Source organism: Nicotiana sylvestris, chromosome 6, assembly GCF_000393655.2.
Source record: "Nicotiana sylvestris chromosome 6, ASM39365v2, whole genome shotgun sequence".
Classification (NCBI taxonomy): Eukaryota; Viridiplantae; Streptophyta; class Magnoliopsida; order Solanales; family Solanaceae; genus Nicotiana; species Nicotiana sylvestris.
The window spans coordinates 24,028,545-24,100,633 of NC_091062.1; the positions used below are offsets into that span (position 1 = coordinate 24,028,545).

Consider the following 72,089-nt stretch of genomic DNA (forward strand, 5'->3'; position numbering starts at 1 on the left):
AAAGAACACAGAGATTTTTACGTGGAAAACACCCGACTCAAAAGGTGAAAAAACCACGACCTACTACTCAGTAGGATTTTCCCCAACACTTCACTAAATCACTGAGAGAAAACAACATTTACAAAACTCTTTGTAAACCTAAGGATTAACTATAATCCCGTTGTGGCACACAGCCTCACCGGTTACGACAACTTCAAGTTAGCCTATAACTTGAACTCTCAAAGTACCTAATACAATTGGTTCTATGAAAGCTGGAAAGGTACAACTTTAAACAACCTACTACAATTGAACTAGAATAAGCAAAAACACAATAGAGTTGGTTCTTCTATCTCGTTCAAGTAACTTCAGGAGTGCACACTCAAATCTCACATAAATTGCTTATTAATGAGTTAGTAATTAGAGTTTGATTGAGAATCAATTGTTGATCTTCCATCGAAGTTGAGTCCTTGAACAACATAAACTCCAACACTATCTTTTATCCGGATTGTGTTCTCTTCACATAAGGAGACTTTCTCCCCTTATCCAATATGCAACCTTTTCAATCAGATCAGGAGATATTACTGCTTGATCGGTGGGACTTATCTCCTTCACGTACATCTCACATGTATAGGTTGATCATGACTGTGCTTCACATGATGGACCTGGTCCATGACTGAGTTAATTTGTCATTCTTCAAAACTTCACCAGTTCTTGGGCCAACAAATTCCCTCTTTTTGGTGATGACAAACTTTATGCTTTTTACAGATTAAATGACCTGTAAGAACTCAGCTTAACTATCAAGACTAAACTTAGAAAATTTACTTCTCATCAAGGACCAGGTTAATTAGGTTATAAATATCACTTATTCAGAATAATGGGTAAAGCACAATATCTTACCCCTTTTGGCATCATCGGAAAGTTGCATACTTAATGTGAATCCCAGATTTTAAATAGTACTCATGGCCACTGGGGCAACTGCAAGTGAAAACATGTTGCAATTATCAATAATCAACAAACATGTTTAAACTATTAAGACCAGAATCATCATAGAATAAAAGAAAATAGTTGTTGTCATTGATCATGATATGTTGCCATTAACAGTCCACAAAAAGAACTAGGAGAATTATTTAAAATCTAGGAGACCTAAGGCTTGGAGGAACAGAAAAATCCCTAATCCGGGTCACTAGGGTTCACTGGGGTTACTAGACAGGTTCAGAAGACAAGTACTAGGAGACCTAAGGCTTGGAGGAACTAGAGGGTTGAGTCTGGAGAAGGTTTATCATATTCTGAAGGATTCCATCACTCTTCTCCTTTTCTTTTGCTAGCTCAGTTCTAAGGCCATCCCTCTCAGTTTCCAATTCAGCCACACGAGCCTTGAGCCTAGCAATTTCAGCATCTTTAGTTCCGCATTCCTGAACCAAAGTCCTAACCTTGCTATTCATGGGTGTCTTCAGAGATGAACCAGATTCAACTGGGATGGCATTGACTGGATAGTCACAAGCCAGAAGAGTCTTAATGCCAAAATGTTCCTTGCTTGATACCATTTCCCATTTCTTCAAAGGCACGTTCCGCCTGTCCAGAATAGTGGTCAGTATGAAGCCATATGGAGTAGCATGAGCCTTGGAGCCATTGATGACCCTATCTAGCAAGTTTACAATGAGAGCAGGCCAGTTGATCTGCTTTACTCTCTCAAGGCACTCCATAAGAACTAGGTCCATGTAATTTGCAGTATGTCTTCTCTTTTGTCTGGGCAGTAGGCACTTGTTGACAAACTCAAACACAACCTTGTGCTCAGCCCTCATCTCACTTTTATGCAAAGCCCTAGCTTCATTCACATCCTCTGAATCACAGAACGTCTTGGTGATATCAAGAGCAATAGGTAGGGAGTCCAGGCATGGCCACCTTTGCCTAGTGCAGTCATCAAACCCTTTAGAGGGTATATCCAGAATTTCTCCCAGTTTCGCAGCATCAAATTGCACTGGGACTCCCTTCACCAAGCTACTGACAACCCCATCCTTAACATCAGCATTAGCCATGAACTCAATTAGTTCATTTCTGGCTAGTCTCACATCCATCTAAAGGACCACGTCCTTCCAATCTTGAGCAGTTAAAGAGTCAATCAACCTCATTATCCTTGGTTCCACCAGGACCTTCAACAATCTACCTTTCAAAAATTTTCTCCTGCCAAAGATGGCAAACTTGTCCTGCTCCTTCTCAGATTCCTCTTCTTTTTCTTCTCCATTCTACTCTTCATCATCTGAAACTTTTGTTTGTTTAGCTTTCACTGAAAATCTTGTCCTCTTGGCTAGTGAGGGTGCAGCAAACACAGGTACAAAAGAAGACTTCTTGGAAGAAGTCTTGGACTTTTTATGTTTGGGTGTTGGAACCTCCACTGTTGTGCCCCTTTCTTGATGGACCAGTTCCATCTCCTCTTCCTCTACAACCTCAGAGGATTCTGCAACCTTTCCCTTTCCCTTCTCCATTTTCCTTTTCTTGCTTTCTTCTAAAGCCTTTTGTAAGTCAGCTTCACTTTGTTTTACCCTGCTTCTTGTGGCTCTTCCCTTAGGCATTGAAGAGGTAGTAGGTTTTGGGGATGAAGTTTTTCTTTTCTTGGATGGCTTGGGAACATTTAGGGCTTTGGGTGTGGTAGCTTTGCATTTCTTTGGGTCATAACTTGTCCCAATCTTTCTCAGTAGATCATCTAGGGTCTCTTCAGTAGATGAAATGGGTCCATCTCTCCTTTTGCTCAGATGAACCTACCCCTCAGCAGCCTCCCCAGACTCACTTCCCCCTGACTTTATGCCACTCTCTTCTAACCTCTGTTGTGCAACCCCACATATAGCAAGAACTACTCCCTTCCCATTTCCCCTCTCTTCACCACATGCACCCTCTCTCTCTTTTTCTTTTTCAGACTTCTTTTTACCTCCACTCATACTTGTCTCATCCAACTTAACATCCCTAATGTGTCCAACTAGAACAAACCTAGTTTCAAAGTTTTCAACAACAGATAAAGTTACCTCAGTAGGGAATTCTTGAGTCTTCTCAAAGTCAGAAGACCCATGTTCTTCCCCCTCAGTCGCAGATTGAAAGGATTCAGACTTAGAACTGGAATCAGAATTGGAGCTGGGCTTCCTTTCACTTGGCAAACTTTCAACCTTTAATTTAGAACCTTTCTCAGAGCCCCAGATGCTACAGGTATTTGAACCAACATTTTCTACCTTCGAAACATAGGTTTTGAGGATTCACTAGGAGGAGTAGATGAGGATGAATTTGAGGGTGATGGTGGTGGAGGAGAACCAGGATGATCTTGTGGGTTAGACATTTTTGTTCATTTCTTGAGTTAATTTGGGAATTTTGGAGAAGAGAGCAATTAGAGTTGAAGAGGAGAATTTTTTACGGTTTTAGAATAATGAAGAAGATTAGAGATGTGGTGTGTATTTAAAGAGAATTAGACATTAATTCAGTAACGACAGCTTTTCAGGGGTCAAATAGAAGTCTAATCAAACTGTAATTCCAGGCTTTTAATGATTATTTGGCTTCCCTAGATATTAGGCAAAAATCACGGTTTTAGAGTTCTAAATGGACGAAACTGGTTCAATGCTTCAACGGATAGAATTTTCTAGGAATTTGGAAAGTATAGGACTTCTGCTCATGATTGAATTGTTAATCTTTCTAATTGTTCAAAGTTTTGAAACCATACCTGAGCTTTCATATGAACTCATATTGATGAACCAGGTTCTTCATTTAGAATTCTCTTGAACATGCCTCAAATGCCCTAATAGAAAAAACTTTGTAAGATATCAGTGAGTCATATATACACATGTCACAAGAGTATACTAATTAAAGTATGAGACTGAGTAAGAATCTAGTTATTTACACAAAGTTAGAATTCCTAGCCAAAACAAAATTCAATTTTTTTTGTATTCTGAGCTGGACATATTATGTGATCTTAATCATCCTTAATTCCAACCTGTTCCTCTCAAAGTTTTCTCTAGTAAGTACTTTAGTGAAGATGTCAGCAATTTGCTTATTAGTAGCACAAAATTCTATGGAGATCAGACCTTTCTCATAGTTGTCTCTTAAGAAATGGTGTCTAACATCTATGTGCTTAGTCCTTTTATGATGAACAGAGTTCTTTGTCATACTTATAGCACTAGTGTTATCACAGAATATAGGAATGCAACCTACTTCTATACCAAAATCTACCAGCTGATGTTTGATACATAGCAATTGAGCACAACAAGAAGCAACAACAACATATTTAGCTTCAGTAGTTGAAAAGGCCACAGAATGCTTTTTAGTAGCCCATGACACAAGACATGAACCAAGGAAGTGTGCCACACCTGAGGTGCTCTTCCTATCCACTAGAAAACCTGCATAATCAGCATCAACATATCCTACTAGATTGAAATTGCTATCTTTGGGATACCAAAGAAACAGATCAGTGGTGCCTTTCAAGTATCTTAGTATCCTTTTGACAGCAGTCAGGTGAGACTCTTTAGGATTTGCCTGAAAGCGAGCACAAAGCCCTACACTAAAAACAATGTCAGGTCTGCTAGCAGTAAGATACAAGAGTAAACCAATCATACCCCTACAACTTTTGATCAACTGATGAACCAGGTTCATCAACATCTAATTTAGTGGCAGTTGCAATGGTTGTGTCTATTTCTTTAGATTCTTCTATTTTAAACTTTTTGATTAGCTCCTTTTCATACTTCTACTGATGGATGATGGTTTCATTTGGACTTTGTTTGATCTGTAAGCCTAAGATGAAGTTAAGCTCACCCATCATGCTCATTTCAAACTCACTCCCCATTAATTTTGTAAAGTCCTTACTTAGCTTATCAGTAGTGGCCCCAAAGATTATGTCATTAACATATATTTGTACAACAAGGAGATCCTTACCTTTTTCTCTTACGAATAAGGTACTATTAATTTTACCTCTTTTGTAACCATGCTCCAACAAGAATTTGGACAATCGTTCATACCATGCTCTTGGGGCCTGCTTGAGTCCATAGAGCGCCTTGTCTAACTTGTACACATGCTTAGGAAATTCCTTGCTCTCAAACCTTGGAGGTTGTTTCACAAATACTTCTTCTTTCAGGTAACCATTCAGGAAGACACTTTTGACATCCATTTGATGAAGAGTGAATTCCATGTGTGCTGCAAAGATTATGAGGAGTTTGATTGCCTCTAGTCTTACAACTGAAGCAAAGGTCTCATCATAGTCTATGCCCTCCTCTTGGCTGTAACCTTGGACCACCAGTCTTGCCTTGTTTCTTGCAACTGTTCCATCTTAATCGAGTTTGTTTCTGAAGATCCACTTTGTACCAATGACTGATCTGTCCTTGGGTCTTGGAACTAGATGCCAAACTTGACTTCTCTCAAACTGATTGAGTTCATCTTGCATTGCAATCACCCAATCTGCATCCTACAAAGCCTCAACAACATTTTTAGGCTCAATAAGAGATAAAAAGGCATCAAAAGCACACATATTCTTTAATTGTGATCTAGTTTTGACTCCAGATGTTGGATCAGTGATAATGTTCTCAATATGATGAGAACTTTGATACTTGTGAGGTTTCACAACCAACTGGTTTCTGCTAGATGTTTCTCCCATGTTCTGTTGCTGAGGAACAGGGTCATGAACAAGTTCTTTTAAGGGATTTATTTCAATTCCTCCTTGATTAGTTCCCCCTATCAGGTTGCCCTAGATGGAAGAACCTGTTCCATCATATGTTCCTTCTTTTGGTGCCACTTTGACTTGTGCTAAGGCTTTAGTCAGATCCTTTACCAATCCAATGGCTTCATCTTCGTGTTCTTGTCTCTCAGAAAGAATGTTAGTTTCATCAAATACTACATGTACACTTTCTTCTACACACAAAGTTCTTTTATTGAACACTTTATATGCTTTGCTATGTGAAGAATATCCCAAGAATACTCCCTCATCATTTCTGGGATCAAACTTACCTAGGGAGTCTTTTCCATTATTGTGCACAAAGAACTTGCAACCAAATGCCCTAAGATGGGATATATTTGGTTTTCTCCCTTTAAGTAACTCATAAAGAGTCTTCTCTATAAGAGGTCTAGTTATGTATCTATTGATAATGTAACATGCAGTGTTTACAACCTCTGCCCAGAAGCTATGGGGCAATTTACTAGAAAGAAGCATAGTCCTAGCCATGTCTTCAAGAGTCCTATTCTTCTTTCAACTACTCCATTTTGTTGAGGTGTCCTAGGGGCAGAGAAGTTATGATCTATACCATTTTTATCACAAAATTCAGCAAACTTAGCATTCTCAAATTTAGTTCTGTGATTAAACCTAATTGATACAAGTTAATTTCCTAATTGTTTCTGAGTTTATCGAACAAAGGCAGTAAACATGTCAAATGCTTCATATTTAGATGTTAGAAACAATACCCAGGTAAATCTAAAATAGTCATCAACAAGTACCATTACATACTTCTTTCCACCTATGCTCATGGTTCTCATTGGACCACATAGATCCATATGGACCAATTCCAACGACTTGGTTGTGCTTACCATTTTCTTGTTTTTGAAGGATGATCTTACCTGCTTCCCCCTTACACAAGTCTCACAAATTTTGTCTTCCTTGAACTTGATATTAGGTAACCCTATTACCAAGTCCTTAGAGACCAATTTGTTTAGCTGATTCAGACTGGCATGACCAAGTCTTTTATGCCACAAGAGGGGATCATTATCCAGCACACTTAGGCAGGTTAGTTTATTTTCTGAGAGAGTGGACAAATCTACAATGTAAATATTGTTAACTCTTTTTCCCTGCAAAACAATCTTGTCAGTGGTAAGATTAATCACAAAGTATTTAGTAGAGGTGAATGCTACAAGGTATCTCTGTCACACAGTTGTGACACACTGATAAGGCTTTATTTCAAGCCATCTATCAAGTAGACATTCTCAATGGAGTGAGAGTCTATCTTACCTACCTTTCCAACCCCAATGATCTCACCTTTCTTCCCATTTCCAAAGGAGACATTTCTTCCCTTTAAGTCCTTAAATAAAAGGAACTGGTTCTTGCTTCCAGTCATACGTTAGCACTATCCATGTACCATATTTGGATGCTTCCCTTCACTTGGGCCTGCAAAAAGAAATCAGGGGTTAGTCTTAGGAACCCAAACTAGTTTGGGTCCCTTTCTATAGGCAAAGGGATAAATCAGATTCCTTCTATCCCACCCAGGCAGCATATTTTTTTCTTGAACAAAGGTTTTGTTCTTTTGACTGGCCTTTTCTTTTGCATTACATTCATTTTTGTAATGGCCAGTCTTGCCACAATGTGTGCAAATTTTGTTTTTAGGAAGAGTGAGGCACTTGCTTTTAGGATCCCACTTAGGTGCTTGAGTTCCATAACCAAGTCCTCTTTTGTTACTACTGTGATGTTCGTTTAGCCAGGAGAGTGCATCAGAAGCCTTGTTCCATTTGCAAGTTCTATCTAGTTCATGTTTTACCTTCCCTAGATCTTCTTTTTGTACTCTTATCTGCTCATCTTTCGTGTATAACTCATCCTCCATTTTTCCTAAGTTTTCTTCTAGGGTGAGATGAGTGTGATCAGCTTTCTTCTTTCCTGTTCCTAGTTTCAGTTTTAAGTTCTCCGACCTAAGTTCTAGGACACTAGTGTCAAGTTCAAGAACCTGGTTCTTCAACTTAGTATTTTCACTTTCACTCTCATTAGCCCTAGAATCTAGATTTTTGCACTTGGCTTTTAGGATCATACATTCCCTAGACAGTTCTTCCTTTTCATTGTTAATTATCTCAAACTCATCAATGAAATCCTGCAATAGCTCAGACAACCTTTCTTTAGACAGGAATTTAATCTTGTCTTTAGGATGAAGAATACTTACCTCTTGTTCATCATCTGATTCTCCTATGGCCATAAGAGTTTGTGTATCTCCAGCTTTATCTTCTGATTCCTCATCTGATGTTTCTCCCCAGGCAAAAACCATAGCCTTTGTTGATCATTTGTTCCTTTTTGGTTGAACCTGTTCCTTCTTCCTGCTACTTCGTTCAGCCATTTCCTTCTTCCACTCAATTTCCCATTGAGGGCAGTTCTTGATCATATGATCAGTCTTACCACACTTGTAGCAGCCCTCATTGGTCTGTTTCTCAGGAGCCCTTAGCTTGTTGAAGGTTGTACCTCTTGAAGAACCCTTCCCTCTCATCAAGTAATTTTTGAAATTTCTAGTGATCATAGCCATTTCATCATCCTCCAGATCTGAACCTTCAGCAATTCCGAGAGCCAGACTTCTTTCCTTCTTGGGTGCATCCATTTTCATGGTTTGCCTTCTCAGTTCATATGCAGTAAGGTTTTTTATTAGTTCATCCATCTTGAGGGTAGCAATGATTTTTGATTCCTGAGTAGCAGTGATTTTGCTTTCCCAAAAGACTGGCAGAACCCTGGTCAAAATCTTCTCAACTTTGTCTTCTTCGAGAATAATCCTTCCAAGAGATTTAAGTTCATTTGTCAGTGTGGTGAACCTTGTATACATCTCTTGGATGGTTTCTCCTTCCTTCATGGTGAAGTTCTCATACTGGGAGTACGACAGTGTGGACCTCTTCACTTGAGGTGTTCCTTCATGAGCCACTTGCAGAGTGTCCTAGATTTCCTTAGCAGTAGTACAACTTTGAATTCTACTGTACTCATCTGGAACTAGTCCACACACAAGCCATTTCTTGGCCTTGGCATTTTTCTCCCACTTCTTCAGGTCTTCAACAGTGCAGTCAGCCTTGTCTTAGGCACATCCACTCCTTCAGCATTCTTCTTTGTAGTTGCTAGAGGACCATCAGTGATTATGTCCTAGAGCTCATAGTCTTCTTCTATGATGTGATCCATCATCATGTTCTTCCGCCAAGAATAGTACTGACCATTGAAAAGTGGAGGCCTAGCAGTGGATTGCCTTTCCCAGTTCCCAGGTGGTGCACTCATGTTGATATTTTTCTAAGGTGTTAGCCTCTTCAAGGATAACCTGCTCTAATACTAATTGATGTTTTAAGCATCAATACCACACAAGAGGGGGGGGGGGTGATTTGTGTGGTACCCAATTTTTGATATAGAAGAATCAGGTTCTTCTAGGTGTTCTAACTACTACTGTTTACAGAATTTAAAGTACATAAAATAAAGAACACAGAGATTTTTACGTGGAAAACACCCGGCTCAAAAGGTAAAAAAATCACGACCTACTACTCAGTACGATTTTCCCCAACACTTCACTAAATCACTGAGCCAAAACAACAGTTACAAAACTCTTTGTAAACCTAAGGATTAACTCTAATCCCGTTGTGGCACATAGCCTCAACTGTTGCGACAACTTCAAGTTAGCATATAACTTGAACTCTCAAAGTACCTAATATAAATGCTTCTATGAAAACTGGAAAGGTACAACTTTAAATCATCTACTACAATTGAACTAAAATAAGAAAAAACACAATAGAACTGGTTCTTCTATCTCGTTAAAGTAGCTTCAGGAGTGCACACTCAAATCTCACATAAATTGCTTGCAAAATCGCCTTGCTCTTTTGCTTTCAATTTAGTTTAACTTCTGTGTATGTGCAATGCCTGTAAAAGAGAACAATCATTGTTATTTAATGAGTTAGTAATTAGAGTTTGATTGAGACTCAATTGCTGATCTTCCATCGAAGTTGAGTCCTTGAACAACACAAACTCCAACACTATCTTTTATCCGGATTGTGTTCTCTTCACATAAGGAAACTTTCTCCCCTTATCCAATATGCAACCTTTTCGATCAGATCAGGAGATATTGTTGCTTGATCAGTGGGACTTATCTCCTTCACGTGCATCTCACATGTATAGGTTGATCATGACTGTGCTTCACATGATGGATTTGGTCCATGACTGAGTTCATTTGTCATTCTTCAAAACTTCACCTGTTCTTGGCCAACATACCTAAAGTAGGGCACCCCTACTATATAAAGGGGGTCTGATTATTTGTAAAACACATTGTTACACGCATCTCAAATCAACATAATATTATTTTCTTTCTGTAAGTTATTGTTCTTCTAATATTGTTTGAATTGCATCCAGTTCAAGTGAGACTCATTTTTCAAGGCTATAACTATTCAAGTCGCACTATTTGAATTTATTTTATCATTGTTCACTTTAACTACAATTCAATTTAGCGCTTTGTGTCAAATTAATCCACGTATTCTTAAAATCACTAACAAATTCAATTGTTATCCGATTTTGAGGGTAAACAAGCCCACTCTACTGAATCAACTACTTTTTTTTGTACCAACAATTAAGAATTATTTTCGCCTATTTGCTATGTCAAAAACTATATCACAAGCTTATGATAAAAAAAAAAAAAAACATCTGCCCCTACTTGACTTCTTAACTCTCGAGACTCTAATCATAAGCAATTAATTAGCTATGCCGGCCTTATTGCTGCAACAATAATTTTGATCTCTAGTTCACGTTTTGGTCTTTCCAATATGTTTTTCTAACCTCTATATATATATTCATTAACCTTTTATAACATGCACTACTCTCTATTAAAAGACTAGAAAGAAAAGTTATAGCTTTTGTAGAAATTAAGCACATATTCAAGCTGATCAAATTTCAATTATGGCTGGTCTCAGTAACGACGCAGCAAAGAAGTTTTACTTGGCCCTATTTCTTTCTTTTCTTCTTATTGCATTTGATGTTGAAAGTAGAAAAATTGACAGTAAGTTTGCATGCTTTAAATTGCAATTTCTTAATCGAGGCGACCCAAAGTTTGAATTTAATTTCATTCTTTAAAGTTCTTAACACTAAACTTATTATACTTTTAAATTATAGGTTAATTTAGAATATATTAGCTGTTAAAACTTTGAGTAATTCTTTACATATATATCCATATTTGACGTCGAGAATATTGGATACACTGAACTTGTGGCTAATAAGTTACATCTGCTTGTGTTTTTGAAAGGAAAACCACTATTTTGACTTCCAATCACCTATTTCAGAGATTAAATAATATACATCGTTAGTGTAAACACTTTTTTATATTATGCCCATATCTACAAGTAATTAAACCTCCTTAGTGGAATTTATAATCTTGAAGATAATACAGATTATCTGCTACAATATATAGATAAAGGTGACTCGATAATTTTTAATTTATTTACACTGATAATGTATATAGCTTAAACCTGTTATATTATTTAAATGTGATTTATTTCGAGTAGTAGTTTTTCTTTTGGTTGTTGCCCTAAATTACTTTTTCTTTTTTTCGTAATATTGCAGTTACTGGAAAGAGTAATGCTACTCTAGTCTGCAACTCGACCTATGGAGCAGAAATAGGAGATACTTGTTTTGACGTAGCTGAGAAATTCAAGCTCACTGCAGTAGAATTTGGTGCTTTGAACCCAAATATTAACTGTGATGCCATATTCGTGGGTCAATGGCTTTGTGTTGATGGAATCACTTTCGGTTAGGCTGAGATTTTATCGTCATGAACAAATGACACTTTCTATCATGGACAAATTTAGCATATATATAAATAAAGAAGATGCATGAATTCTTTCATGGAGTCGAATGCATCCATTATTAGCTACCTATATGGATGTTGTATAGCTTTTACCTTTTCAATTTTCTTTGTAGTAGTTTCTAAATTTTGGCTTTGATAATGGTAACATTTTAGTTTGGACAACGTATCTCTTATAGTGAAATGTTGTTAATAAGGGTAAGGTAACATACACCACTATTAACATCAATTTCGAGCAAGTACACAAATTTGTATCCGTTCATGAATTTGAGGTTCACATTATATTTTTCAGGAATTAATCTTTATTGTTAAATCAGGTTTAGTTTAATTGGGAAATTGTACAAAGTATGTTACTTTATAAGTTGTAGTAAACTTTTTAGAGGAAGTAGCTCATCACGTATAGACATAATTTACTGCACAAACTAAAAGGAGCGGTTAAAGGGGTATTTTCTATTAAAAATATAGTTTTTACGAAAAAAGTCCGATGCCGGGATTTGAACCCGGATTCCTACAAATCAATTGGAATTGCCAGTGCTACAGCGGATTCTGTTAGTCAAAATCCTAAACAATAATATACCAATTTAGTAGAGGTCTGCGTGAACCACAGTAACTTTAACCATTGAGTTGCGGCACATCTTTTTGTTATTAACTAGCCAGATGTAATATAGTTGAGGGGCATTCAAGATTTGAAATTTATAAATTTTTACACTAATAACTAGTTTCACAGTTAAATATTTATAGATATTTATTAAATTTCTTAATACAAATACATGCATGTACCAGGTAACTTTGAGCACTAAAACTTTAAAAAATAAGAAGAAATCACCAAACGTTTTATCACCGCCGAAATTTGGCCACTAGTCTCCGAGGTTTTTGTATGGTTCAAAATTTGACCACAAGTGAATTAGCGCTAAAAGGAATAATAAGGGTCGACTAAGCCTAGGTCGTACCCATAAGGCGTCATAACAACAAGTATCTCGGTTACTGCCGAAATCGAGCCATCAAGAAGCTTGTACGACAAAGTAAATATCGTAATACTTAAGGGAAGCGACGTGAAGTATAATCAAGAGATGAAAGTATTATGGTTAAGAATCGTTGGACAGCAGGGAATAATGATAATTGGCAGCAAGTTTGCATGTATTAAATTGCAATTTCTGAAAGATAAAAACCACTCTGGTCCCTTGTAATAGCGTATTCCGTTTTACTATTTCTAATAAACTTCTTAAAGGAGATATTGATAAAATATTAATAATCAAAGAGCATAATCTTAGGGAGGGCAATCAGTCCAGATATGTTTTTCTTTTTTTCCCAATAATAACAAATAAAATAAAATAGTTGTTAGACATAAGTTAAAATAAGGAAGGTCACTGTACTATTGCAAACGCGAGGGGAGGTCAGTCTTACAAACGAGGGGAGATCTCTCAAATTTTCCCAATTAATAAAACGGACGCACTTATTACAAGAGGCATGAGCTTTGCTTCACCTTTAAAACTATTCCTTTTCTTTATTATAATAATGGTGTCTAGGTTAGCCCTCAACTAATTTTATAAGGTATCTGTTATTTTTTAGATGGAAAAAAATCATCTAATATTTTTGTTTCCATTAGAATATGAACATGAGACTTTATGATTCTAAACTCACTTCATTGACCACTTGCCACAATCTCGGGGGCAAAACTATTTCTTGTTTATGTACCATATTTTAGTTGTTTCGGTAACTATCACATACAAACACTTAATTTGCTTAATGCAGCCGTTACTGGAAATAGGGGCGGAGCTAAGCCTTCGATTATGGGTTCGACCGAATCCAACAACTTTGGTCTAAACCTTATAGGTCCAAAAACTCTTTCACGGTGTCTCTGCTATCTTCCATTATTAGATACTTCAAGTTTATTTGGAGTATTTTCTTTGTTAATCATTAATAATTAAAATCAACTAAATGTAATATTTAAGTATAACAGTACAGTTGAAAGTATGACCATCTCATTTAAAAGTTTGAATTATCAGAAAGAACACACTTTTTATTTACTTAATTAATTATATAGGTCTTTAACACGCCCCTTCATAACAACAACAACAACCCAGTATAATCCAACTACTGGGGTCTGGGGAGGGTAGTGTGTACGCAGATTTTACCCCTACCCTGGGGTAGAGAGGCTGTTTCGAAATAGACCCTCGACATCCTTCCCTCCAAGAACTCCCTACCTTGCTCTTGGGGTGACTCGAACTCACAACCTCTTGGTTGGAAGTGGAGGTTGCTTACCATCAGAGCAACTCCTCCCTACACGCCCCTTCACATGGGGGCTTAATGCCTTTTTTAATGGGTCAAAATCGTGCAAATTCTTTTTTGATAATGGCTGCATGGCCGGATACACATAGCCCCAAGCGGTATCACGTGAAATCGTTTTGCCGAATTTTTTACTGATATATATATATCTGCAACTAAAACAAGTTGAATATAGATATAAAAAAGGCACCCTTGTCATTATGGTGAATTATTCATTTGCTCACTTATTAAAATGTAGACTCGCTTACGAAAAATCCTGCTTACACCGGTGATAGTGAGATTCAAACCTATGACTTCTACTTGTTCTGCTACCATATTAAAATATGTGACATCTCGTTCAACAACTTAAATTTTTAGATAAGAAAATCACACGCAACATCAAAGACAAGGGCTTGTAATTTGCATTAAGAAAATGAGAACAAAATATATGTCACAAAATCGGTTCAATAACTAGTCTACACTTCTGAAGTACATATCATGATCCCTCTCATTTAATCGCAAGAACACAGTCGGAACTATGCCAATTAAAGAATAGCACTTGCAAAATATCATTCATAAATACAAGGATTACAAGCAACGCGAGCTACAAAAATATAGAAGATTGATCCCTCTGTTATAAGATCAAATCAAGAAATATTTCTCCCATAATGCAACGTACTCCACTTTAAAAAGACCTTTTCAACATTATGCTCCTTTTTGTCATGTTTTAAGAAAAAAACGGGTGTGATCACTTTTTCCTCTTTTCCTTTTTGTAGCTTTCCTTGTTTTCTTGTTGTTTTTTCAAACAAAGAGAAATCCTGAATCTACTTGCCTATGCAATACAATATTAGAATAAGGAAAACTGCATAATTTTTATATGGTCATTATTAAAATTATCTTTTTCTCATACAGAAAAACAGATCGACGAACCCTTATTGTATGTCTAATCTTTGCAGTGGCGGATCCAGGATTTTAAAGTCGTGGATGCTCACTGATAAAAAATTTTAAAAAAGAGGAAAAAAGAGTTTAGTTATGGGTGCTCAATTAATATTTATCTAAATATTTTTATAATTACCTATACAAATTTACTAAATCTTGTCAAAGATAATGGGCGCTTGAGCACCCAAAATCAGCATGTAGATCCGCCCCTGAATCTTTGATAACACCACAAAACACTTTAACCATCTAAAACGTAACTATAGGTGTCACGACCCTAAAGCTGACACGGTCGTGATGGCGCCTATCGTAAAACTAGGTCAACCGACACAATTCCTAAATCAAACCATTATTCTATAAAAGTCATTTTTTTAGCCATTAGTTAATTAACAAGAAATCTCATAATGTAAGTCTAAATGACCAATGCAGAATAGATACACAAGCCCGACATTGGGGTCTCATAAGTCACGAGCAACTACATTAATTAGGTCTTGGCCTTGGCATTTTTCTCCCACTTTTTCAGGTCTTCAGCGGTGCAGTCAGCCTTGTCTTAGGCACATCCACTCCTTCAACATTCTTCTTTGTAGTTGTTAGAGGACCATCAGTGACTATGTCCCAGAGCTCATAGTCTTCTCCTATGATGTGATCTATCATCATGTTCTTCCACCAAAAATAGCACTGACCATTGAAAAGTGGAGGCCTAGCAGTGGATTGCCCTTCCTAGTTCCCAGGTGGTGCACTCATGTTGATCTTTTTCTAAGGTGTTAGCCTCTTCAAGGATAACCTGCTCTGATACTAATTGATATTTTAAGCATCAATACCACACAAGAGGGGGGAGGGGGGGGGGTGATTTGTGTGATACCCAATTTTCGATCTAGAAGAATCATGTTCTTCTAGGTGTTCTAACTACTACTGTTTGCGGAATTAAAAGTACATAAAATAAAGAACATAGAGATTTTTACGTGGATAACACCCGGCTCAAAAGGTGAAAAAACCACGACCTACTACTCAGTACTATTTTCCCCAACACTTCACTAAATTACTGAGCCAAAATAACATTTACAAAACTCTTTGTAAACCTAAGGATTAACTTTAATCCCGTTGTGGCACACAGCCTCAACTGTTGTGACAACTTCAAGTTAGCCTAAAACTTGAACTCTCAAAGTACCTAATACAATTGCTTCTATGAAAGCTGAAAAGGTACAACTTTAAACCATCTACTACAATTGAACTAGAATAAGAAAAAACACAATAGAACTGGTTCTTCTATCTCGTTCAAGTAGCTTCAGGAGTTCACACTCAAATCTCACATAAATTGCTTGCAAAATTACCTTGCTCATTTGCTTTCAATTTAGTTTAACTTTTGTGTATGTGCAATGCCTGTAAAAGAGAACAATCACTGTTATTTAATGAGTTAGTAATTAGAGTTTGATTGAGACTCAATTGCTGATCTTCCATCGAAGTTGAGTCCTTGAACAACACAAACTCCAACATTATCTTTTATCCGTATTGTGTTCTCTTCACATAAGGAGACTTTCCCCCCTTATCCAATATGCAACCTTTTCGATCAGATCAGGAGATATTGCTGCTTGATCAGTGAGACTCATCTCCTTCACGTGCATCTCGCAGGTATAGATTGATCATGACTGTGCTTCACATGATGGATTTGGTCCATGACTGAGTTCATTTGTCATTCTTCAAAACTTCACCTGTTCTTGGCCAACATACCTAAAGTAGGGCACCCCTACTATATAAAGGGGGTATGATTATTTGTAAAATACATTGTTACACGCATCTCAAATCAATATAATATTATTTTCTTTCTATAAGCTATTGTTCTTCTAATATCTTTTGAATTGCATCCAGTTCAAGTGAGACTCATTTTTCAAGGCTATAACTGTTCAAGTCGCACTGTTTGAATTTATTTTATCATTGTTCACTTTAATTACAATTCAATTTAGCGCTTTGTGTCAAATTAATCCACGTATTCTTAAAATCACTAACAAATTCAATTGTTATCCGATTTTGAGGGTAAACAAGCCCACTCTACTGAATCAGCTACTTTTTTTTTGTACCAACAATTAAGAATTATTTTCGCCTATTTGCTATGTCAAAAACTATATCACAAGCTTATGATAAAAAAAAACATCTGCCCCTACTTGACTTCTTAACTCTCGAGACTCTAATCATAAGCAATTAATTAGCTATGCCGGCCTTATTGCTGCAACAATAATTTTGATCTCTAGTTCACATTTTGGTCTTTCCAATATGTTTTTCTAACCTCTATATATATATTCATTAACCTTTTATAACATGCACTACTCTCCATTAAAAGACTAGAAAGAAAAGTTATAGCTTTTGTAGAAATTAAGCACATATTCAAGCTGATCAAATTTCAATTATGGCTGGTCTCAGTAACGACGCAGCAAAGAAGTTTTACTTGGCCCTATTTCTTTCTTTTCTTCTTATTGCATTTGATGTTGAAAGTAGAAAAATTGACAGTAAGTTTGCATGCTTTAAATTGCAATTTCTTAACCGAGGCGGACCCAAAGTTTGAATTTAATTTCATTCTTTAAAGTTCTTAACACTAAACTTATTATACTTTTAAATTATAGGTTAATTTAGAATATATTAGCTGTTAAACTTGAGTAATTCTTTACATATATATCCATGTTTGACGTCGAGAATATTGGATACACTGAACTTGTGGCTAATAAGCTACATCTGCTTGTGTTTTTTGAAAGGAAAACCACTATTTTGACTTCCAATCACCTATTTCAGAGATTAAATAATATACATCGTTAGTGTAAACACTTCTTTATATTATGCCCATATCTACAAGTAATTAAACCTCCTTAGTGAAATTTATTTACACTGATAATGTATATAGCTTAAACCTGTTATATTAATTAAATGTGATTTATTTCGATTAGTAGTTTTTCTTTTGGTTGTTGCCCTAAATTATTTTTTCTTTTTTTCGTAATATTGCAGTTACGGGAAAGAGTAATGCTACTCTAGTCTGCAACTCGACCTATGGAGCAGAAATAGGTGATACTTGTTTTGACGTAGCTGAGAAATTCAAGCTCACTGCAGTAGAATTTGGTGCTTTGAACCCAAATATTAACTGTGATGCCATATTCGTGGGTCAATGGCTTTGTGTTGATGGAATCACTTTCCGTTAGGCTGAGATTTTATCGTCATGAACAAATGACACTTTCTATCATGGACAAATTTAGCATATATATAAATAAAGAAGATGCATGAATTCCTTCATGGAGTCGAATGCATCCATTATTAGCTACCTATATGGATGTTGTATTGCTTTTACCTTTTCAATTTTCTTTGTAGTAGTTTCTAAATTTTGGCTTTGATAATGGTAACATTTTAGTTTGGACTGTTGGGAATAAACCCCCTACCAAAATAATATTCACGGTAATAAAAGCGGAATAATAATGTAGCACCGAGATACGGTAATTAACAAGAATAAAAGAGTAACAATGACACCAAGATTTTTACGTGGAAAACCCTTCTGAATAAGGGAAAAACCACGACCCCGAGAGGAGCAACTGATATCACTATAGTAAGGAATTTACACTTTGTAGGCCCGAGTAAAATACTACAAAGACCACTACAATACTCAAAAGAAATAACCCTCTTTTGATATTTCACCTCACTACAATATCGCTCACAATCTCTATTTTCTTCACAGACTATTTTCTTATATCCTGTCTGTGAAACCTCACTCTTTCTTTCTAGCTCTCAGATATATTTTCCTCCGAGATTGATGATATTAAAAATGAGAGCCGAAGCTCTCATTTTATAGGCAGAATACAGCCTACCTCATTTGATATTACAGGTTTTGCAGACTGCTTAATTTGACAAAGAAATCGAACGTGGGCTGCTTAGCAGCCATATTTGACAAAAAGTTAACAAAGGAAGAGAATTCTTCCATAATTCAAGGGCTGGACCCCACAAATCTCTCCCTCCAGTCTCATTCACCCGAAGGAGGTAACATTAGAGGTACTAGTTTGAGTGTATGCCGACAAGTTCTTTGCAAAGCTCGAACTTGTCTCTTGGTACTACCTTGGTTAGCATATCCACAGGATTTTCGCTTGTGTAAATCTTTTTGACCTGTAAAGATTCGTTCGCCACCTGCTCACGAATCCAATGATATCTCACATCTATGTGTTTGGTCCTTGCATGGTACATAGAGTTCTTTCTAAGGTCTATTGCACTTTGACTGTCACAATAGACGACATACTCCTTCTGATGCAATCCAAGCTCTTGAAGGAACCATTTGAGCCACATCATCTCATTGCCAGCTTCAGTAGCGGCAATATACTCCGTTTTAGTTGTTGAAAGTGCAACGCACTTCTGCAACTTAGACTGCCATGATATAGCTCCCCCTGAAAATGTAAATAAATATCCAGTAGTAGATTTTCTGTTGTCAATGTCACCTGCCATATCAGCATCTGTATAGCCCTTCAAGATTGGATCAGATCCTCCAAAGCACAAACAATCTCCCGTGGTACCTCTCAGGTACCTGAGTATCCACTTGACTGCTTCCCAATGTTCCTTTCCAGGATTTTCAAGAAACCTGCTGACAACACCAACTGCGTGAGCAATATCAGGTCTAGTACATACCATTGCATACATCAAGCTTCCGACTGCTGAAGAATAAGGAACTTTAGCCATGTTCCCTTTCTCCTCCACTGTTGTAGGACACATCTTCTTACTCAACTTTAGATGACCAGCAAGAGGTGTGCTGACTGGCTTAGCATTCTTCATGTTGAAGCGTTCTAGTACACGTTCAATGTACTTCTCCTGAGATAGCCACAACTTTCTACTTGTTCTCTCTCGAACTATCTTCATCCCTAGAATTTGTTGTGCTGGGCCCAAGTCCTTCATATCAAATGACTTGGACAGATCTCCTTTCAACTTTGCTATCAACCCCTTGTCTTTTCCTACAATTAACATGTCATCCACATACAACAACAATATAATAAAGTTATTCTCAGAAAATCTTTTGAAGTATACACATGGATCAGAATAGGTCTTTAGGTATGTTTGACTTTTCATGAATGAGTCAAACTTCATGTACCACTGCCTTGGTGCCTGCTTCAATCCATAAAGACTCTTATTCAATTTGCACACCATGTGTTTCTTTCCAGCTACTTCAAATCCTTCTGGCTGCTCCATATAAATCTCCTCTTCCAAATCTCCATGAAGAAATGCAGTTTTCACATCCAACTGCTCCACTTCAAGATCTAGGCTAGCTGCTAAGCTCAAAATTGTTCGAATAGAAGTCATTTTGACAACAGGTGAGAAAATTTCGTCAAAATCAATACCTTTCTTTTGTTCGAAGCCTTTAACCACCAATCGAGCTTTGTATCTGACCAGCTTGCCATTTCCATCTTTCTTGAGTTTAAAGACCCATTTGCATTTGAGTGGTCTTTTACCCTTTGGAAGTTCAACCAGCTTGTATGTGCCATTTTTCTGTAGAGATTCCATCTCTTCTTGCATAGCTTTCATCCACTGGTTCTTTTCTGGATGGGACAACACCTCCTTAAGACTTTCTGGCTCCCCCTCATCACTGATGAGGACATACTCTGTGGAAGGGTACCTGCATGACTCTACCCTTGGCCTCTCTGATCTCCTCAGAGGTTGAGGTTGTTCTTCTCCCTGAGTGGGGTGCTCCACTTCCTCGACACCTTCATCAAGTTGCTCCCCCTGCTCAATAACCTCACCAGGTTGCTCCCCCTGCTCGGCAACCTCGTCGGTCGTACTTTCTGCACTTGTGGGATTGTTAGAAGTAGAAGGAATAGTAACAAAGTTAGGAATTATACCATTCTTCGCCTTTTCTGACATATCAGCAGCAGTTCCAACTTCACTTTCTCGGAAGACTACATCTCTGCTTCTGATGACCTTCTTCTTTACAGGATCCCACAGTCTGTACCCGAACTCTTCATCTCCATATCCGATAAATATGCAGGGAACAGATTTATCATCTACATATGCAAAAGCTCTGCAACTGAACACCTTCAGATGCGAGTAGGACACCTCCTTATTGGTCCAAACTCTCTCTGGGATGTCAAACGCCAACGGAACTGATGGGCTCCTATTGATCAGGTAACAGACTGTCTGAACTGCTTCACCCCAGAATGACTTAGGCAGTTTAGCCATTATGAGCATGTTTCTCACCTTCTCCACAATGGTGCGGTTCATCCTCTCGGCTACGCCATTGTGCTGTGGGGTTCCAGGAACTGTCTTTTCATGTCTGATCCCATGACTTGAACAATACTCTTCAAATTCCCTTGAAGTGTACTCACCTCCATTGTCACTTCGGAGACGCTTTAGCTTTCGACCCGTCTCCCTTTCTACTAGAGCATGAAACTTCTGGAAAACTTGAAACACCTGATCTTTGGTTTTCAAAATATAAACCCATAATTTTCGTGAAGCATCATCAATAAAAGTAACAAAATATTTGTTACCGCCCATTGATTCAATTTCCATTGGGCCGCAAACATCAGAATATACTAAATCAAGTATATTCAATTTTCTTTCAGACGATGTCTGAAATGAGACTCTATGCTGCTTACCAAATAAACAGTAGTCACAAGGTTTTACCGTTGTACCTTTGGCATAAGAAATGAGTGATTTCTTGGCAAGAATCTGCAATCCCTTCTCGCTCATATGACCCATTCTTTTGTGCCACAAATCTACAGAAATCTCATCTTGTGCCGCGTTCAATTCACCTTGGCATATTTCTGCATTTGTCCTGTACAACGTGCCACGAGCAACTCCCTTTGCAATCACCAATGATCCCTTAGTGAGTCTCCACTTTTGATTTGCAAAATAACTCTCGTATCCATCTCGGTCTAAAGCAATTCCCGAGATCAAGTTCATCCGCAAATCAGGTACATGCCGCACATCCTTTAGAACCAATGTGCATCCGACATTTGTCTTGATACAAATGTCACCAATCCCCGCAATCTTTGAGTAACTTGTGTTACCCATTTTCACTGTGCCGAAATCACCTGCTACATATCTGCAAAAAAGATCTCTTACCGGTGTGGCATGGTGAGATGCCGCTGTGTCAACCACCCATTCCGACTCTGGACCTGACAGGTGCATGCATTCCTCTTCCTCATTTATAAAGAGGACAACATTATCATTATTTTGCACCATGGCGGCTGTGTTGTCGTCATTCTTCTGGCCACTGGTTTCACCTTTGCCCTTCCTTGGATTTGGGCAATCTCTTTTGAAGTGACCTGGTTGATTACAGTTGTAGCAATTTCTGACTCTTGATTTGGATCGGTTCTTTGACTTCCCACGAGCTCCGGATCTACCATAGTTGTTCGAACTCCTTTGATAACTCCTGCCTCTACCTTCTGTGATGAGAGCATGTCCTTGATTTTCAGGCTTCTTTCTCATCTTCTCATTGAGTAGAAGAGCCGATGTGACATCTTTCAACTCAATAGTAGTCTTACCGTGCAGGATGGTTGTTGCCAAATTATCGTACGAAGATGGCAACGAGTTCAATAGCAAGATGGCTTTATCTTCTTCCTCGATTTTCACTCCGAGGTTGGCAAGCTGTGTGATTAGTCCGTTAAACACATTTAAATGTGACAAAAAATTCGTACCTTCACTCATGTGTAGGGCGTATAACTGCTTCTTCAGGTACAATTTATTTGTCAGCGTTTTGGACATGTATAGGCTTTCCAACCTTGTCCAAATTCCACGTGCAGTGTCTTCATCAATGATGTTATTTACCACATCATCTGATAAGTGCAACCTGACTGCACTAGCAGCTCTTTCATCCAAGTTAGCCCAATCCTCAGCTTTCATGGTATCAGGCTTTTTGGAATCAGCATCTAGAACCTTGTGTAATCCTTGTTGGATGAGCAGATCTCTCATCCTTCTTTGCCATGTTGAGAAACCGTTATCTCCGTTGAATTTTTGTAGACATGTGATTTTTGATCCTCCCCAAATTTTTTATATATTAGCGTAAAATATTTAATTTAGGCATAATATAGATATTTTAAGTAATTTTGACTCTTTTACTTTATTTTAGTACAAGAAAACAAAAATTACAAAAAATAAGTTCATTAATATTTTGTAGTCATTTTTAATCTAAAAAAGAATATATAAAAATAGTATCGTATTTTTATTTTTAATATAATGTTTGAAAATACAAAAAAATAGATTTGTTTTAATGGTTAGTTTTGTTTTAATAATTATTTGAATAGTAGGAATAATTAACAATGGGCGCGTATTTTTAATCTCATTCGCGGCAAAAGAATAGTGCTTGGGCTCGAGCAACCCATCTTTAGGCCTAATTTTGGACCTAGCCCACAATTGCCAAGGCCATAATTCCTAGGCCCATACACCTTAACCTAAAACCGTACCACTAACCTAGACATATATATATGAAACAAAGCCTAAACCTAAAGGGGGGAGGAACAAAAAGAACGAAAAGCTGAAAAAGAGACTATTGGCGCAGCTTTTGGGAAGAAAGACCCCATCGTCCTGCGTTTGAGCAAAAACAATACGGACCCCCCCCCCCCCCCCCGTTAGTCATCTTCTCCAAACGACCCCTGCTTCTACACACGACCCCCCCTTTATCAACTCAGCAAAAACAGACCCCTCCAATTCCCCCGTCGTTGTTTCTCACTCAGCTGCGACACCATCACAGCAGCCCCTTCAACACCATCCATCGTCATCCCTTCACTCTTCTTCAAAGGTCATTATGAACACACCATAACTTCAGTAGGGGATCAGCACAAATAGAGGGGGAGGAGAACGACAAAAAGCAACAGCAAAAGCTGCGCATAAAGGAAAAAGAAAGCTAAGAAAAGATGCGCGCAGAACGATCCACCCCTCGAATCGTCTCCTTCACATCCCCCCACCCAAACGACCACTGAACTTCAGCCCTCACCTTAACCAACACCTTCCTCAACAAAAAATCAAAAAAAAAAGAGTGTCGAAGACCCCTTATTGAATCCTAAGCAGCGACACCCACGAGCAGCTACTGTTGTTGTTGCATGTTGTCGCAGTTCCGGCGAGCTAGAGGCCTGGACGTAATTCCGTTTTCGGTCAGAGGTCCGTCGAGGTCCGGTGCGTCGAGGTTCGTCCATGGTTCATCGCGTTTTTGAGTTCAGCGCTACCTCGCTATCAATATTCTGATTCACTTTTGAGGTTTGGTTCCTCAATTTCTTGTACTCCGTTGTGCTTAATAGTGTACTTCCGTCAACTTTGTCATTCTCTGTTGCATGAAATATTTGGATTTATTTGTTTGAATTAGCCTCAGTATGAATATGCAATTGCAGGGCCGTTTTCTCCCTGATGCAATCTTTAGATCTTAAGTGTTGAATATTTCGCGTATCTGTCTGAGGAAATGTTTTTTTTAAATATATATGATTTGGTTTCATCTCTCTTGGGTGTTAGTTGAAAAAAATGCAAAGATAATTAGTAGTAATATGTTCGAAAAAATATAGTTTGTTGATAGTATAAGATATGGGTTTGATGTGTTGAAATTATGTCGTAACAGAGGAGCTAGAGCTTGTTTTAAAGGCAGAGGTCTTGGCATAAGGAAGTTTCAATTGACATTCTTTTGGTTTGCCCAAATAGTGGAGTTGTAAATACGCAGTCCGTACATAGCGTACATCTTAATACACTAGATATATGCATGAGTGTGGAGCATTGAGAATACTTTCATTTTTGACAAGAATGAAAAAAGTTAAAGCTGTCATTTTGTCATTGGTGAAAATACCATGTTGGAGTTAAAGGAAATCAACTGTCCTGTTAGGTTCGCAAGTTTCCTTCATAATAGATACTTTTGTACGTTGTCTTAGTGCCCATTTTTGTTTGCACATTGAACCTTGTGGCTTTCAAGCGCTTAACCAAGTTTGACAGTAATATCTTTTACAGTGCAGAGTATCGACCTTTTCGTTTATTTCATCTTATGTTGCTTATTTGTATCGCTTATAATACATAGTTATATCTCATTCTCTGTAAATGCCTATGGCATCAGGCGGAGAAGTAACATGTTGAATTGTCATATGACTGAGCTCCCAAATGAAACGAAGTTGTACATAAGTATGAAACAAGTTTTATTTACTTCAGTTAATTTTATGTCCATTTGCTTAATTGTCATAGCTACGGGTACGGTTCCCGTGACGTAGTTGTGATGCTTGAATTCTAAAACTCGGGTGTACATTTATGTGACCCGAATCCAAACTTCGACGAAATCGAAATGTGTTGACAACCGCGGGTGCATTGATTGCGACGTGGTTCGAAACGCGTTTTCACGACATCGTAATTCTTATAAAATAAATAATGATAGAAAAAAGGTTCACAAATCGAGACGAGCCTCACCGAACAAAAATAAATAAATGTGGGGCCCTCAATAAATGATTATTAAAATGATTAGAATTTGGGAGGGATATTTAGCGAACTTCACGGCCTTCCCCAAAATAATATTACGTCAGAATCTTTAGGCGCGGTTTTAATTAAATTACCTTCTTAAACTCGGGTGCGCATTGATGTGACCCAAATCCAAATCTTGACGAAGTCGAAATGTGTTGACCATCACGGGTGCATTGATTGCGACGTGGTCCGAGACACGTTTTCACAACGTTGCAATTCCTATAAAAATAATAATAATAATAATGAAAGCGGTTTAAAATTAAAAAGCACATAAGCTAGAACGTGTATTAAAATCAGATAAAATCAAATACAACAGTTAAGCTACCGTGCTAGAACCACGGAGCTCGGGAATGCCTAACACCTTCTCCCAGGTTAACAGAATTCCTTACCCGGATTTCTGGTTCGCGGACTGTTAACAGAGTCATATTTTTCCTAGGTTCAGGATTCAACCGGTGACTTGGGATACCATTAATTTCCCAAGTGGCGATTCTGAATAATTAATAATTAAATCCTGTTCCGATTGTCCTTTAAATGGAAAAACTCCTTCATGCCCTTTGCGGGGTATAGGTGAAAAAGGAGGTGTGACAGCTCTGGCGACTCTGCTAGGGGATCGAACCCAGAATCTCTGGTTCAGGGTTCAGAATTCGAGCTTAGATAAATTATTGTATTTGAATGTATCTGATTTTCCTACATGTTTTGTGCCGAATGTGCTAAATGTTACTGCTTTGATATTATCTGAACTGTATATAAACTGTGCCGACAGCTTTCTCTCTTCACCTCCAGGGATGTGCTTACTGGTTGAGACTCCCGATTCTGTTAGTGTCATACCTTGAAGTAAGAAAGAGGTCGGACAAGTTACGAAGCCGGATGGCCTTTTGGTTCCCGGTAAGTTGCCCCCTCCTCGACTCGAGTTGTCCGCTCAGGTATACAGTCTAGAACACTGACCCAGGTTTTGGACATAGAATAACGTGACTTCATGTCGGATCCCTAGCAGGAACGCTTATTTGCATCACATTGCATTTGACTTAGGGGACTTAACACAGGGGTTGGGTCCATTTAGGACTAGCAACCTGAAATGAAAAGACCATCCTGATGCATCCTACTTGCTCTGTACATATATTTGTTTCGAACCTGCATGTTGACCGGTTTCTGAATCTCGGGAATATTGGAAAATTGAGAAAAAAAAAGAAAAGAGGAAAAAAAGAAATATCAGTTAGGGAGTTAATTGATTATTTTAGAAATAAAAATCAATGACCAATTACTGGCGAAACTCTGCCGAAATTTTGAAAAAAAAGGGAAATGTTTTATTTTGTTTTACTAAAAAAAAGCAAAGAAAAAATAGAAAAAAGAGTCTTTTATTTTTGGAAAGTTGGTTGTTGAAAAAGAAGAGGATAAAAAAAGTTTTTGTTTTAGTTTGAAAAACATAAGTTGTTTCATTATTTGTTGAAAAAGGAAAGGAAAAAGAGTCTTTTATTTTTAGTTTGGAAAACAGGTTGTTTTATTGTCTGTGGAAAATGAAAAAGAAAAAAAAGAGTCTGTTATTTTTATCTTGGAAAAATAGGCTGTTTTATTTGTTGAAAAGAAAAAAGAAAAAAGAGAGTCTCGTTTCTAAAAATAGTTTTTATTCGCTTATGAAATGCCAAAAATAAAAATGGAAAAGAGTCATGTTTTAAAATAGTTCGGTTAATTTGCCCGAACTACGCATGGTTTGATTCTCACAGGGCGTGAGATACGTAGGCAACCCTCATCGGGTCCAACCTCCCCTTTGCAAAAATAACCAAAAAATATCAAAATTTTAATTTTTGTCATAAATAAACCAGGTGATGCCGTTTTTGTCAAAAATAGCCAAATGTTCCCAAACGGGGCGCCGGAAGGCTTACTTTGCATAAACAGCCACCTTTGGTCGTATTTTGATTTTTGACCCGCACGGCCTTAAAATCTTCGTCCCCGAGGCGCAGGAAGGCCGTATTTGCAATACCAGGTCATTTATTTTAATTTTGAAAAAACAAGAAAAGAGTCAGTGGTCAAGTGGATACCGTTCGGATTTTTGGGTCAAAGTTGGTATATAGGGGAAGGAATCTGTCATTGTGTTTTTGGGTTTGTATTTCTTTTGATTAGAGTATATGGGTCGTTTGATTTTCGAGTCTGTATTGCATCGTTAAGCTGGTCAGTTTTGTCGTTATTATAAAAATGGAAAATTCCAAAAAAAAAAATATTTTTTATTGTCGTTTACCTTTTATTTGCAAGAACTACACACGGTTTGATTCATACGGGGTCATGATACGTAGGCAATCTCCATAAGATTCGACCGCAACCAAAAAAAAATGAAAAATAAAAAATGGAAAAGAAGAATTGGAAAAAATGGGAAAAGATGTTGTGAATAATGAGGACCGACCCAATCCATTCTAACATGTTTTGTTTTGAATTGTGAAGAAAGTTGAGGTGGTCGGTTGTGGTAAGCTGGAAACACAAGATCCAAGGAAAATGATAACTGACATCGAAGCTGTTACGAGTGCTCAAGAGACTCAGGGTCAGAGGGTTCAACAAGGGTCTACTGTGGTTGAGGAAAATAGAACACTGAAACAACAAATGACCAAAATGCGTCAAGCCTGGGCCAATTGCCAAGGACAGCCTTGTCACGAGTCACAATTTGCTACACAGCAAGAACAGTACCACTATCCCGATTACCACTCGTACTCGTTTGATCTTCCTGCAAACATCGAGAAGCCTGCCCGAAAGAGGGTACAGGAAGAAATAACCCAAAGAGTGAAAAGATTAGAACAACGGTTGAAAAACACGCAAGCAATGGCAGGTCAAAAGAGTGTTGCCTTCAGAGATCTATGCATGTTCCCTGATGTCCACTTGCCGCCTGGCTTCAAGATCCCCAAATTTGAAAAGTACAATGGACATGGAGACCCCATGGCCCACCTGAAAAGGTATTGCAACCAATTGAGAGGTGTGGGGAGAACTGAAGAATTGTTTATAGCTTATTTTGGGGAAAGCCTCACGGGAGTAGCATCTGAATGGTTTTTGGATCAAGACACATCTTGCTGGTACGTCTGGGATGACATGGAACGAGCCTTTGTCAAACAATTTCAATACAACATCGACATCGCCCCAGACCGCATTTCCCTTTCTAACTTAAAAAAGAAATCAACTGAAAGTTTCAGGGAATATGCCATCAAATGGAAAGAGCAGGCAGCTAGAGCTAAGCCACCCATGGATGACCACGAGTTAATCACTGTCTTTCTACAAGCTCAAGAGCCAGATTATTTTCAATACATGACATCCGCAGTGGGTAAATCCTTCACGGAACCAATCAAAATGGGAGAAATGGTGGAGAACGGTCTTAAGACAGGCAGAATTATAAGTCAAACAGCTCTCAAAGCTGCAGCTGAAGCTGTCTAAATTGAATCTGGTAACACGAATGAGGGGGATGAAGAAATCATGGTGATATCAGGGTCGAGAAGAGGTCCTAGGAGAACATCCTGAAGGTATGTGCAGCCTCATCAAGTTTCCCATGACCCCCTTAAGCATTACTATCCACCTCCAAACCCCCATACTCTGTTGATCCTTCCCAGTATGTTGCCCAACCACCAAATCACCCAAGAAAGCGAGCACGAGTATCACAAAATCTCCACCAGCCTCCGCAAAATTTTCAATCACCTTGTAACCCACATCCAAGCCAGGGGTATAGAAGGGAACAAAAGTTGAAAGATAGTTTTACACCAATAGTAGAGTCCTATGCAAGCTTATTTGAGAAGTTAAAACAACATGACATGATTGCACCCATTCCTCCAAATCAGGTGGACCGACGTGCGAGAAGCTTTGACTCATCTAAAAGGTGTGAATACCACTCCAATGCTCTGGGGCACAATGTGGAAAATTGTCGGGATTTGAAAAGAGAAATAGAAAGGATGATCCAGGAATATTCAATTCAAGACAGTGGCAACCAGAATATCACGCTGCATCTCTTACATGAGGAGGCACACTTGGTGGGGATGATGCCCGGTGACATGGGGTATGAGAATACTCTTGGGAATTTGTTGACTGAAGTTAAAGATACTGAAGCAGATAGTGGTCATGGCAATATGGATGCGAAGCTTAGTGGCTAAGATGTCGTGTTTGTAATTGGAAAGATGCTTCATTCCTAAGTCAGTTGGGGAGGAGCTTTGGTGGTCTATTTGGCTGTCATTTCTATTGTCCGAATTATTTGCAGGGTTGTAATCCGGATATTGTCTTGTGTTCAAACCCTCCTATCCTTTCATTTTTGTCTAACTTGTTTAGTCGTAGTGGTTTGTCTAGGGTTGTCTAGGTTTGTTTCAGTTCATTCTAGGGTTGCAATCCAGTTTGTTTTGTTTTTGTTTTGTTATTCGAACTGTTTCATCGTTTGTCTAATGCAAATTCCGATCTGTTGTTACTCCCAATCATTTTCTTTGTTTAGTTCTTTTCTAACTTTTTGTTTTGCCTTTTGCCGGTTCTAGTGACATGACATTCACGCATAATTCTCAGTCTGATCTTCAAAAGTTGCAAAACAATTTTGAAAATGATAAGGACACTTGAGGAAATGAGAACAGATTGGGACATTTTGAGATTGTTTGACGCCCGAACCATGTGAAACTGGGGCAAGTAAAATGTAAAAATCCCCGTAAAAGCAAGTTGGCCAAATTGACAGGGGCCCGGTCGTGGTAATAAGAGTAAGAGTGTTGTCGAATGGCACATTATATCTGACAGATGTAGAAGGAAAATGTGTGGAAATGGCCGTCAATTCCGATGCGGTCAAGAGATGATGTGTATGGTTTCTTTATTCTAATTGTACTTGTTTGTATTTGACATATTTTGAAGTTTGAAATGACGAAGGCGTTTTGTTCTACTATCTAAACACGTTACCCTTTTGTCAACCTCTTTGAGCCTTATTTGTTTTCTTTCATACCCCTCTTTCGGAATCAACGGCACAATTAAAGAAATACAAGTGCCGAAGATACGCAAATGGAAAAAGAAGGAAAAAGAAAAGGAAAGGAAAAAAAAGAAAAGGAAGAAAGGAAAAGGAGAAAGAAAGAAAGAAAGGAAGAAAGGAAAAGAAGAAAAAAGAAAAGGAAAGAAAAGAAAATAAAAGAAAAGAAAGAAAGAGAAGAAAGAAAAAGAAAAATGAAGAAAAGAAAGGAAAAAGAAAAAAAAAACAAAAAAAAAGAAAAAAAAAGAAAGAGAGAGAAAGAAAATCGCAACAACGTAGTTTCTATGATGTGAACTACGTTTGACTTGATCCCAAAAAGGTACGTAGGCAGCCTCTATGAGGTTCAGTCATACCAAAACAAAAATACAAAAGTCCCCAAGCAAGAAACTGGGGCAGAAATTGTGGTTGTTGTGAGAAATTGGATTCCGAAAGTTGTAATTTTAACCCATTTTGAATTTTTTGAGCCTTTTATACCCTTTCTTTCTAACCCATCCAAAAGCCTACATTACGATCCAAAGAAAGATCTTCTGATCAGTCTTTGAGAAATGCCAAGTCAAGCAGGTAAGGTAATTCTTGTCAGGGGCAACACTCCGGTCCAAACAAGGAAAATGAAAATGAGAGAATCTTATTGATGAAAATCCTCATGGGTATGGCAATGTGATGAAAGCTGAGAGAAATAAAAAAATGAGAGAGTCTTATTGGTGAAAACCTTCACGGGCACCTTGAGGCGACAGTAAGTTGAGAGAAAGAATGAAATGAGAGAGGTTTGATGGTGAAAACCCTTTGGGGCACTACAAGCCGAATAAGGAATGCGAATCAAATTGGATAAGTGGAGCAATGAAGCCCAGTTTCACGGCAAAAAGGAACAACAAGAGATGAACATCAGATTTGCTTAACAGAATAGGTCGCAGGTGCATGTCAAGGTCATTAGAGTCGGTATCCACATCCGATAGGTTTCTACTGTGTAGTTTTCTTGTTAGGAATCATCTCTTTCTATTGTCCTTTACTCTGTTCCTTTTGTTTTGTTTATTTCCCCTTTCTGAGTCTTTTGGTCATAACAAGTGAGGAATGACTTCAAAATTTTCCACCAGCTTTCAAATTGCACAAAATAGGGTCACAAGTCAGGAAAATAACAAGAGCACTAAGCTGGTAATAATCAACATACTTTGGGATCCTTATGAAACACAAAGTTTGGTAGATGTCGGTTTAGGAATAATGCAACAGATAGAGGGTATTGGGATTGAACGGGGAAAATGGTATTTCAGTGACACAGATGATGGGGAAAGTGGTTAATCAGTAAACATGCAAGACATTCAAGAAGAATCAGTTGTCACAGAAAACATATGGGGTTAGATAAGAAGACTAGAAGTAATAATTGAGAGATAGCCGTCAAGAAGGGCGGAAGTTATCAGCCAAGTTTCAAAGATGGTCGGACAACGCAAAGCATGGAAAGGAGAAAAGGAAAGTCATCCCAGCGGGAGTACCACTACCAACCACCGCACTTTTAAACTGACCGAATTTTCTTTGATTTGAAACATGGGCATGGAAATGTTATTGATGGCAGAAAGATATGCTACAGAAGGATTATCAAACTGGGGCAAAAAAATTTATGTCGTGTTGAAAATTTTCTTGAAGTCGGGTACCCATCTGAAGAACATGAAGGTCAATACAAAGTGTCTTTAAAAAGAGAAAAAGAGAGGGAAATAGTTTTTAGGAAAGAAACACCAGTTCTAAGAAAAGTAATTTTTGGAGGAATGAAACACTAGTTTTTAGTGAAGTGGTTTTTTTGAAGGAGGACAACACCAGTTTTTAGGGAAGCAATTCTGAAGGAAGATAATTCAAGTTAGTGGGTAGATAAAACAAATTTTGAAGGAAAATGGTTAAAAGAAATCTTAGTCTGTTGAATTTTTCACCTAAGATAAAGAAATCTTAGTCTGTTGAATCTTTCACCTAAGATAAAGAAATCTTAGTCTGTTGAATCTTTCACCTAAGATAAAAATCTTAGTCTGATGAATCTTTCACCTAAGATAAAGGCAGAAGTTGGAAAAACGAAAGGAAGGCGTAATTTAAAGAAGGGGAAGGCAGAAGTCGAAAAGAAAAAAAAAAGGAAGGCATAATTTGGGAACAAGAAAGGAAGGCAGAATTTGAAAAGAATGGAAGTTGGAATTTGGAAAATTAAGAAAGTCGGGATCACACAAAAATGGACCTAGTTTGATGAATTATCTCCTAGAGTCACAATCTTAGTCTGTTGAATCTTTCTCTTAAGATGAAAATCTTAGTCTGATGAATTTTTCACCTAAGATAAAGATAAAAATCTTAGTCTGTTGAATCTTTCTCCTAAGATGGAAATCTTAGTCTGATGAATTTTTCACCTAAGGTAAAGATAAAAATCTCAGTCTGTTGAATCTTTCTCCTAAGATGGAAATCTTAGTCTGATGAATTTTTCACCTAAGATAAAGATAAATCTTAGTCAGTCGAATCTTTCACCTAAGATGAAAATCTTAGTCTGATGAATTTTTCACCTAAGATAAATTCTAAATTTCAAAATACATTTTAGTCTTTAAATTTTTAAAAAAAAGTTACATTCCAGTCTTATCACAATTCAAGTTTTGGTTCTTATTAGTATGTGGTAACAAACAACTAGTTTTCCAAACCGGGGCAGAAAGTTTTCTTTGTTTTGTCTATTTTTTGTGAAGTCAGGAGCCCGCTTGGATAATAGAGGAATACATTCAAATTTTAAGCAATCAGGAGCCCGCCTGAAGAACAGAGGTGATACAATTCAAATTTTAGTTTTCAATCGACTTTTTTTTTTCTTCTTGAAGTCAGGAGCCCGCCTGAAGAACAAAGGCATACAATTCAAGTTTCGGAAGTCAGGAGCCCGCCTGAAGAACAGAGGCATACAATTCAAATTTCGAAAGTCAGGAGCTCGCCTGTATAACAGAGGTATTTCAAGTCAAGTTTTAATCAAATTCTTATTAATATCCAATAACATGTACCCAGTTTCCAAATTGGGCAGAAAGTTTTCTTTGTTTTGTCTATTTTTATGAAGTCAGGAGCCCACCTGGATAACAGAGGAGTACATTCAAATTCAAAATTCAGAAGTCAGGAGCCCGCCTGAAGAACAGAGGAATACATTCAAGTTTAGCATTTTGAAGAAGGGAAAACATCTCAGTTTGCAATTCAAAACGGCAACAATGGATTTCACCTGGGGATCAAGGTAAGACAACTCAAGTTTCAAGGGAAATCAGTGTCGACGGAAGACAACTCAAGTTTCAAGAGAAAATGGTTCAAGGTGCCGAGCAGGTTTGACCTCGAGGCACACGATTCGAGATGGCAGAAAGAATGCGTCTCAATCCAAAACAAAGGAAAAAAGAAAAAGAACAAAAAAAAAAGTGAGCTCCAAAGTTCAGAAGCAGGAAAATATGTGAACTGCTCAAGACATGGTCGAGGTCACAAGCACTACATGTCCGGTCCTGACCCAAAAGCTGTAGAAGAATGAGCTAGCACCTGCAGCTAACAAGTGTCAAGGTTCAAATCTAAAGTCTACATGAAGAACCATTCAAGACTCAAGATCAAGCTTCAGAAGACTTATAGATATAAATCTTGTAACTCGTAGTTGACAGGTTTAATTAGTCTTTTTCATTTGATTTTGATGTAATAACAGGAATCGCGGACCGGAACCTCGACGGAACAGCACCTTGACCGGCTCTCCACCTCGGTATACTCCATCACCTCACTCATCTCTGAATTACACGTGGCCTGATTCCTTTATAGCCAAGGATATGTAGGCAGCTCAGATATCAGGGCTCGGTCACACTCTCTTCTCTCTTAGTCTTAGTCTCTCCAAATAAGGGTCGGGTCAAAAACCTGTCTAGTCAGTCTTTGTCTGAAAACTCTGTACGTTTCCAGTAATAGAGGGGCAGCTGTAGACATGTGATTTTTGACCCTCCCCAAATTTTTTATATATTAGCGTAAAATATTTAATTTAGGCATAATATAGATATTTTAAGTAATTTTGACTCTTTTACTTTATTTTAGTACAAGAAAACAAAAATTACAAAAAATAAGTTCATTAATATTTTGTAGTCATTTTTAATCTAAAAAAATATAAAAATAGTATCGTATTTTTATTTTTAATATAATGTTTGAAAATACAAAAAATAGATTTGTTTTAATGGTTAGTTTTGTTTTAATAATTATTTCAATAGTAGGAATAATTAACAATGGGCGCGTATTTTTAATCTCATTCGCGGCAAAAGAATAGAGCTTGGGCTCGAGCAACCCATCTTTAGGCCTAATTTTGGACCTAGCCCATAATTGCCAAGCGATTCCTAGGCCCATACACCTTAACCTAAACCCTACCACTAACCTAGACCTATATATATGAAACAAAGCCTAAAACTAAAGGGGGGAGGAACAAAAGGAACGAAAAGCTGAAAAAGAGACTATCGGCGCAGCTTTTGGGAAGAAGGACCCCATCGTCCTGCGTTTGAGCAAAAACCATACGGACCCCCCCCCCCCGTTAGTCATCTTTTCCAAACGACCCCTACTTCTACACACGACCCCCCCTTCATCAACTCAGCGAAAAAAGACCCCTCCAATTCCCCCGTCGTTGTTTCTCACTCAGCCGCGACACCATCACAACAGCCCCTTCAACACCATCCATCGTCATCCCTTCACTCTTCTTCAAAGGTCACTATGAACACACCATAACTTCAGTAGGGTATCAACACAAATAGAGTGGGAGGAGAACGACAAAAAGAAACAGCAAAAGCTGCGCATAAAGGAAAAAGAAAGCTAAGAAAAGCTGCGCGCAGAACGACCCACCCCTCGGATCGTCTCCTTCACATCCCCCCACCCAAACGACCACTGAACTTCAGCCCTCACCTTAACCAACACCTTCCTCAACAAAAAATCAAAAAAAAAAGAGTGCCGAAGACCCCCTATTGAATCCTAAGCAGCGACACCCACGAGTAGCTACTGTTGTTGTTGCATGTTGTCGCAGTTCCGGCAAGCTAGAGGCCTGGACATAATTCCGTTTCCGGTCAGAGGTCCATCGAGGTCCGGTGCGTCGAGGTTCATCCATAGTTTGTCGCGTTTTTGAGTTCAGCGCTACCTCGCTATCAATATTCTGATTCATTTTTGAGGTTTGGTTCCTCAATTTCTTGTACTCTGTTGTGCTTAATAGTGTACTTCCATCAACTTTGTCATTCTTTGTTTCATGAAATGTTTGGATTTATTTGTTTGAATTAGCCTCAGTATGAATATGCAATTGCAGGGTCGTTTTCTCCCTGATGCAATCTTTAGATCTTAAGTGTTGAATATTTCGCGTATCTGTCTGAGGAAATGTTTTTTTTTAAATATATATGATTTGGTTTCGTCTCTCTTGGGTGTTAGTTGAAAAAAATGCAAAGATAATTAGTAGTAATATGTTCGAAAAAATATAGTTTGTTGATAGTATAAGATATGGGTTTGATGTGTTGAAATTATGTCGTAACAGAGGAACTAGAGCTTGTTTTAAAGGCAGAGGTCTTGGCATAAGGAAGTTTCAATTGACATTCTTTTGGTTTGCCCAAATAGTGGAGTTGTAAATACGCAGTCCGTACATAGCGTACATCTTAATACACTAGATATATGCATGAGTGTGGAGCATTGAGAATACTTTCATTTTTGACAAGAATGAAAAAAGTTAAAGCTGTCATTTTGTCATTGGTGAAAATACCATGTTGGAGTTAAAGGAAATCAACTGTCCTGTTAGGTTCGCAAGTTTCCTTCATAATAGATACTTTTGTACGTTGGCTTAGTGCCCATTTTCGTTTGCACATTGAACCTTGTGGCTTTCAAGCGCCTAACCAAGTTTGACAGTAATATCATTTGCAGTGCAGAGTATCGACCTTTTTGTTTATTTCATCTTATGTTGCTTATTTGTATCGCTTATAATACATAGTTATATCCCATTCTCTGTAAATGCCTATGGCATCAGGCGGAGAAGTAACAAGTTGAATTGTCATATGACTGAGCTCCCAAATGAAACGAAGTGGTACATAAGTATGAAACAAGTTTTATTTACTTCAGTTAATTTTATGTCCATTTGCTTAATTGTCATAGCTACGGGTACGGTTCCCGTGACGTAGTTGTGATGCTTGAATTCTAAAACTCGGGTGTGCATTTATGTGACCCGAATTCAAACTTCGACGAAGTCGAAATGTGTTGACAATCGCCGGTGCATTGATTGCGACGTGGTTCGAAACGCGTTTTCACGACATCGTAACTCTTATAAAATAAATAATAATAGAAAAGAGGTTCACAAATCGAGACGAGCCTCACCGAACAAAAATAAATAAATGTGGGGCCCTCAATAAATGATTATTAGAATGATTAGAATTTGGGAGGGCCATTTAGCGAACTTCACGGCCTTCCCCAAAATAATATTACGTCAGAATCTTTAGGCGCGGTTTTAATTAAATTACCTTCTTAAACTAGAGTGCGCATTGATGTGACCCAAATCCAAATCTCGACGAAGTCGAAATGTGTTGACCATCAATGGTGCATTGATTGCGACGTGGTCCGAGACACGTTTTCACAACGTTGCAATTCTTATAAAATAATAATAATAATAATAATAATGAAAGCGGTTTAAAATTAAAAAGCACATAAGCTAGAACGTTTATTAAAATCAGATAAAATCAAATACAACAGTTAAGCGACCGTGCTAGAACCACGGAGCTCGGGAATGCCTAACACCTTCTCCCGGGTTAACAGAATTCCTTACCCGGATTTTTGGTTCGCGGACTGTTAACAGAGTCATATTTTTCCTCGGTTCGGGATTCAACTGGTGACTTGGGACACCATTAATCTCCCAAGTGGCGACTCTGAATAATTAATTATTAAATCCCGTTCCGATTGTCCTTTAAATGGAAAAACTCCTTCATACCCTTTGCGGGGTATAGGTGAAAAAGGAGGTGTGACAATTTTGTTACCTTGTACTTTACTCCGGACATTTTTATGTTTCACCAAGTATAGTACTACCGACAGTGAATAGTATTTCAGTGAACGAGCAGAACCTGTGCTCTGATACCAGTTGTTGGGAAATAAACCCCCTACCAAAATAATATTCACGGTAATAAAAGCGGAAAATAGTATTTTCTATTAAAAAATATAGTTTTTACGAAAAAAGTCCGCTGCCGGGATTTGAACCCGAATTCCTATAAATCAATTGGAATTGCCAGTGCTACAGCGGATTCTGTTAATCAAAATCCTAAACAATAATATACCAATTTAGTAGAGTTCTACGTGAACCACAGTAACTTTAACCTTTGAGTTGAGGCACATCTTTTTGTTATTAACTAGCCAGATGTAATATAGTTGAGGGGCATTCAAGATTTGAAATTTATAAATTTTTACACTAATAACTAGTTTCACAGTTACATATTTATAGATATTTATTAAATTTCTTAATACAAATACATGCATGTACCAGGTAACTTTGAGCACTAAAACTTTAAAAAATAAGAAGAAATCACCAAACGTTTTATCACCGCCGAAATTTGGCCACTAGTCTCCGAGGTTTTTGTATGGGTCAAAATCTGACCACAAGTGGATTAGCGCTAAAAGGAATAATAAGGGATCGACTAAGCCAAGGTCGTACCCACAAGGAGTCATAACAACAAGTATCTCGGCCACTGCCGAGATCGAGCCATCAAGAAGCTTGTACGGCAAAGTAAATATCGTAATACTTGAGGGAAGCGACGTGAAGTATAATCAAGGGATGAAAGTATTATGGTTAAGAACCGTTGGACAACAGGGAATAATGATAATTGGCAGCAAGTTTGCATGTATTAAATTGCAATTTCTGAAAGATAAAAACCACTCTGGTTTCTTGTAATAGCGTATTTCGTTTTACTATTTCTAAGAAACTTCTTAAAGGAGATATTGATAAAATATTAATAATCAAAGAGCGTAATCTTAGGGAGGGCAATCAGTCCAGATATGTTTTTCTTTTTTTTCCCAATAATAACAAATAAAATAAAATAGTTGTTAGACATAAGTTAAAATAAGGAAGGTCACTGTACTATTGCAAACGTGAGGGGAGGTCAGTCTTACAAACGAGGGGAGATCTCTCAAATTTTCCCAATTAATAAAACGAACGCACTTATTACAAGAGGCATGAGCTTTGCTTCACCTTTAAAACTATTCCTTTTCTTTATTATAATAATGGAGTCTGGGTTAGCTCTCAACTAATTTTATAAGGTATCTGTTATTTTTTAAATGGAAAAAAATCATCTAGTCTTTTTGTTTCCATTAGAATATGAACATGAGACTTTATGATTCTAAACTCACTTCATTGACCACTTGCCACAATCTTGGGGGCAAAACTATTTCTTGTTTATGTACCATATTTTAGTTGTTTCGGTAACAATCACATACAAACACTTAATTTCGTTAATGCAACCGTTACTGGAAATAGGGGCGGAGCTAAGCCTTCGATTATAGGTTCGATCGAATCCAACAGCTTTGGTCTAAACCTTATAGGTCCAAAAACTCTTTCACGGTGTCTCTGCTATCTTCCATTATTAGATACTTCAAGTTTATTTGGAGTATTTTCTTTGTTAATCATTAATAATTAAAATCAACTAAATGTAATATTTAAGTATAACAGTACAATTGAAAGTATGACCATCTCATTTAAAAGTTTGAATTATCAGAAAGAACACACTTTTTATTTACTTAATTAATTATATAGGTCTTTAACACACCCCTTCATAACAACAACAACAACCCAGTATAATCCCACTAGTGGGTCTGGGGAGGGTAGTGTGTACGTAGATTTTACCCCTACCCTGGGGTAGAGAGGCTGTTTCGAAATAGACCCTCGGCATCCTTCCCTCCAAGAACTCCCTACCTTGCTCTTGGGGTGACTCGAACTCATAACCTCTTGGTTGGAAGTGGAGGTTGCTTACCATCAGAGCAACTCCTCCCCACACGCCCCTTCACATGGGGGCTTAATGCCTTTTTTAATGGGTCAAACTCGTGCAAATTCTTTTTTGATAATGGCTGCATGGCCGGATACACATAGCCCCAAGCGGTATCACGTGAAATCGTTTTGCCGAATTTTTTACTGATATATATATATATATATATATATATATATGCAACAAGAACACGTTGAATATAGATATAAAAAAGACACCCTTGTCATTATGGTGAATTATTCATTTGCTCACTTATTAAAATGTAGACTCGCTTACGAAAAATCCTGCTTACACCGGTGATAGTGAGATTCAAACCTATGACTTCTACTTGTTCTGCTACCATATTAAAATATGTGACATCTCGTTCAACAACTTAAATTTTTAGATAAGAAGATCACACGCAATATCAAAGACAAGGGCTTGTAATTTACATTAAGAAAATGAGAACAAAATATATGTCACAAAATCGGTTCAATAACTACTCTACACTTCTGAAGTACATATCATGATCCCATGATTTTCACTAATCTTTACATGTTAATCTACCCAAAAACTAAGCATTTAACTCACATATAGTAGAGAATAACTTACCTCCAAGAGCTTAGTGAAAAATCCCTCTAGAGCTCTAAAATCGCCAACAATTGAGTGAAAATGAGCCCAAATTGTCTAACTCCCATAATAAATAAAGGTCATTGCCTTCAGTGATTTCCGCATCTGTGGTCTTGGGCCGCACTTGCGACCACCGCATCTGCAAAAAATGGTCCGCTTCTGAGGAAGTTCACTGGGTCGACAAGGGCCGCTTTTGCGGATGGCCAACAACTCCTGCGGTTCCACTTCTGCGGAGAAAGGACCACTTCTGCGGTTTCTGGGCTGGCCACCCTTGGCCGCATCTGCGTGACATGGCCCGCACTTGCGAGTTCACATCTGCGGCTGACCAACCGCAAATGCGGTTATGACAGAAGCTGGGCATTCAGCTCTTGCCCAAAATTTCCAACTTGGTCCGAGCCTAGTCCGATTGACGCTCAGGGCCCCCGGGGCCCCGCCCGAACGCACCTACAAGTTTGAAATAATAAAATAGACCCGCTTGAACCCTCGGAACGTTGGAAACAACATTAAAACTAGGAATCACACCCTAAAACTAATTGATTCAAATTTATGAACTTCAAGTTCTTCAATTTACTTCCAATGTGACGATACACACTTATACTACTCGGATTGATACTAAATTTTGCGTGCAAGTCTTAACTGACATTGTGGAACTATTCCTGGTCTAGGAATTTCGTTCGGACCTCGATAATCAATTCTTAATATTACTTAAGGACACCATTAATACACTTCTATTTACAGTAATTATCAATTTATAAGATAAATCATCACTATCATTTCTTACGGAAACGACTAATACAATTCTTCTTAGTGTGTAATTATTAACGTATAGGTTAATCTATATAATTAAGGATACTACAAATTCATTTTTACTTTGTGTATTATAAATACAAAATATTCCGAGGGAGCCCGTCAGTAAATTACTGACGGAGTGCATCGGTACAACAAATTAAATTTTGACCGGTCAAAATATCATTATTTACCTAGAGTTGTCCGTCGATTCTTTTTTAATAAAATTTGAAATTAAAAAGTTCAAAAGTATCGAAAGACTCCATCGGAATACCAACGGAAAAAAGTCCGTCGGTACTGTTGCCTCGACAAATAATTGTTTTTTAGTAGCGATATAATTCGTCTTCCAATAAATACCAATGTCATCTTTTAGAAAAAGATGGAAAAGAAGGACATCAGATATGTACTCACATTTGCTTTTCGCTGACAGACATTCTAAATCGCTATCTCAAACAACCAAATCAGGAGTCACTGCAGGAGCAAATAGTTGCAAATTATTAGTAAAGGATCTTCATTAAAGCAACATACAAAAATACGTGAATTTCATTGATAAACGGTTATTGTTTTAATATAATTTTTTTGGGCTTTGTAAGAATGAGGGAAAAATCCAGAAAAAGGAGAAAAAAAAAGAAATGTGTTTCTTGGCTAAAGAGAGGTGCCAAGTTAGCATTGTTATATATATATATATATATATAGGTTGTTGTACCAAACTAAAAGGAGATATAAATAAACAGCTTTTGAAAAAATAAAAAATTACGCTGCCGTGATTTGAACCCGGAATGCTAAATTGGAGTTGCCCGTGCTACAACAGATTCTATTTGTGACTTTTCTTCAAGAAATATTTAGAAAACGTTAATAAAGGTCGAATCTATATTTAATTCTTGAACCAGTAACCTCAGGTCCTCAGCTTTTGTGGCACCTTTCTTGGCTGTTAACAAGTCAGATCAGTCCTATAAAGGGTTGTTAATTAGAAATTAGTCATTGTGCCCTAAATTGTAGTTTTTCAGTTTAATTTTTCGGACAAAAATATTCTGAAATGTCCTAAAGTTAAGAATTTAAGATTTTTAATTTAAAATTTTAGAACAAAATAAATACTGACTAACCTCTAAATAGCATCTCTCAGAATGACTATGTGTGCACTTGTCCCCTCTAATACTAGTTCAAGTGTTGGTCTTTCCAAGATGTTTTTTGTCCTATAAACATATTCACTAACTTCATGCAGCACATACTGCGTTCCATTAAGAGACAAGAAAGAAAAGTTTAAAGCTTTGTAGAAAACATATAAGCTGATCAATTATGGCTGGAAGCAATTGATAGTAGACAGACTGGCAGCAAGTTTGCATGTATTAAATTGCAATTTCTGAAAGATAAAAACCAGTCTCGTCTCTTGTAAAAGCGTATTTCGTTTTACTCTTTCTAAGAAACTTATTAAAGGAGATATTGATAAAAAATTAATAATCAAAGAGCATAATCATAGGGAGGGCAATCAGTCCAGATAATGGCTGCATGGCCGGATACACCTAGCCACAAGCGGTATCACGTGAAGTCGTTTTGCCGAATTTTTTACTAGAAAATATATATAGATAATATACAAAATGAACACGTTGAATATAGATATAAAAAAGACACCCTTGTCATTATGGTGAATTATTTATTTGCTCACTTATTTAAATGTAGATTTGCTTACAAAAAATCCTGCTTACACCGGAGATAGTGAGATTCAAACCTATGACTTCTACTTGTTCTGCTACCATATTAAAATATGTGACATCTTATTCAACAACTTAAATTTTAGATAAGAAGATCACACGCAACATCAAAGACAAGGGCTTGTAATTTGCATTAAGAAAATGAGAACAAAATATATGTCACAAAATCGGTTCAATAACTAGTCTACACTTCTGAAGTACATATCACGATCCCTCTCATTTAATCGCAAGAACACAGTCGGAACTATGCCAATTAAAGAATAGCACTTGCAAAATATCATTCATAAATACAAGGATTACAAGCAACGCGAGCTACAAAAATATAGAAGATTGATCCCTTTGTTATAAGATCAAATCAAGAAACATTTCTCCCATAATGCAACGTACTCCACTTTAAAAAGACCTTTTCAACATTATGCTCCTTTTTGTCATGTTTTAAGAAAAAAACGGGTGTGATCACTTTTTCCTCTTTTCCTTTTTGTAGCTTTCCTTGTTTTCTTGTTGTTTTTTCAAACAAAGAGAAATCCTGAATCTACTTGCCTATGCAATACAATATTAGAATAAGGAAAACTGCATAATTTTTATATGGTCATTATTAAAATTATCTTTTTCTCATACAGAAAAACAGATCGACGAACCCTTATTGTATGTCTAATCTTTGCAGTGGCGGATCCAGGATTTTAAAGTCGTGGATGCTCACTGATAAAAATTTGAAAAGAAGAGGAAAAAAGAGTTTAGTTATGGGTGCTCAATCAATATTTATCTAAATATTTTTATAATTACCTATACAAATTTACTAAATCTTGTCAAAGATAATGGGCGCTTGAGCACCCAAAATCAGCATGTAGATCCGCCCCTAAATCTTTGATAACACCACAAAACACTTTAACCATCTAAAACATAACTATAGGTGTCACGACCCTAAAACCGACAAGGTCGTGATGGCGCCTATTGTGAAACTAGGCTGGCCGACACAATTCCCAAATCAAACCATTATTCTATAAAAGTCATTTTTTTAAGCCATTAGTTAATTAACAAGAAATCTCATAATGTAAGTCTAAATGACCAATGCGGAATAGATACACAAGCCCGACATTGGGGTCTCACAAGTCACGAACCACTACATCTCTGTCTCAATACAATAAAGTCTAAACAAGACTGGAAGACCATACTAACTAAAGCTAGGGAAGATAGGAAGAAGAATAACAGGGCTGTGAACGCCATGCAGCTGCCTTGTCGACTCCGAAATCCTGCTGAATGGACAATCAATGCTCACTATCGCGGCCCGCAACTCCAGGATCTGCACATAATGTGCAGGAAGTAATGTGAGTACGCCAACTCAGTAAGTAATAAAAGTAAATGAAAGCTGAGCAGTAAGAAAACACATAATTTCATGTCATAACACTACAACAAATATAGTACATTGCTCAAAACAGTACAGAAACCATTTTTCTCGTAAAACTACTCAGTTTCAGTAAAACCTTTCCTTTTAAAACATCTTTCAATAGTTTCAAACGAGTGATGAAAACATCTTTCAATAGTTTCAAACGAGTGATGGAAACAATGAGAAAAAAGGGAGAGAAACGTAACAGCCCCTCGGGCAAAGCATGCACTATAAACCGACCCTCGGGAAAATTATCAACAAAACTAGCCCTTCGAACTACCTCACAATCACTCGTAATCAGCCCCTCGGGCAACAACATGAATCAACAACAGCCGCTCGGGCAATATCACATCACTCACATGGGGTACCACACTCACTGGGGGTGTTCAGACTCTGGAGGGGCTCCTACATCCCAAGCGCTATCACAAGCCATCTCGTGGCATAACAAAACAGGCCCTTGGTCTCTCATATATCACAAATCAGTATAACATGTTGCGGCGCACATCCCGATCCCATAATATCCTCACAACACAGGCCCTCGGCCTCACTCAGTCAAAAACCTCTCAAGCCACTCGGGCAACAGTAAAACATGATGCTCAGCCCAAAATATCATTTAAAGTATCAAAATAGAGTAAATACGGCTGAGTTGTGAATTAAGTAAAACATAGCATGACTGAGTATAGATATTAAGTCGAAATAGTGAGGAACAGTAGTAAAAAGCCCCTAAGGGTCCAAACAGTTGGCACGAGACCCATATATGGCATTCAGCCCAAAATATAATAATACTTTCCAAAACATAAAGTATCAAATAGTTTTCAATCAAATACGCGACTTAATATTCATACGGGATGGACCAAGTCACAATCCCCAACAGTGCACGACCCCACGCTCGTCATCTAGCATGTGCGTCACCTCATAGTAGCACAACACTGTGAAATCCGGGGTTTCATACCCTCAAGATAACATTTACAATCATTACTTACCTCAAACCGATCCAAACTTTAATTCGCAATGCCTTTTCCTCTCGAATCGATCTCCAAATGCTCCGAATCTAACTAAAATCAGTTTCACATCATTAATACACGCTAAAGGAACAAAGCCCAAGGGAAAATAGTCAAATTAACTCAAAAATCTCGAAATTGGTCGAATCCGACCCCCGGACTCACGTTTCAAAATCCAATAAAAAATCACATCAATAGAATCCTTATCCTCCCACGAGTCCATACATACCAAGAACATCAAAATCAGACCTCAAATCCCCAAATTTTCAAGCCCTAATTCTCCAATTTTAGGCTTTAAATCCCACTAATTAATTAGTTAGAAATCACCATAGAATGGAGTATTGCGTTCAAAAACCTTACCTCCAAGTGTTATCCCTTGAATCCCTCTTCAAATCCTCTCAAAAAGCTCCAAAGCCATTCAAAAATGGTGAGAAATGGGCTAAAAATCGCGAAGATGGGATTTTATACATTCTGCCCAAGCACCTCCTTCTTCGCTAACGCGACCGCCCTGTCGTGTTCGTGTAAACCAAACTATGTTGCCTCTCTGCTTTACTCTCCGCGAATGCGAAAACTTCCACATGAATGCGATGATTAACCAGTTCATTCCTTCACGAATGCGGACCTCACCTCGCGAATGCGTAGACCAAATACCTGGGGTCCTCAACTGCCTCACTCCTCTTCGCAAACGTGACCACACTCACGCGTTCGCGATGCACACGCTGCCTTACCGTTCGCGTTCACGTCCTCTCCTTCACGAACGTGTAAAACAAAATCCACCACCACAGAAAACACTCTTCGCGAATGCGAGACATCCTTCGCGAATGCGATAAACAAAACTCTGCAACAAAAAACCAGCAAAATCTGCAACTCCCAAAACCAAGAATTTGGTCTGATAACCTCTCGAAACTCGCCCGAGGGCCTCGAAACCTTAACCTGACATGCCAACACATCCCATAACATCATTAAAACTTAGTCGAGCCTTAGAATCACTCAAAACAACACTGAAACACCAAATCAACCTCGGATTCAAGCCTAAGAACTTAGAAACTTTCAAATTCCACAAACGATGCCTAATCCTATCAAATCAACTCCGAATGAACTGAAATTTTGCACACACGTCAAAAATGATACTACCTACTCCAATTTCCGAAATTCCATTTTGACTATACCAAGATTTCCACTGCCGACCGGAAAACGTCAAATTTCTAATTCCGTCAATTCAAGCCTAAATCTACCACGGACCTCCAAAATACATTCCGATCATGCTCCTACGTCCCAAATTCACCTCAAGAATCTATCTGAACCATAAAAACCAAGTTCCGAGATTATTCACTCACAAGTCAACTTCCTGTTGACTTTTCCAACTAAAGCTTCCTAAAAAGAGACTAAGTGTCTCATTTCTCTACAAAACCACTCCGAACCCAAACCAACAACGAGATACGATGAAATATAGTTAAACAACACATAAAAAAGCAAAAATGTGGGGAAACAGGGCTAAAACTTTCGGAACAACCGATCGAGTCGTTACAATAGGTCATAACACATAACAAGTGAAATTAATTTTAAAAAACAATAAGACAGATAAATCTGGTATAAGAAGTTAAATTATATTAATATATAGTAAAAGTTATTTTACAAAATTGGAGTATATTAATTATATCCCAGACGATATCAATTTGGCCGTTGTTGTAACACTTTGAAGTCATAAGTAATTAGCTAAGCCGACCTTATTGTACTGCAGTAATAATAATTCTGTACTCTAGTTCATGTGTTGGTCTTTCCAATGTGTTTTATAGCCTATATATATATATATATATATATATATATATATATATATATATATATATATATATATATATATATATATATATATATATATATTATTCTGTATTCGAAAATATATTCAAAACCAGAAGCAATGGAAAAATCAGAAATATAAAAGAACAGAAATGCATCTGAGCCCACTGAATTCACAATGTTTCCTTAAGGAACTTAATCCCCTATTAGAAGGGGTTTAGGATTATTTCCTCTCAGAATAGAACGGATAACCTCACTGATGTAGTAGTACTTCAAACACCAGTGACCAATGAACTTAAAGAATAGTAGTAAATTACAGTTACTGCTTTCTTTTCTGTTAAAACAATACAGAATGAAGAAGGAGAAATCAGAATTTTTCGTTAGAAAAATCTAAGGGAGAGTTCATGTATTTATAGCCAACAAAATGTTGGGTTATACTGAAGAGTTACAACTCTTCATGTAGGTTGCAACTAAAAATGGTTGTTTCATAAAACAGCCATTTCTGCAAAACTGCCAAATTCAATTATAATGGAAAAATTAAAACGGAGGAAAATTAAATTACTGATGACGTCCAAATCCACTACTAAAAAGTAAATGGACACGGTCACATGCAATATAATTTACCCAACTATGAGTCAGGGTCGAATCCCAGAGAGAACAATGTGTAGGCGATTAGGAATGTAAGAAACTTATCACTTATCACGCAATGCCAAACACTAAGAATTTGGTTTAGCAAATGTTTTATATCTAAATGCGGAAATGTAAACTAACCTAGAAAGCAAGTAAAATGATCAATGGCTACAAGTATGGATGCAGCGGGAATTACACTCAAGTAACGATCCAATGTATTTTACGATTTTACAAATATGAGCGAGTTTATGTTAATTAACCACGGATAATAATTCTTAATTAGCTTTTTCTGAAGACTAACAAGACTTCCTAATTAAATTATTCCTAACCCAATTAAGAAAATAAGCACACCCGGAATGGCTACAAGTAGTTCAATCCTATTCCTAGATAGAATCTATAAAATGAGAGTTAAAACCTCAAGTTCTTGTTAGTTAATCTTTCCCAACCCCAAATTATCTTTTCCAAAATTAATTCGGAGTTAATGGGCGAATCCTAGGGTTAGATAATCCCTTTAGAAACATTAAAGAACAAGAATAATTAAAGTAACAGTAACTCACTTCATAAAAGGATAAAAATCATTCAATACATAAGCACAACAAGATATTTAATTCACACTTTAAACATGAATATTTCCATAAACAATATTCAAGTGTTGAATAAAATACTACATACTTAGATATACAATAGAAGCAAGGAAATGAAGAAATAAACATAAGAGCAGGTTTTGGACATTACATGAGTCAAATAATGAGACAAAAGAAAGACTTAAACAAATTGTACACATATAGAAAGTAAAGTTTAAGCAAAGGGAATTTGGGAAGGAGAGGTCCTAGGTTGGTTAGCCTACAGGATCACCCCATGCAATGCCCGGTAAACACTCCTCAATGAGGGGCTACACGTGACATTAGCGCGTAGTCATCGTATCCCTTTCTGCCCAAGTCCCTCCCCTTGGTCATAGCCTAAAGCGTTCTAGCAACCTTGACATTGTCCTATGCGTGCACTACCCGTCCCTTCCTCGTAGCCCTAGAGGTAGTTTAGGACCCCTATTCTTTGGACAGTTCTAGACTTTTATAAGGTTTTAATATGATGAAAATCTAGGCATCAATCAAGAATAGTTAGGACTGTATTTATAGAAACAAGTTATAGGCTCATAGTTACCTCCTCAAACATAACAAGTAAGTGCACGTCTTCAAACAACATTCAAATACTTAAGAGAAAATCCTAGAACATGATATCTAGGTGAGCAGGAGTTATACAGTGTTAAATTAGGATAATGTGTGAGAGATCCTATTTAACTTGCCTGCTGATTTAACTCCATTAAATCTGGACAGTTTTAAGTAGCAAAATACAGTTTCAAAAGTTAAAATTGCCTTATAGGTTGCCTAAACGCAGAACAGTGATGTCCTCAGAGTATGATAACTACGTTGATGCAGTAAAATAATGAACAGTTTTAAACGGATATTTGAGATCCTATAAGCATGCTTTGTAGTGATAGTAAATTAAGGCAGTGTTCGAGAATTCATTCAAAGAAACAGACAGTTGATTTAAGCTAATTCAAAAGGAACTAACATGAATTAGACTGATTTGTTTAACTAAATTGATTTTAGGTTCTATAGGCATGATTTCTGATTTTTATTCCTATAGGCATGGTATCTAACTATTAAGAGCTGATGTTGGAACTTATAAGCATGATTTTAATGAGACAAATGTAAATTCATGTAGTAGCAGAATTGAGCTCAATCACATTACACTCTATAAGCATGGTATCTAATCATGAAGTTGATTTTAAACCTATAGACATGGTTTCTATTATTGAATCCATTTAAATCCTATAGAAATGATCTCTAATGTTGTGAAAGTAAACATGGCAAGTGTACTAATACAATCCTATAGGCATGGCTTCTACCCAAATTACCCAACAATATAGCTATCCACCCTTTTTCACTAATCACCCCAAAGTTGTTTACAAATAATTATTACAGACCAGCTGAATAAATTACATAAACAATAAAGAAAAGAAGAAGTGAACTATAGGGAGCCTGAAGCAAGCCCAAATGACTTCCCCAAGCCTCCAATAGCCTTAAATGCCAAAGTTCCATAGACAGTATCATTGTCTAGGTGCGTCAGAGTTTCCAAACGATCTCAAGGATCCCGGGGAGTGCTCACACCTAGACTTTTCCTCAAATAAGAACTGATTCAAGTGCAGTGTGGAAAGGCCAGCTCCGACATGCCAGAGTTCAAAGAAATCTCATGGATCTCAAGGCAGTATACATGACAGAGGGGAAATGGAGAGTGCTTGACATAGTTTTGTTTTGAAAATAGTTCAAGGATGGCTTCAGAAGTAGAAAGGTTTTTTCAGAAACAATAACAACTTAGATCGGTAGTTAGGGCTAGGTGCATAAAGTTCTAATTAGGGAAATAATCAGCAAGAATCAAGTAACAATGTAGACAAGGTAAGGGAAAATTAATTAAGACAAGCAAATCAATCAAATTGAGTAAAGAAGCAAGAATCAAATGTTTAAAGGAAAGTAGTCAAATTAAACCAAAAAATAAGGGATTCAGAGTAATCAAGGGTCCAAAAAATCATGAAAGAAGCAGCATGCTTAGCATATAAAATGAGGTAAGTCATGAACAGTAAGGATTTCAGACAGCCTCAACAAAACCCATGGTTAAATGACACTGATTCAAAGAGAAGAATACATGTTTTGCATGAATGGATAGTACAAACACAAGTTCATAATATCAGTGAAAGTTTGAACTAAGAAGATTCAATAGAAGCATACTAGAACAAGTAAATCATGAGAAGTCACAAGAAACTAAGTCAAGAACACAGTCAGAAGTACCCATATCAGAAACCAAACGAAAAACCCCAAAACATTAGGGTTGTCAGTACAAACGGGCTAGGGTTACAGTAGGTTCATAAAATTAGCCAAAACGTGTGAGAATCAGAAGTTTAAACACAAAGAATCATCAAACAAAGTTTTAAAACAAATTACCAAAAACCCTAATTTTAGAAAAGGTGAAGAAGTCATTAAAATTAAATGATTCTGGCAGAGAATCTCAAGGCTATTGTAAAACACAGAAGAAACAAACTCAAATCGTCCTAGATCTGTACAGATCTAGGAAGTTTAGAAACGAAGTTAGGGTTTCGTAGCAAACCATACAGAGGTGAAGAAACATGCAGAAAAACCCTTAGATTGTGGCTAACGTAGAACTATTTCACTCAAATTCACACCGGAATGGCCAAGAACAAGCAAGAGATGAACCCTAGATGTAAGCCGGCATGACCCTGGTCCCTTGAGGGCCTTAGAGATGGCAAGAATGACATGACAGAAATCATTGGAGGCTTGAGAGATGATGAGAGGTCACTGGAGATGGCCATAGATGGGGGGGGGTCGACGTTTGGAGATTAGGGTTTAGGTTGAGAGTGTTTTGAGAGTAGTGAAGATTTTAGGGCGGCGAGGTGGGTTGTAAAATGAATTAGGTTTGGGGGGGGGGGTATTGGTTGGTTTAATTAGGAAAGGGAGAACTTGGGTCGTTGATCGTTTAGATTTGGCAGGTATTGGGTCGGGTATTTTAATCAAAAATTGGGCTGGGTAATTTAGGGTCCGGTTTGGGCTGAATTGGGATTGGGGAGGGGTTGGAATTGGGCTGAAATTGAAATGCAATTAGGCTAGATTTTAAATAGCCATTTTCAGTACTGTATAATTTTAAAAAATAATAAAATGATTTCTAAAAAATATCTCGTGTACTAAAAATGATTAAAAATAGTTGCTTAACATTTTAAAAATATAAAGACCCTTTTATGCATTAATAACGCTAGTGTTGCAAATATATGAAAATTGGCTTTAAAAATATAAATACAATTATAAAAAATATACTAAAATATTTAAACAATATTTTGGCATAAATATAGAATTTAGATGGCTAAATTACCGCAACAATAATTTGAAGGATAATTATTGGAAATTTTATGAGTGAAAAAGGAAGAAATAAATCAATTTGAAGCCTTTAAAATTATAGAAAAAATTATAAAAATGCTTATGCATGCTTATATATGCATATATGCTATTTTGAAAGTATATTTATATATTAAAAATACATAGGAAAAAATTAGGTATCAACATTCCCAGTAGGGTAATTTCATTCTTGAAGGCCCAACGTATGGTTGGGAAGGGTTTTCTTTCATATTTAGCCTTTGTGAGGGATATTGGTGCAGAGACTCCTAGTATTGATTCTGTTCCTGTTGTGAGAGATTTTCTCGATGTGTTTCCTGCAGATCTGCCAAGCATGCTACCGGACAAGGATATTGATTTTGGTATTGATCTAGTGGCTTTTGGCTCGATCGGCCCAATGAAGTCCATGCCCCAAGCCACAAATGGCCAAGGTGCTGACATGGGATGCAGTTCTGTAGGTGGTGCATGAATTGAATGCCCGTGCACCTGACACTGATGACATTTCCGAACAAAATTGAAGCAGTCTTTTTCCATGGTCATCCAGTAATAACTCGCTCGAAGGATTTTCTTTGCCAAAACATACTCGTTTATGTGGGTTCCGCACACTCCTGCGTGCACTTCATACATGATTCTTCCGGCCTCTTCTATGTCAACACATCTTAACAACTTGAGGTCTGGAGTTCTTTTGTATAGGACATCACCACTCAAAAAGAAACCACTCGCGTGCCGTCTGATGGTTCTCTTTTGATCCCCACTGGCTTGCTCGGGGTATTCTTGTGTTTTCAGAAATCTTTTGATGTCATGGTACCATGGCTGAATATTTGGTTCTGCCTCAACTGTATTGCAGTAACCGTGCTTTTCCCGGATTTGGATTTCCAAAGGATCAATGTGAGCATTGCCTGGGTATGGCAGCATCGAGGCCAAAGTAGCAAGTGCATCACCTAATTCATTGTGACAGCAAGGGATGTACCTGAATTCTATTGACTTGAATCGCTTGCCAAAATCTTCCACATGTTGCCTATAAGGAATAAGCTTGACATCTCAAGTTTCCCATTCTCCTTGAGCTTGTCGGATAATTAAATCTGAGTCTCCCATGATTAACAATTCTTCGACATCTCGGTCGACTGCCATGTTCGTACCCATAATGCAGGCTTCATACTCGGCGGTATTGTTTGTGCAGAAAAACCGAAGCTGGGCTGTGGCTGGATAATGCTGGACGGTGGGTGAGATCAAGATTTCCCCAATTCCATCACCTTTTGCGTTCACCGCCCCATCAAAGAACATTTTCCAAGCATGGGTGTCTTCAGATATTGCCTCAACTGAATTTATCTCTTCATCTGGAAAGTAAGTACTCAAAGGTTGGTATTCATCATCAACTGGGTTCTCAGCCAAATGATCTACTAACGCCTGGGCTTTTATTGTCGTGCGGGTGACATAAACTATGTTAAACTCTGTGAGCAAGATCTACCACTTTGCTAATCTTCCAGTGGGCATTGGTTTCTGGAATATGTTTTTTAAAGGATCCAACCTGGTTATGAGGTAAGTGGTGTAATCTTGCAAATAATGCCTAAGCTTCTGAGCGACCCATGTCAAAGCGTAGCAAGTTCTTTCCAATAAAGTGTACTTGGATTCATAACCACTGGTAAACTTCTTGTTCAGATAGTAAATGGCCTGCTCTTTCTTTCCGGTCGCATCATGTTTCCCGAGGACACAGCCGAAAGAATTTTTCAAGACTGTCAAATACAAGAAAAGAGGCCTCCCTGGCTCAGGTGGGACCAATATCGGCGGATTCGACAGATATTCTTTGATTTTATCAAAAGCCTCTTGGCACTCATTTGTCCATTTGATTGCCACATCATTCTTCAGCAATTTGAATATGGGTTCACATGTGGATGTCAACTGAGCAATGAATCAGCTGATGTAGTTCAATCTTCCTAACAAACTCATAACATCTTTCTTTGTTCTTGGAGGAGGCAACTCTCGATTAGACTTTATCTTTGTTGGGTCTAACTCGATGCCCCTTCGACTGACTATGAATCCCAAAAGTTTGCCGGATGGTACCCCAAATGCACATTTGGCTTGGTTCAGCTTCAAATCATATTTGCACAACCGCTCAAAGAACTTTCTCAAGTCCCAAACATGGTCGTCCTGGGTTTTGGATTTGATGATTATATCGTCCACGTACACCTCTATCTCTTGGTGCATCATATCATGAAAAATGGCAGTCATGGCTCTCATGTAGGTTGCCCCGGTGTTCTTCAGACCAAATGGCATGACTTTGTAACAGTATGTATCCGAAGGTGTGGTAAAAGCTGTCTTTTCTGCATCTTCTTCATCCATTAATACCTGGTGATATACTGCGTAACAATACACGAAGGACTGTATCTCATGTTTGGCGCAGTTATCAACAAGGATGTGGATGTTCGGCAAAGGGAAGTTATCTTTGGGACTTGCTTTGTTTAAATCTCTATAATCCACACACACTCGAATTTTCCCGTCCTTCTTTGGCACTGGAATTACATTGGCTAACCATGTGGTGTATCGAACCACTCGGATCACCCCCGCTTTCAACTGTTTTGTGACCTCTTCTTTAATGTTGTCACTAATATCAGTTTTAAACTTTCTTTGCTTTTGCTGGACATGGGGACAATGGGGGTGAGTTGGCAACTTATGAACCACCAAATCAACACTTAGTCCTGGCATGTCATCGTATGACCAAGCAAACACATCTTTGAACTCAAACAAAAGTTGGATCAATGCGTCCCGAGTTTTCTCGTCTGTGTGAATGCTTATCTTGGTTTCCCTGACTTCTTTAGAACTACCCAAATTAAAAGGCTCAACATCATTCAAGATAGGCTTAGGTTTATTCTTAAACTGTTCCAATTCCCAATTTATTTCCCTAAAATCCTCTTCTTCATCATATTCCGGTTCCTGGTTCATTATTTCATGGTTAGATAGCACGTTTGGATCTGGGCTTGAAGTCTACAAGCATGTCATGTTTTTTAAAGCCGCACTATTAGAACTGAAAGAAGAAATAAAGAGAAAAATAACCAAATCAGAAAGAATAAAGAGAAATGGACAATGAAATACTGATTTTATTTTCATTGAATTTCAAAGATAACAGGGTTACATTGGAAATTAAAAGATAGGAAACTAAAGAAAACATCCGAGTTACACCCTGGAATAACTCGTGATGCAGAAAAAGTGGCAGGACAGGTCTACCGGGACTCCTGCCTGATTGGGAATGGGTAGCTGTAAAGCCCCAGAAAATTTTGCTTAGTAATTTAAGATTTCGTGGTGCCAAGGTAGGCCAAATATTTTATCTTGCATGGAAATGAGGATTATGGAGATTATGGATATCAATTGGATATGTTAATAAGTATATAAGTCATAGTAGAAGTGAATTGGGGTCTAAGGAGAGGCCTAAGTCTAAGCCAAGTTGGAAAATTTCTTAAGAGACGAAAGTTGCAAATAAGTGCGCACAAGACTTCACTTTGGACAATCATATCTCCGGTTATTTAAGGATTTGTGTGATGAACAACCTATCAAATAAAAGGTCTTTGAGTTTAGTTTCCAACGCTTCAAACCGTTTGTCATTCGGACACTCCTAGCAAAAGTTATGATCCAATTACCAAAAGCAGCGCAGAATTTTACACTACCGCGCCGCCCCATGCGGCGCGGCTGTGTAAATTATCAGAGCACCTCCAGTTTCATTTCTAAACACATTTTTCATTACCACGCTTCCCCATGCGGTGCGGCTGTGCAAAAATCGGGATTTTGTTATAAAACGACCTCATTTCGTCAAATAGATTCAAGGGACCATTTCTTGAGCAAACATTAGATATTTTTAGAGTGAGAGAGTGCCCTAGAGTGAGAAAGTATCCCTCATCAATTCTTCTACAACTCTTGCTCAAATCTTAAAGGATTAACAAGGAAAAACACACTAGGCCTTCATCCTTGAGGTAAGATTCTATACCCTAACCTTTAATTTCGAATCTAGCTAAAGATGGATAATTATAAGAATGTTTGTGGGTATTGGAGTTGTTATCTTGCTTCCATGTGTTGTCAAAGGTTGTAAAACATTATTGAGCTAAAGATGGTAAAGTATGGGTTGTGGATTGATGAAATCCTCTATAAAAGGACCATAAAGATTTAACGCACATATGGTGTTTGATAAAATGCTCGAATGAGCTAGAATTATGAATATCTTCCTAATTTATGTTCAATTTTTTTATGTCTCGAAGTAGATTGGCATTGCTAGAATTTCCGGAACGTTGTAGTAACTTAAGAAAAAGCTCTTTGAGGTATGTATGGCTAACTTTAACTCTTGTAGAATCCCCTTTTTATGACGAGCATACGGTATGTGTACCTTATATAAAAATATGTGTATTGATTGTCTTAGTTGATTTCCACAGCACCGTGTTATATGTGATTGTGAAAAGTGATTTGATGTGCCTACCTTATTATGTGCTAAGCTTGTAAATGCTTGAGGATGACGATATGGGAGTATGTGTTAATGAATCAAAGAATGTTAATGTGTCCAAATGTGGGAATGTGTATAATGGCTAAAACCCTGCGTGGTAAGTAATGAAAGATGGTATTGTGAAATGACGTAAATAAGTTGAACGATTACGACAACACCTTGTACATGAATTACTGCTTGGTGACATCTATGGTGTCTTCGGCCCAAATGTATGAATTGTTGATATGAACTTGTGCTTCCTTGAAATGATGATTCTTGTTATTAATATGCTTTGAACGTTGTTGGTTAATTCACGATATAATGGTGTAAGTAAATGGCAACAAACCAAGTGTGTGTGTGAATGTTTTCACGTGGTAAGAACTGTGTAACAAATGATGGAAAGAAATCGTAATTGATGCAATTGAAACAACTGTGGTAATATCATACGTGACTTGTCGCGGGCAATTATCGTTGTGACTTAAATTGTATATGGGATGTTGCATATGATGGAAATGGTATTGATGTTATGAAAGTTCTTTGTGAATTATTGTTGTTGTCATGTGAAATTTGATTGTCCGGTGGGATCGGGTTGCGCGCCGCAACACGAAGTTATAAGGTGTGGGTTGTGGTGATAAGGGTGGCCGAGGTAATAAGGGTGGCCGAGATAATAAGTGTGGAAAAGTGATCGAAATCACTATTGAAATGAAAATATGTGAAAGTTGTGAAGCCATTGATGTGATGAAATAATGTTGAAAGGGGAAAAGAGAGATTGTGGAACTTGTTTGGCTTTGGTTGTTCCTTTCATGTGCATTGGATTGTTGATTCTATTACTGTTTGTTACCTGTGTATTTCTTGATTTTACTTGGGGTAAAGTTTGTTCATACATACCAGTACAATTCAAATGTACTGACGTCCCTTTTGCCGGGGGCACTACATTCGTGTTATAATTGTAGGTGGTTCTATAGCAGGTACTCTAGTCTACCAACAGTAGCACTCTTTCACTTTCCGTCAGCTGTATTGGTGAGCCTCTTTTTCCTCTCGGGTCCCTGCATGGCTCATGCCACTTTTCCTCCTGAAAATCTTATTTTGGTATTTGCGTAAGGTATAGTCGGAGCCTTATTACCGGCAAGTATTGTAACACTCTTTTGTATACCTAGAGGCTCCGTAGACAGGAAATGTGGGTTATGTACTTATGTATTTGGGAAGTGTAACTTGTAAACCACGCTAAGTAACCATGTATATTATGTAAATCTCGTAAGAATTTGTTTAAATCATAAATGACTATTTCACTTGGTTAACGGATAATGAAAACGAGGGGTAACACGTGGGATAGGAAAGGCACCCAGGTCCGCTTGACTGGGGTTACCCGGTCGAGCGCCAGTCTCGCCCATCGGTTTTGGGGAGTGACAAACTTGGTATCAGAGCCTAAGGTTTTAAAGTGTCCTAGGATGTCTCGGAGCCATCCATTTCTGCCAAGATTTTGCCGAGATTTTATGCATCGCGATCGCGTGAAATTGATTGCGATCGCATAGAGTCAGATTCAGAAGTTTTGCGATCGTAGTCCCTCCTTTGCGGTCGCGTAGAACTAGCTTCAACCTTATGCGATCGCAGGCCAAATTTTGCGGCCGCGTAGAACATCCCAGGCTGGTACCCAGTTTCTCAAGCGCGATCGCGTAAAAAGCATTGGGGTCGCGATCCATATTTTCACAACTAGTGCGATCGCGTTCTGAACTTTGCGATCGCGAAGAGTAATTGCCATCAGTCATTTTTCATCATTTTGGCACAATTTGACTTGATTTCTTCCCTTTCTTCTCCAAATCACATGACACCTGAAAATTACCAATAAACCTCAGAAAATGTCCTAGTTTCTTACCAAAATTATGCAAAAATTTAAATATTAAGAGGAGATAAGTTGGTAAAATACCAACTTATCAAACCCCCAAGCTTAAACTATTGCTTTTCCTCAAGCAATTCAAAAACTAAGAACATCCTTCAATCAAATCATCATTTACGCTCAATGGCAAACCAAATATCATTCCAAGTCAAAAAGGGCCACTTTAAGCATAATCTAGTGACTTCGGTTGGTACCAACAATTAATCTAAGGCATATGAATCACCAATTTTTCACACATTTTATTTACAATCAAGTGCTCGAACACTACATTAGTCAAAGTAGCAACCAAGTCTTGACACTAAAGATTCAAAATTTGCCTCTCTATCACATTTGTTTTGCCTCGCTCATTCCTCCCAATTGAAAATGGGAATAAATTCACAACTTGAATCTCATATGCCCTCACACTTTAAGAGAGAATCCCAAACTCACAAATTTTAATTCAAGACATCAATGGGATGACAAAAGGAAAGAATCAACTCTCTCTCTCTCTCAAAGATATTCAAATGCACACAAGTAGTACCATAGGCTTGCCCTTCATGTATTTCTCCACTAATGTAGACATACTTGGTTCAAAATCAATTAGTACTTAAAGAGTTATAGTTTAGGCTTTTGGTTAAGGTAGGGCACAATTTGGTAAGAGTGACTCAAAACCTCCCTAAGCACTACACTCTTTTCAACAATCAAAGTCCACTTCCTTCAAGAATATTTCCACCCTTTCTTCCTTTTTTTATCACCTAGTCTTCCATTTATTAATACTTTATCTTCTTTTTTTATAACACTTTTCACTTTTTGAGAAGCTTTCATATCACAACTTTTCCAACCTCCACCCTCAAACTTAGGCTTTTAGCCTATATTCACACTTTATATTACTTAGGGAGGTATGGTTCCACAAGAACATCAATAAGATGATAGCTTGTAACATGGTTGTCAAAAAAAAAAGAAAAAAGGCTCAAAATGGTTGACTAGGGGAAATATTCATGGGTAGGAAATTTAGGCACAATAATAGTACAAGGAAGGCCTAATATCATTTTTCAAACCAAGTTAATCTAGGATTTCACCTTGAAGCACATTTCGGGCAAGTTCTAGACTACACATGATGCAAGAGAATTTCATAATTAAAGCTCACCACACATGGCACATGAAAACTCAAGTGAAATGCAAATCCAAAATCCAATTGGAACCAATGAATTTCAAGGAAGTCACATGTAGCCTAAGAAGCTATTTAGTGAATCAAAGAGCCAAAATTAGAATCTAAAAGTCACAACAAGGAACCTTACTTTAATCATTCAATTTCATCATATATATTTTTTTTAGGATCAAAAACTTCATATGCCAAATTTTAAATTATATTGGTGCCAAACAAGTCACACGTTGGCTTACGGGCACAAGATTGTACCCCAAACCCCAATTTATTCACGACTAGCTACTAGACTAACTACTAAAAAAATATATTTACTTTCTAAAAAAACCTAAAGAGTAATCCCTTAAGAAAGGTGTCACGTCATCCATCATAGGGAAAAGTCACCCGGTTTAACACAAATAAATTCCTTGGAAAAGAACCGCGGCAGAAAGAAAAACCAAGGAATTACCTTAATACTATTATACTAAAAAAAATTAGACCAAAAATTTAAACACAAATAAACAACAATAAAATAGAAACTAATAAGGAATTACTAATAAATGAACAATATTACCAATATACACAAGTTCATAGCCAACCAAAAACAAAAACTTCATGTTCCATACAACAACTACATATTCCACACATAATCATCATATAGGAGCCACCCCCAACTGAAAGTATTGCATTGTCCCCAATGCAATTATACAAAACAAGCCAAAATGAAAGAGGTACTCCCTGAATGGCATCACTCGTCACTGGAGGTACTGAGAGATGCAAGCTCAAAGTCATTATCCTCAGCCTCGTCCGGTCCATAGAACTTCCGTAAAGTGTTTATGATCTTTGTGAGGAACTTGTTTTTCTTCTTTTCATGTTCCTTGCTTCTGTTGCGTCCTTTCAATCTTCTCTAGCTTGGACTTGATGGCATGTTGCTCCTTATCAAGGTCGGATAAGGTTGGAAACTTTCCTGGGCCAGCTGGACCTGTAGAGGTGCCCTCTCCGGATGGTCCAAAAGGAAGACCAGCTACAAGCTGGCGTACCTGTGTATCCATGCCATAAACCTGCCTAGAGATATACCTGAGAGTATGATGTCCCTGCTCAAGTGGTGTGATATCTGCGGGAGTCCCAGTGGAATTTGCAAGAGTGTCAGGTATCTCAGTGATGTTGTCTGTGAACTGGCCAAAGGTGGGAGATGCTACATCAATCTTCCTTTTCTTCGGTACAGCTCATGTTCCCTTTCTCAACAGTGGGTGGATGAGCTTCTCCGGGTTCTTTTCCTTTTCTATAGGCTTGGGCACCACCGCTGCATCATAGCATAATTGGGTGTTCAGGGATGGGAAGAATAAGCTCTTGGTCTATTCTGCTACCACCTCTGATATCTCATCGGCAATGAGTTGCCCTACATTCACCGGTATATCCTCCATGATAGCACAAATCACTCTTGCCTTCTCAAGTGTCACCTCTATCTCATTTTTTGAAGGCATGATGCGAGCACAGATAATGGAGAGCCAAGTCTTGGCTTGCGCGGTGAATTCTTAAGACTCGATCTTGGAGTAATTATTTATCTAGTTTGGCACCTGTCCACCATGAAAATGAGTGATGAACCACTAGGTACCCAACTCCTGAGCTCGCTCCCTGTACACCTCATTATTGGCATTTGTGAGATTGTAGTATGCATTGATCAGCTTTGGACTAAAACGGACTTCTTTGCCTCTGACAGTAGCCACCAACTCATTATTGAAGTCCGTCTCTACAACATTTGCATAGAATTATCTAACGACTTCATGGTTGGCTAGCCTGGGCTATTTTGCAAAGCAAACCCATCCACTTGTGACTAATCTCCTATGGAACTCAGGCCATCGGCTTTTAAGGTCGGTTAGGAGGATGCCTCTTTCCCTAATCATGCTTTTGGATAGTTTCTTATCATAGAGTTGAGAGCATCTAAGGGATGAGAATGTGTCAGCATCAAAATAATCCTCTGCAATAGCTTGTTCAGCATATTGTTGCTCATTTTCATTTGTTGTCGGATCCTTTTAGAGCTCAAAGTGCCTACAAAAAAGAGTATACATGTCAAACAACCATATAGGCACTTTCAACATTGCATTTAGAGGTAATTAGGCCAAAGAAACAAATTAAAAAGATTTTGGAACAGAATTGGTGAAGCTACTGGTTTGCTGGCTTGGAGCTAATGAATCGCGATCGCAAAAAGGGGCACGCGGTCGCGAAGAAGGAAAGCAGTGAAGTCCTGCGATCGTAGATCAATCCACGCGATCGCGAAGAAGAAGGTTGGCCTTCAGTTGAGCTTACGCTACGCGATCGCAAAAGGGTATACGCGATCGCGATGTGCTTTTTCAGACCTTCCGCAGGAATAGACCTATACGATCGCGGAAATGGCCATCGCGATCGCGAGGGTCTTCTTGCTCGCCCAGTACCAGTTCACTTAGGCACTTCATCGAACAGGTGGTTTGCTTCATTTTACTCAGCCATTTCAGACCACCACAACATGAATTTTTACCCCAAAATTTTATAGATCTTCACTCCAACTCTTAACCAAACTCACACAGCAAGCAAGCACACCAAATGAACCCAATAATGACCTTTTACACAGTAAACAAAACTTCAAGCCATAGAATTCGAAAATAGGGCTGCCCATCCTCTAATTCAGCATAATAATTGAAATTAAAACTGAGCATGGAGGTGGGGATTGACATACCTGGAGGATAATGAAGGATTGATGCAAAGGAATTGAAGCAAAGTTGATTTTAGGACTATTTTTGGGGAGCAGGGGGGGTTTTGTTCCTTGTTTGGGTGAAAATGGGCGAGTTATTAACCTTCAGTGGTTTTAACCTCAGAAACATACCAGTAATCGCGATCGCGTGGAACTTACTGCGTTCGCGTAGAACTAATCTACCAGAAGGATGCGATCGCGCGAGCTTTCCTGCGATCACATAGAGTACGAGAAATCTCTATGCTCCGCGATCGCGAACTATTTTCTACGATCGCGATGTGTTGCATTCTTCTACAGTTTTCTGCAGCTACTGGTTTGTGGCTGCCCGGTCATCCCGACCTGCTCAAACCAACTCCAAAAAATCTAAAACTTGGCAGATTAGTCAAAAATAATATACTAAGCTATTCTAAAAAAGAAAATTTCAAAAATGACCAAACATTTTGAAAAACAATGGGTTGCCTCCCACCAAGCGTCGCATTTAACGTTGTGGCACGACTCAACTCAACTTTACCTATTTTGTCGCCACTTGGACGATATGAATTGGGAACCTAGCTTGGAATCAAGCTTGTGACCACGAGCGATGGGGGGTGGTAAGTTGATGATCAAGCCAAGCCTTAAATTCTTCATTTTGTACTTCTTGGCTCTCATGTGAGAGATGTCATTTTGCTTTCTTGTCTCCTCAAATTGTAAGATGTATGGTTGTTGCCTTTCCTCCTCACAATCCCCCATTGTCTTGTGTAGTTCAATTCCCATATCACCACACAATTCCAATGTTGAAAAATGCTTGGAATGTGACTTAAAACCTCCAACTTGCAATTTTTCTAGGATTTTGACATCCTCTTCTTCCCCCGGACTAGAGTCAATCTCAACCATATTTTCACTTACTCTGGTTGACTCTAATTCCATATTTTTCTCGGCATCATTAACACTCATGGAGTCGGTTGGCGGATGTTCAATTCTTGATTCCTCGAAGTAAAGCTCACTTTCTTCCTCGAAATTGGACTCTTCTTGGCTTCCTTCCACACTCTCAAGTTGGTGGACATAATGAGTCTCAACCACTATTTTTATTTGAGCTTCCAAAGTACGGATATGATCATCATTGTAAGTCAAGCCTTGTTTCAAGTCCTCGAGTGCAAAGTTATGCTTCTCCTCATTTTCAAGAATGGTCTCCAACATGAGCATTATCTTCTCATTTTGAGCATTTGAGAGTTCTTCTTGGTTTTGATCAAGCGCTAAGGAAGAATTTTCGGCTTCCACATCCAAGGAAAGTTCTTGGCTATCACTAGCTTCCGAGGATTTTTGGACCTTTAGAGCTTCAAGCATTTCCCCCATTTGTGAATGCAATCTTTCAAGTGCCAAGTCATTTTGGAGACTATTCTCCAAAAGCTCCTCCAAGACACTTTGTTATTTGTTTCCTCCTTCAAGTAAGCACTCCAACACGAGCTTGAATTCTGCATTTCTGCCATGCACAACTTCTTCCATTTCCATAGCCCTGTAATTTTCATCACAAAAAGTAGAATCATCATAGCGGGGGCTTGGGGAAGGGAAGGTCAAATAAGCACAATCATCCCAATGACCATTTTGAAAACCACACTTATCACAAATACTCCACGCATGGGTTTGAGATTGTGCGCACAATCCACCCCCGGGAGAATTTAAACAATTTTGCCACGAGTGTGGTCCTCCACAATAAGGACACAGGTCATCAAAGTATGAACAACTATTATCCGACCAAATTTCATTATATGATGCCATTTTTCAAAAGTAAGAAAATAAACAAGAAACAATCAATAAAAATAGACCAAGGTAAGAAAAATAATTACACAAATATTCACAAGTTTGGACCAAAGCACTTACGCGTATTTCTCAAACAACCTAAATTACGCCAAATTGTTCCCCGGCAACGGCATCAATTTTGATGACGTCCAAATCCACTACTAAAAAGTAAATGGACATGGTCACATGCAATATAATTTACCCAACTATGGGTCGGGGTCGAATCCCACAGAGAACAATGTGTAGGCGATTAGGAATGTAAGAAACTTATCACTTATCGCGCAATGCCAAACACTAAGAATTTGGTTTAGCAAATATTTTATATCTAAATGCGGAAATGTAAACTAACCTAGAAAGAAAATAAAATGATCAATGACTACAAGTATGGATGCATCGGGAATTACACTCAAGTAACGATCCAATGTATTTTACGATTTTACAAATATGAGCGAGTTTATGTTAATTAGCCACGGATAATAATTCTTAATTAGCTTCTTCCGAAGACTAACAAGACTTCCTAATTGAATTATTCCTAACTCAATTAAGAGAACAAGCACACCCGGAATGTCTACAAGTATTTCAATCCTATTCCTACGTAGAATTTATAAAATGAGGGTTAAAACCTCAAGTTCTTGTTAATTAATCTTTTTCAACCCCAAATTATCTTTTCCAAAATTAATTCGGAGTTAATGGGCGAGTCCTAGGGTTAGCTAATCCCTTTAGAAACATTAAAGAACAAGAATAATTAAAGTAACAATAACTCACTTCATAAAAGGATAAAAATCATTCAATACATAAGCACAACAACGTATTTATTTCACACGTTAAACATGAATATTTCCATAAATAAAATTCAAGTGTTGAATAAAATACTACACACTTAGATATACAATACAAAGCAAGGAAATGAAGAAATAAACATAAATGGGCAAGAAAATCTTAACCACAAGCTTCAAATCTTCAAGACCAAAGTGTGTGTGCAAAACCCTAGCTTCCAACCTTGTTCTCCCCAGCCCTATGAACAGAAAATAAGCCAAAGATCTGCCAAAGTTACCTTACAAATGAGCCTAGTTGGGTATTAAATGGTTTGGGGATCAAAATCGTGAAATTCCATTTCTGCCCAAATTTCGCCCAGATTTTATGCATCTCGATCGCGTGAAATTGATTGCGATCGCGTAGAGTCAGATTCAGAAATTTTACGATCGCAGTCCCTCCTTTGCGGTCGCGTAGAACTAGCTTCAAGCCTTATGCGATCTCAGACCAAACTTTGCGGTCGCGTAGAACATCCCAGGCTGGGGCCCAGTTTCTCAAGCGCGATCGCGTAAAAAGCATTGCGATCGCGATCCATATTTTCACAAACTAGTGCGATCATGTTCTGAACTTTGCGATCATGAAGAGTAATTGCCATCAGTCATTTTTCATCATTTTGGCACAATTTGACTTGATTTCTTCCCTTTCTTCTCCAAATCACATGACACCTGAAAATTACCAATAAACTTCAGAAAATGTTCTAGTTTTTTACCAAAATTATGCAAAAGTTTAAATATTAAGAGGAGATAAGTTGGTAAAATACCAACTTATCAATTACCATTACAGTAACGATCCAATTTGGATTAACTAATATTGCGTTAATATTAACAAATAATTTTTTTTCAAAAAATTAATCAATAAATGGATTATTTAACCAAATCCAAATCCGTAGCCGAAGCCGAGTGAGCGAAGACGACAACTGTACGAGGCTTGCCTTCTTCTTAACTTTTTAAGAGCTAGAAGAAGAGCAATTTTATATATATATATATATATATATATTAGGTTTAAACCTCTTAGTGCTTAAAAGAGGGTGAATAAAAAATGGAGGAAAAAATAAAATTTTGATTTTCCCTCCTTGACATATATATATATATATATATATATATATATATATATATTCAAAACTACATGTAACTCACACTGCACTCCATTAAGTGAAAAGCAATTTATAGTTTATAGAAAACTTATAAGGTGATTAACTATGGTTGGATCAAGCAATTAATTTGTTGAGATGAATAAAATAACAGCTGGTGACAGCTGTGAGTCTAACAACTTAGAGGATGAGAAGGAAATCAGGTGACAGTTGTTCACTCTTAGCCAAGTTAGTTATGTTATTTAGCTAATAAGTTAATTTAATTAGCAGTTACGTGTACATAATATATAGCTTAGTCTTGTAAATGATTTGTTCTGTTTTGATTCAATACAATTGAGGTTCCTTCTAGAACCGTCTTTCTCTTCTTCTTCGATACATTCAGAAGCTCCATTCTCACGCTTCAATGGTGAAATTTAACATAGTATTAGAGCTTGAGTGGATCGATTAGAGCCCAAATTTGTTTTTCTACTTTTTGATTTTGGAGAAATTAGTTTTGTTCAATTGAAAGCAATCAATTGTTTTTTTTAGAAATTTTGAAGCTCAACAATGGCGACGCTGGACATTGATTACCCCAGGCATCCATTGTTTTACAGCCATTAGACAATCCTAGCAATGTAATCATCTCGATTCAACTAAAAAAACTAAGAACTATTCGATTTGGAGCAAAGCAATGGTGATTGCATTGCCATCAAAGTGAACGATGAGGTTCATTGACGGAACTTGTACGAAGTACCAGTTCACTGATGATTTAGGAGAGGATTGGGAGCGAGTCAATGCAACACTCCTAACATGGATCATGAATATTGTTTCAGCTAAGTTGATTACTGGAATCTTCTAAGCTGATAATGCTCATGAAGTCTGGCTAGATTTAGAGGATCGTTTCAACAAAGATTTAACAGTTCTAGAGTCTACAACCTTCAATGAGAGATAGCCACAGTTTCTTAAGGTACCTCTAGCATTTCTATTTATCATTCAAGGCTGAAATCTCTGTGGGATGAATATGAATCTTTAATTCCTTCACTTCCCGTAACTACTGGAACAAGGGACTTTATTGAGCATCTAGAACAATAGAAGCTCTTCAATTTTTAATTGGATTAAATGAGTCATATGGAGCTTTTAGAAATCAGATTTTACTGCAATTTCCATCACCTCGGCAAGTCATGCCTTTGCAATGTTAATAAATAAGGAAAATCATAGGAAAGTTTGTATGTCTAATTCTTAAGTTAATATGGCAAATGATATGAATGATTCCATGCCATTTATGAGTGCTAGGGATAATCCTATAAAGTTTAAGAAATTTAGCAATCTATATTCTGAGTATTGTCGATTCAAATGTCATACAAAAGAAACTTGTTATAAATTGCATGGATATCCATCGGGCTTTAAGGGAAAGAGGAATTAGTAGTACATGCAAGCAAATCAGCAGTGAGTGATAACAATCATGGACAAGAGAATGTCATGTCCAAAGGTAACGCTGAAATGCCTCAAGGAATGGCTAATTTCTTCACTAAAGAGCAATATGGCCAGATAATGAGGTTGTTAAATAAGGAGAAGGCATAGGATCACATGACTAACATGGCAGGTAATGATGCTTCACAATTCTTTGAAAATTGTAGAGATCCTTTGATTATAGATACTGGAGCAAATAATCATATGACTTCAAATCATAATTTGTTGCATAATATGATCAATTTACCTGAACATAAGAGAGGTAATGTGCACCTCCCAGATGGTAAGTCTGCCCCTATCACTTATCAAGTAGCTACAATCTCACAGGAGATGATGCAGTCCATGATGTGCTGTGTGTGCTTGAGTTTAAATATAATTTGTTATTAGTTTCAAAATTAATAAGGGAGTTGCAGTGCTCAGTAAACTTTTTTCCAATATTCTGTGTGTTTCAGGACCTGTACACTGGGAGGGTAAGGGGGATTGGTAAGGAAAGAGGTGGCCTTTATCTCCCGATCCCAAGGAAGATTGACAGGAATAAGGAAGCACAAAGAATTAGGAGTTGTCTTGTAGCAGAGATAAAAAGTGACATAGTCACCTGGCATAGAAGGCTTGGACACATACCTGCAGTGGTCATGAATGTCACAACCCCAGTTCGCCTTCTGTGAACTATCATGACGGCACCTAGTCTCTTCGACTAAGTAAGCCTAACAAATACGGAAAAGAAACAATTGCAAAAACAAAATAATTAAAAACCGAGATAACAAAATAAAACAGTATTTAAGATGCCGCCCAACATATAACAGTACAAGAATCTCAATCTAACACTCCCAAAATCCGGAACCCCATGAATCACAAGCTAAGAGATTACATAAAAAGCTCTAACTCCAGAAATGTCTATCAACAAGGAAAATACAGAAGGACTATACTAGTACTGAGAATATAAAGGGACTCTTCGGTCTGCGGACGCGACAGATATACCTCGAAGTCTCTACAACAACACCTCGCCTCAAGTGTGATAAGACTGAGTGGAAGTACCTGGATTTGCACATGAAATATATGTACAGAAAGGGCATGAATACACCACAGCGGTACTCAGTAAGTGCCAAGCCTAACCTCAGTCGGGTAGTGACGAGGAAAGTTAGGGCCTTACTGAGTTTAGATAAAAAAAATAAGGTAAGACAGTATAGAATTCGACAATCTAATTAAATGCTATTAGTAAGAAGTAACACAAGATAATAAGAAAAACAATAACGATAACAAAGACAAAATAATCACAAAAGGAATACCACTCAACACAGAGTTAACAACCGAGGATCTCTCAGTATCCCGAGGATCTCTTAGTATCCTCAATATGTATGACGAGGATCTCTCGGTATCCCGAGGATCTCTTAGTATCCTCAATATATATGCTGGGGATCTCTCGGTATCCCAATGATCCCTTAGTATCCTCGATATACAAGCTGGGGATATCTCGGTATCCCAAGGATCTCTTAGTATCCTCAATATACGTGCTAAGGATCTCTCGGTATCCCACACTTCATTCCAAATCAATATATGTGCAGGGGATCTCCCGGAATACAAATATGTAGTCCCAAAGTAAACACACAACAGCAACACGAAGAATACTTAATTAAATTCAAATTCATACCAAGGTAAAACAGGTATTTCTAACCTAGCATGCTGCACATAATCCAATTAAGGCAGTTTGAGCAATTAAATCAATTAGACATGCTTCTCTAGGCTAACAACATGCTTAAATTGCAGGTAGTATAAGCATGAAAAGAAAAACAATTAAAGTTACTTAATGAAAACAGGAATTTTCAATAATTAGCATAAGTACAGACTCGTCACTTCACGTACAAGGCATTTCAAATATCAACAATACCAAATCCTAAGGGGGAGTTCCCCCACACAAGGTTAGGCAAGCCACTTACCTCGAACCAGCTTAAAAATCAAACCAAAACCACGTCCTTGCCACGAGTACTCGACTCCAAATGACCCAAATCTATTCAATTCAATTGCATAATGTAAATATAACTTCAAGTAACTGATTCTACAAATAAATTCTAAGCTAATACGCGAAATTAGGTAAAATAACCAAAATGCCCTCTAGGTCCACATCTCGGAATCGAATAAAATTTACATTTACAGAATCCTCATACTCTCACGAGTATAACCATACTAAAATTATCCAAATCCAATGTCAACTCCCAAATCAAAACTCGAAACTTAGGTCTAAGAACTTTCTCCAATTTTCCCCTAATTTTCATCCCAATTCCGAAATTAAATGACAAAACTAAGATTAGATTATAGTAATACAACTAGAAAGGGATTAGGAATCGTTACCCACTGATTTCCTCTTCAAAATCCTCCCAAAATCACCCTCTCCCGAGCTCCAAATTAATTTTTTAACTTTTGATTTCAAACCCTCGAAATTCTTATTTTGTGCCCAGCAAATCCACTTTTGCGGTCCTGCATCTACGGAGAAAGGACCGCACCTGCAAAAATTCATTAAACCTCAAGCTTCCGCACCTACGACCAATATACCGCACCTGGGGTACCGTAGGTGCGCTCATACACTCGCACCTACGACTCTAGTCCTCTATGAACCTGGATGAATCTGCGGCTTCCCCTTGCTTCTGCGGGCCCGCTCATGCGGTCCCCTAGCCGCATGTGCGATTATGACAGCAATGGAAAGAACTTCAACTGCCAAACCCAACTCAAAATCCCCCGTTAACCATCCGAAACCACCCTGAGGCCCCCGGGACCTCAACCAAAAGCACAAACAAGTCATATACCCCTATACAAACTTATACAAATCTTCAACACACCTCAAACAACATCAAATCTACCAATTAGCATCAAATTCAAGCCTAAGAACTTCAAAAACTTTCAAATTATGCTTTTGATCAAAAAGTCTATCAAACCACGTCCGAATGACCTGAAATTTTGCACACACGTCACATTCAATACTACGGAGCTACTCCAACTTCCGAAATTCCATTCCGACCATGATATCAAAATCTCACTATCGAACCGGAAACATCAAAAATTCAACTTTAGGCATTTCAAGCCTAATTAAGCTACGGACTTCCAAAACACAATCCGAACATGCCCCTAAGCCTGAAATCACCCAACGGAGCTAACAAAACCGACGGAATTCCATTTCGAGGCCGTCTTCACACTGTTCCGACTATGATCCAAATTCTAAAGCTTAAGCTCTCTTTTAGGGACTAAATGTCCCAAAAACTCTCCGAAACGAAAAATGAATCCTCCCAGTAACTCACAATAGAAAAAACATACACGAGGAATGCAGTTAATAGGGGATTAGAGTATAAATTCTTAAAACGATCGGCCGGGTCGTTACAATAAAAAGGCTGGACCTTTTAAAGAATAAAGAAATATCAAGCTGTAGTTTCAATAGTTGTATTGTATGTCCATTGGACAAACAAGAAAACCATTTACTCTTAACAACAATAGAGCTGCAGATATTTTTCAATTAGCTCATGTGGACATTTGGGGTCCATATAGAGTTCCTACTAGGTATTTCCTAACACTTGTAGATGATCACTCTAAGATAATTTGGGTATTTCTAATGAAATTGAAAAGTGACACCATTGTCTTGTTGATATCCTTTTTTAAACTAGTGCACGTGTAGTTTGGAAAGGATGTTAAAATGGTGAGAACTGATAATGGTGCAGAAGTTTTTAGCAAAGAGTGTAGAGATTTCTTAGCAGGTTGTGGTGTCATTCACCAGAGCAGTTGTCCATACACTCCACAACAAAATATAGTGGTGGAAAGGAGACACAGGCACATCTTAGAGGTTGCAAAGACCTTGAGATTTCAGGGAAGCATCCCATTGTTTTTATGGGGAAATTGTGTGCTAACAACAGTTTATATTATCAACAAAGTACCATCCTCGGTATTAGGTGGCAAGTCTCCATATGAAGTTTTTCATAAAGCTAAGCCAAGCTTGTTACATTTAAGGACCATGGGTTGTCTATGTTATGCTATAGTCACAAAAAGGGTTGACAAGTTTTCACCAGAGCAATAACTGAAGTTATGAGATACTCAATATCACAGAAGGGTTAGAAGCTATATGATCTCAAGGGGAAGAAGTTCCTTGTGAGCAGAGATGTGACCTTCAGGGAAGATATCTTTCCTTTTCAATCCATGAAGAGAACTGCAGACTCTCCATCGTTTCTAAAATTGCAGGATGATCAGATAGTCCATCAAGCTAGTCCTACTCATATGGAAACTCAACATGCAAAAGAGGTGGTTGAAACACAAAGTACATCCAACATACCAAAAGTACTACTTGAGGATCAACATATGCTACAAACTGAACAGACTGATGCGAATGAGGTAATAACAGATGATGATCAAGCTCCTGATTTTCAACAGTCTATTTCAAAATCATAACTACAACCCAGAAGATTTTCAAGGGATTCTAGACCTCCAACATAGTTGAAAGACTATGTTTGTCCAGGAAAAAGAAGTGCATCCTTAAACTGTATGCCCTATGTCCAATAACCTAAGTTATAGTGTTATCTCAAAAGGCAATAAGTCTTTCTTAGCTATTATATCAGAGGAACAACCTACATCCTATGCGGAGGCTATGAAGACCCTAGATGGGTTGAGGCAATGAAGGTAGAGGTTGATGTTCTTGTTCTAAACAATACCTCGTATTAATACTCAATTTTGCCCTCATATTTTTTCAAATAGTATATATATTTTTAAAATGTCATTTTGCATCATTATTTAATTTATAAGATTTACACAAGCATTTTTCATAATTGTTCACAATTTTTAGAGCTTTAAAATTAATTTTCTTATGCATTTAAATTACTTAAATATTATCCCTTTAAATTATTTATGATGATTTAATCATCAAATTTGTTATTTATACCCAAATACATGTTTAAAATATTTTTACTTCATTTTACATAATTGCATTTATATTCCTAAGCTATTTATATAATTTTGCAGTACTAACCTATATTCTACACACAATTGTATTCATTATATTATTTGTGCTAAAATATCATTTCTTATATTTTTATAATCTTAAGCTATTATTTTTAAGTATTTTACAGAATAAATAATATTTTTTATCATATATTAATATATTTTTATAATTTATTTTTTGATAACTTTTGTGTATATTTAAATTATAGCACATTTTTAGTCAATTTCAAACTAAATTTTGGCCTAAATCCTTAGTCCGACAGCCCCAATCCAAACGACCCTTTACCAAACTTGGTCGGAGCTCATCTTCATGACCCGCCCCGTTCAATTTTTTAATTCTAGCCATTGATCTCTCAAGATTAACAGCCCTCGTTCCTTCCCCCCCTTTTAATTAGCCCAACCCAAAAACCCTTACCCCAATTCCCTGAGACCACCGCCCTAAAATCCTCTCTACTTTCCTCTCTCAAACCCTAGTTGCCTCACTCAAATCCCTTCTAAATCCGATCAAATCATGGATTCTTACTACGGTTCTCCTACCTTTTATGGATCATCTCATCGTTTCCTACAAGACTATGGTGTTATATAGTACTTTCCTCAATTTTGGCAAGTATCATATTTTCGTATGTAAAAATATGCCATAAGCAAATTGATTAAAGCTCAAAAATGAGATGTTACATCCTGCATTTTCGTACGATAAAGTTTCGTCGTAAATTAATCAACGTAAGTTCGGGAATGAGATTATTGTGAGATTATAAGTATTGTACTATTTAAAACAAGTGATAAGTAAATTCATGGAAGTGAGAGGGTGAGGGAATCAAGAAAATGAATTTTGTCAAAATTTTGATATTTTTGGGGTAAAATACGGTA

At 37.6% G+C, this 72,089-nt stretch overlaps 1 protein-coding gene across 1 annotated transcript; it reads left to right on the forward strand.

The window, feature by feature from the left end:
* Positions 1 to 10,594: 10,594 nt before the first annotated feature.
* LOC138870371 (secreted LysM effector Lys2-like) lies at positions 10,595 to 17,878 on the forward strand. The gene is made up of 3 exons (XM_070148169.1): positions 10,595 to 10,694; positions 11,255 to 11,440; positions 17,688 to 17,878. Exons 1-3 carry the CDS (start codon positions 10,595 to 10,597, stop codon positions 17,876 to 17,878), a joined length of 477 nt encoding a protein of 158 aa, XP_070004270.1.
* Positions 17,879 to 72,089: the final 54,211 nt, after the last annotated feature.

Excerpts from the sequence above, each read along its gene's own strand:
- LOC138870371 (XM_070148169.1), top strand. The coding sequence starts at position 10,595 with ATGGCTGGTCTCAGTAACGACGCAGCAAAGAAGTTTTACTTGGCCCTA. Across the intron at positions 10,695-11,254 it reads TGAAAGTAGAAAAATTGACA|TTACTGGAAAGAGTAATGCT; the intron begins GTAAGTTTGCAT and ends GTAATATTGCAG. Across the intron at positions 11,441-17,687 it reads TGTTGATGGAATCACTTTCG|TTACGGGAAAGAGTAATGCT; the intron begins GTTAGGCTGAGA and ends GTAATATTGCAG.